The sequence below is a fragment of the Parasteatoda tepidariorum genome, chromosome 4 (genome assembly GCF_982258835.1).
Source record: "Parasteatoda tepidariorum strain Cologne lab strain chromosome 4, Ptep-v5.0, whole genome shotgun sequence".
In the NCBI taxonomy this organism is placed as follows: domain Eukaryota; kingdom Metazoa; phylum Arthropoda; class Arachnida; order Araneae; family Theridiidae; genus Parasteatoda; species Parasteatoda tepidariorum.
Genome location: NC_141758.1, coordinates 49,789,666 through 49,861,754, shown reverse-complemented (window position 1 = coordinate 49,861,754; position 72,089 = coordinate 49,789,666). Strand labels below are relative to the sequence as shown.

Sequence of the window (72,089 nt, the reverse complement as noted above, 5' to 3'; positions counted from 1 at the left end):
TAAGAAAAGAAAGTAGGTATTTTTGATGGCTTCATTAAATGCAGTTTTTGTGTCAAATCATATGAATTCAAACTAGTCTTCTTTGTCCTTTGATTCTATTCTGTTTTTGTTCGCTAAATTAGTTGGTAACATTTTAATGGAATTCCAAATTTCTTTTTCAATTTTTTAAAGGCCTCCTTCCAACTCTTTAATCACAGCTATTTTTTTAACTAATTTTAATGATGAACAGAGTGCAAAATAAAAAACAGACTGCCCTGAATAACTTTTGATCTAATGACTGGATCTTCACGTTCTAGGATTCAATCTTAATATTCGAGAGGGTGACCCCTTCATATTAATTTTAATTTTTGTGTATTTTGCCCCATTTGGAGAAGAACTTTTTAAAAGCGAATTGAAAAATTTTAGCACACAATTTTATATTGTGTTTATCCTAGAGAATTTCATGCAAAAGAATAAATTTTAGTAAATATTTATTATTTTATTATATGTTGATAAGAAGTTTTGAATTGTAAGGTACACAACTTTTTGCATTATTTTAAAATAGATAATATTACATGACAAAATACAAATTTTGAGTGAAATAAGTTGAATAATTCCTGAGAAATCAAATTTTGAATAAGTCGTATAGTTAAAACTCAATTTCTCAGGAACTATTCAATCAATTCTGCAAAATTTTTTGTATTTCGCCATGCATTTTAAAATTACGTAAAAAATTTTGTACCTTACAGTTCAAAATTTTTTCAACTATTATTAAATGAAATAATTAATATTGCCTAAAATCCTTTTTTGGGGGGGCGGGGGGTGCACTGTAAATGAAACTTTAATTTTTGACAATGCCACAAGAACAGAGTGATAACATTAAAAACACAACCACAGAAACATAAAATATTCCAAACACAATAAATCAATAACGGACACATGAAACTCCAATAACCAAATAGCTGCACTTCTGGGCAGGGGAAATTCATTTTTGCTTTTATTAAAAAGACCATCTCATAAACAAGTTTTATTGTATTATTTTAAGGTAAATTGCAAGGAAAATGTAAATTAGCTGTGATTCTTAAATATGATTTTTATACAGAATTTCAGAAACTAGCAAAACATTTAAATTATCGAGAATTTCGATTTTAACAAGCCTGAGTTATCCATGTCTGACCAGATTGAACTGCAAATAAATTACATTGATTATCACATTGTTGTACAATACAAAATCTTAATAAATATTACGTGTGAATAAATTTGGTAAAATAAAAAATGCAATAGAAAATTTTAATTAATGTACAATATAATTATTATGCAATATATAATTATTATGTAATACATAATAATGTAATATTTTATTACATAATATATAATTAAATGCAATCGATAATTTTTACCTGCAAATTTTCTAGGCTGTATTTTCCATCTTGATCCCAACCAGGGGGATCCTGAAACATGACTTCAAAGTGATCTAAAAACCTAAAAATAAAATATAAATAAATTTAAAAAAACTTTTATAATTTTCTGTTGTATTTCACAACCTAAAATCAAAGATTAATTTTTACTATTGCCATAAATTTATGTTCATAAAAAATTGAATAACCAGAGTTTTAAGCAAAAAATAGAAAAAGCACACAGAAAAAATGGGTTATGTTGACTTTTTATTAACAGTGGTAAAAAAAAAGCTAAACAATACTATAATTTATAATTTTTTAAGCTTCACTTAAAACTTGTACATACTAGCGTAAATAATTTCAGTCTAAAAAGTCACATGATTTTTCACTATTAGGTCATTTTGCAAAAGCTTAATGCACTTTTTTCACAGTAGTTCTGCTTTCTTTTTCTTTTCTATTTTTTTCCTCACAAAGAGAACACAGATTCATTAATTTATTTATAAAAATATGTGACGTTAAAATACTTATAACAATTAAAATACTCTAAAACCTTTTTCCTTTTAACCATTGGCATCGCGGACCAATGTTTAAAAAGAGCAGTGCTTAATTCTTAAGCAACTAAATAACAAATACTAACACTGATTCCTCATGAAATTCTTGAATATAATCTGAAGTACCATATTCTGGGTATAGAATCATAACTGGCCACACTAACTTATTATCTTGATCTAGATGAACTCTTGCACTCACAGCACTTGGGCAAATCGTTTGAACATTTTCAAAATCAAGGTTATTGCTGCCCAATTGAATCTTTCTTTCCTGAAAAAACGAACAGATGAATTATATTAATTATAAAAAGAAAATTGAAATACCCCTCATATTTCAATTAATTGGACAAAAAACTCCATCCAACTAAAAACTTTGATGGTAAAAAGTGGTAACCCACATTATTTTTAAGAAATTAATCATTAAAAAATATATTAACAATCAATTTAATTATTTTTAAAAAATATATTTACAATTGTATTTTTAAACTAAAAAAATACTTATTGTTTGTTGTTTACTTGAGAACAATGAAAGCTTGTGTTAGTTATAATTATTAACAGAAGAAATGGAAACATTTTGTGATGTGTGGGTTATAACTTTCTACATTTAAATTTTCTAATTCATTAGTGCTCTGAGAATTATAAATTACACATTATATAGTTATGAAACAAATAATTAATTAGATGAAAAATACTATAACAGCATAAAAATAACATAAAAAATACTATAACAGCATATTAATGTACTATTAAATGTAAATAAAATAATAACATAAAATTAAAGAATTTAAATGCTAACTATTTACAATAAAACTAATACAAAGAAAAATTCTAATATATCATGCATTTTGTAATTACATTTTTAATATAAAATTGCCATTGACCATTTTATTTCCTTAAACATTTTACTATTCCAAAACCTAGCTGTTTCTGTTTTTATATTTAATTGAAATAAATATTGAATCATTGATGCATTATCAACTAAATAAACCTAAAACATTTTTCAAAAAAAATTTAAAAAATTAAGAATATTTAAATTATGATTAGAAAAATAGATTTTTCTAATTATGCAGTTTATTTGAAGAAGGCATTAGTATAATTTTTCTTAGGTAGTGGTTCCTTACCATAAGTTTTTTATTTATGCATTTAACTAAAATATAAAATATATTTTTCAAGAACAAAATTTCAATCTCTAAAAAAACTTTTTCACTGACTGTATATTATATATCACATAAATGTAAATAAAATAATTGAAAACATAAATGGATTGAATAGATGAAATTTAGTTATCTGAAATATTTATCACGTGATTAAAGTGTCTTATTCAATTCCTTTTTTATTTTCTTTACAAAAAAAGTAAATAATGTTTTTATTTGCTTCATTATAAATTTAAAAAACAAATATTAAATTTCTAACTTTTATTTGAAGATTAAAAATTTAATTTTAGAGGACAACCAATCTATTAGTACGAATATTAAAATTATTATAAAAATTACAAAGAATAAAGATTTTAATGTCTCCTTCATTTTAATCATTTCAAGATATAAACAAACAAAAAATGCATAATTACGGCAATGACTTTCTTCACGACTTCTAACTCTTTTTGACGCTTTGAGTCTTGGGCTAAAGCTTTTCTTCTGTCTCTATCATCAGCTTTCTAAAGCAAAATATTAAAAAAAGTTAAAGTTAATTATACTGTAGCATATTTCATTTATTTCAAACTATACATTGTAAATTTAAAAGTCAATTGTTATACAAAAATTTGATTAAAAACTCAAAACAATCAGTTCAGTATTTTTCAATTATTACCCTAAAAGTAGATGGCCTTATTTAACTACCCGATTACACATTTTCCGACTTTCTTTTTAAAAAAAAAAATAACAACAAGTGAATTAAAAATATTTTAAGTATGGTTTCAATAATCTTGAAAGGAAGACACAATATAATGCCTAATAATTTTATGCAAAAGTAATTTAGTGGATTTCTCAGTTCACAATTTAAAAATTCTCTGTATTGATGATTGGAACTGAACATTTTTAAATTTAGACGAACAAAATGAATCACTAATTGTGAAACTACAAAACAACAAAGCTCCACCCAACAAGATTTGTAAGCTATAGTCTGCCAAAGTCAGTGTTTCCCAAAGTGTGGTATGTGTACTCCCAGGGGTACAGAAACAGTTTAGAGGGGGTACATGTTCTTATGCAAAAAATCTTGCAACAAACGAAAATTTCAAAAATTTTTATTTAATAATAAAGTTAGCCATGAAAATTTATGATTACATATTTTTCTATTGGCTAATTTACAGTTAATAATTAGTAGTATCAACAGCCAGTTGCGATTTTTAACTTTTGAGCAATTTTTTATAGCAAAAAATACATTTATTTTTTTATCAGTGGTACACAGCATTATGAAACATTTAAAAAGGGTGCACAAAAGTCATAAGTTTGGGAAACACTGGTCTAAGCTAAGAACTCCTCCTGCCACAAAGTCTGACGCCGCCTGGTGCTATGGAAAAAGAATGGCGCATTTTAAGGAGGGTAGCTTTACTCTAGAACTAACACAATAGACCGAAGAGATTCCCTTTCTCTAGCCGACCCGATCCAAAACCACTCCAAATCAGGAACCCCACACCCCTACTTGGAATAGTCATACCTCATTACCATAGTCACCGCCACAGGTCCAGACGAATGTCTGGAGTTCTTATTTTAGACAAACTATACTTTATTTGCTGAAAATAATAAATAAGAGATTTATCCCTGAATTCAACACCATAAATATTTTCTAATGTAAAATTTTTAATTGAGTGTTTAAATTTTCATAAATTGACTAAATTTTTAAAAAGTTTGAAACAATGAATACTGCAGGTAAGGGTATATATTCTTAACCATGTATGTAATTTGTAAGACTGTCCCTAATTTCGAAATGTAACCTAAATTTGAAGTGTTGATAATTAAAATAAAATGAAGTTAGGTCCAAAATATAATTTTTAATTATTTTAAATTAATAATTTTAAAATCCCCATTTGCATTGATAGGAAAACAAATATTCTGTACACACAAACACGAATTAGGAATATCAGCATAAAAAGCTAAAATACAAAATATTAATCAATAACAAAATATGTTTTGTCAGAAAAATCAGGAATATAAGGGCAACTATGAATCACCCTTTATTTAAAATAGTAAAAAATAAATCTTAAAATTAAATGTTACCTTTTTTTGTAAAGCTTTGTTTTTTAATTCTTCTAACAGCTTATTGTCAGGATTTACCTACAATAAAAAGAAATCTGAAATTTAAATCCAGTTTTATTAATAAAATAAAAAAAAACATAGGAATCATTTATCATAAGTTAGAGTTGATTATGGCTTAGATTAGTGAATGAGTCAAAGCCAGTTTTCGTTAATGATGTAGTTAATAACATTGATTCAGCTATAGTAAAAGGTGCACTCAACATTCGGTGCAACTGCGAGGATCAGACGGCGCTTACCAGCGGCCACCTTAAGTCTCTTTCTTTCGAGGGTAGTCTTAAAATCTTCCCAAACTGCCCCAGGTGCCACAACACGCAGGCTTCTCCCCAACATATCACGGACTGTCTTGGACTGGACAGGAGGGACATTCTTGAAAACCCACTTTTGGTGGGCGACTTCCTCCGGGTCATGAATTTCATGGACATTGTTTAGCCCTACTAATTTTGGGGATTAGGAAGAAGGAGAAGAAGATATAGTCAAACATTTTGAAAAATGTTCAACAGCTGATTATTTAGGTCTCTCCCATCCAATGATCACATTTATTAACAAAGCATGTCTACTTAAAAGTTCTAGAAACAAAACAAAAAAATAAAATAAGTATAATCCCTGGAAAGTTTCCTGCTGCCCATTGAAATCAAATTGAACATTTATACAAAATTATAATAAGAAACATCAACTATCATACATCATAAAGTATTTTTATTGAAGAAAATAAGACATTCTTTACAAACAAGCTAAAATGCTATATTTGTAGAATATTTCAAAAGGTTTCATTTCCATTGGACAAAAGAATTAATGCCTAAAAAAATAAATAATAATAGAAGTTCTTACAGTTAATCCTTCATGACACCAACTTATGCATTCTACCATTTTATTTAGTTTAAAACAGCACAAAGCACCTAAAAAGAAAAGAAAATTTATGTTTACTCAAGTATAGTATGAGTAAATAAAATAGGTCTTAAAGGATAAAATTTATTTTCATTACCAAAGTTGCTTTAAAATTGCAATTAACAATCATTCAATACTTAAAGGTTGTAAAACTATAGAAGTTTCCAAAGAAACTGAAAGTACAGTAATTTTAAAGAGGTAAAATAAAATTATTTTATAATTAAGAAACATCAACACCAACTATTAAACCCAAAATCAAAATTAATATTGAATTAATAATATTATCAATAACAGAAATTATGATTATTGAGAATTTTGTCAACTGAACTTTCTTTGGAACATATTTGCTTAAGAGTTTTTACAATAAAAAAATATATACTTTACAAAAATAGAACATTTATAAATGCATGGCTCAAACAGAAAAAGGAAAAAGACAAAAGATTTCTATGAAATGCAATATTAATGTATAATATATCAAATATTTTAGACAAAGGGAATTTTAATCAAAACTATATTACACTAATTTTACATTCACAGCAATATTTTCCATTTATGAGTGACGGACGTTTAATGAAATTTGATGTAAATTTTTTTTTTTAGACTTTTGAAGTTACAATCTTGATAAGAAACTCTTTACAGTAAGTTAAAAGATTCTTTTTAATAAACTTGAAATTAGAGGGCTCTGAATAAAAATTAAAGAAAAAAAATCTCGGAAATTTACAGCTCATTTTCAAATTTAATGCTCGAAATGGAGCTTCTTTATTTAACAGCATTACTTATTGAAATACTCAAGCAGCAAATAAATTTGTTAAAAAATTTAATTCTATAAGGATTTTTTTTAAGAAACTTTGCCACTTTCAGAGTTTTTTTTTCCAAAATATGCGAAAACCATGAAAAGATTCTAATTAAACCAGAAGACCAAGAGAAATTGGCAAAACTGGAAAAGTAGTTTACTGGTAAATCCTGTAGATTTGGCAGCTTTCTAAAATGCACTGAACTATAAGAAAAAAGTACTTACCTCTCTCAAGGCTTTTTATATAGTTGGGCTTTAAAGCTTTGGAAGCTAGTGCATCTTTCAAAGATTTCTCATAGTTCCCTACATAAAATCATAAACATTCATAACTAATAAATATAAATCAAATTAATCTCATAGGGTATAAAATGTTTAGATTATTTTAGAATCATGAAATTACACTGAAAAGAAGCAGTATTTATTTAATAATGACATATTTAGCTCTCTAGAGTGCATAAAGAAAACAGCAAATAAAAAACAAATAGTAAATCAGACTATTTAATTTCTATTTTTAAATTGCGCTAGATTAAAATTCTTAATTTTAATTGCAAAATTAATCTTTGTCAACTATAATAATACATAATCTAAAATTAAGATTTTTTAGTATGATATAACTCAAAATAATGCTATCATCAACAAAATGTTACTTAAACTAAACAGTTGAAGGAAAAAATTTGTAATGCTGCTGACAACATTATTGGCAAGAATTAAAGGAATTCAAATAAAGATTGGTTTGATGATGAGTGTGCTGCAGCGTCCAATACTAAAAACATTGCTTATAAGAAAATGATTCAAAAGAATACAAGATTTATAGACGATTAAGGAGAGAGGAAAAGCGAATACATAAGAGCAAGAAAAAAGCTTTTGAAGAGGAAAACCTAAGAGATAGTGAGTCCCTGAAGACAATAAATGAAAGCCGAGCTTTCTACAGACGAATTAATAGAAGTCGAATGGACTTTAAACAAACATCTAACCTCTGCAAAAGTAAAGATGGTTTGATTCTGACAGACAAACAGGCTGTACTCAGCACATGGAGTGAACATTTCCAAGAAATGTTCAGTAAACATGATCAATTCTATTGCTATGGGAGCATTTTTGAAAATCAGAATAATGAACATATACCTCCACCTGAACTGGGCGAGGTTGATATTGCTATAAAAAAGTTAAAAAACAACAAAGCAACTGGGCACGACAGGATAGCAGCTGAGCTGTTAAAATGTCATGGTCCAGTATTTCTAAAACTAATTTATAATCTTATTACTGATGTTTGGAATGCTGAAATTTTACCTTCTGACTGGAACACTGCCATTATTTGCCCAATATATAAAAAAGGTGATACCATGGTTTGTTCTAACTACAGGGGTATAAGTTTGCTATGTACTACCTATAAAATCTTGTCAAACATTTTATTTGAGAGACTTATACAATATATAGAACCTCAAAACTACCAACGTGGTTTTCACAAGAGAAAATCTACTAAAGATCAAATATTTGCACTTAGACAAATTTTAGAGAAGACCAGGGAATTTGGTATTACCACACATCATCTTTTTGTTGATTTCAAAGAAGGCCTTGACAGTATTAATAGAAATCGCTTGTATGAAGCCCTGGTTGAGTTTCAAGTACCACCAAAACTAAGTAAGACTTGTAAAAGCAAGCATGTCAAACACCGTATGCAGAGTCAAACTTTTGGGATCTTTATCTGAAGAAATTAAAGTAAATAATGGAGTCAGACAGGGAGACTCCTTATCCTGTCTTCTTTTTAATGTTGCTCAAGAGAAAGTTATAAGAGATGCTGAAATCAATATCAGAGGCAACATATTTTCAAAATCTATTCAAATATTGGCGTATGTGGATGATTTAGACATCATTGCAAGAACTGTTCCTGCTTTAAAAGAAGCTTTCCATTCTTTGGAGCTTGCTGCTAGGGATATGGGACTAATCATTAATACCAATAAGACCAAATACATGCCTGTACTTACTAAATTAAATTCTAGTGAATCCTATCTGGAGATCGGTTCCCACAGGTTTCAGGATGTTCAGAATTTTACCTACCTTGGTTCAATAGTTACTGCCGACAATAACATAGACAATGAGATTCGGAGTTGTCTAATTTGTTCAAATAAAGCTTTTTATGGTTTAAAATGTTTTTTAAAATCCTCTCTTTTATCAAAAAATACAAAGCTTTTACTCTATAAAACATTAATTAGGCCAATACTTACCTATGGGTCTGAGACCTGGAACCTAACTCAAGCTGGTGAAAATAAAATTGCCATTTTTGAGAGAAAAGTTTTGAGGGCCATCCTTGGTGGGATAAAAATTAATAATTCCTGGAGAAGACGATATAATACTGAACTGTATGAAATCTACAGAGAGCCAGATATTGTGAAATTCATAAAAATAAATCGAATGAACTGGGCAGCTCACATTTTCAGAAGGAATGATGACTAAAATTTAAAGAAAATCCTATTACACAAACCCCTAACGAACAGGAAAAGAGGTAGACCCAGGATGAGATGGCTGGATTTAGTTGAGGCTGATTTCCTTACTCTAAAGGAGAAAAACTAGCGAACAAGTGTCAAAAGTAGAGAGAAGTGGATTCGAATTCAAAGGAAGGCACTGGCCCACCCTGGGCTGTCTAGCCAGATATGATGATGATGAAACTAAACAGAACATCACTCTTAGATTAATCACACATTACCAAAACTTTTTAAAACCAATTTTAATGAAAGTGCATTTAATAACCAATACTGTTTTTGTAACAAACCTCTCATCATAGGCAAGTACAAAGTTTTAATTTTAAAACATGCAATAATATATATGAAGAAATAAAATAATGTTATATAATTCAATCTTTTATTATATTGAACTATTTAGCTTTAAAATATATACATTGAAAAACTTAAAGTAAATATGCTTTCAAAATTAGATTATAATACATAACAGCATATGAAGAAGGTGAATTTTACCTATATGGTAATGGGCAGCTGCTCTGTTTGAATAAAGCTGAGCATTTAATTCTTCATCAGAACAATTTGCTTTAAGACCCTCTGTATAAGAATCTACAGCCCAACGATACTTTTTTCCTTTAAAGTTTACATTACCATCTTCTTTATAAGATAGAGCAAGCTCTAAAAGAAAAGGAAAAAAAAAAAAAACACTATTTCACAACTATGAAACATTTTAACTTACAAGGGAAACTAGGGAAGTGTGACTCGCCAATTTTGAAATAAACTAGTGGAATGCATGCCTTATCAGGAATAATTTTAGGGGGAAACTTTTGTTTCGGCCCATAGAAGGTCCTGTGAGAGATAAAAAATAATTCAATATACAGAAAAATCGGTATTTTATTACTTCAATGCAGGCTATTAGTTATTGTAATTGTCTCATACTCCAATTAAATTTGTGGTACTTTCACGTACTATATAATGCATATTTATTGTCAAAATTGATTTCGAAAATTTTATATATCTGTAGTTTATCAGAAAAACCTGTTGGGTTAATTTAAAAAAAAAAAAAAAATTTGACATCAAATTTTTTAAATTTCTTTTTTAAAAAATTTTCCAAATTAATTGGAGTATGTGATTGCAAATCAATTAATTAATTAACAATTAATTAATAATTAATTAATTTTTTGAATAATTTACTAATTAGCAAATTAATTAAATATCAAATTGATTACAAATTAATCGGATTATGAGACAATTACAATAACTAATAGTATGCATTGAGGTAATAAAAAACGGATTTTTCTATATATTGAATTATTTTTTATCTCTCACAGGACCTTCTATGGGCAGAAACGAATGTTAATTAATTTATTAATTAGCAAATTAATTAATTATCCAATTAATTACAAATTAATTGGAGTATGAGACAATTACAATAACTAATAGTCTGCATTGAAGTAATAAAATACCGATTTTTCTATATATTGAATTATTTTCTATCTCTCACAGGACCTTCTATGGGCCGAAACGAATGTTGCCCCCAAAAATTATTCCTCATAAGGCATACATCCCACTAGTTTATTTCAAAATTGGCGAGTCACACTTCCCTAGTTTCCCTTGTTAGTTAATAGCACAGACTTTTAACAGGGACCAGTTCAACAAGAGTGTGTTGGTGAGATCTAAATCATTAGAAAAGCAATTTTTTCAACAACTAGTTAAAACTTTTCATAGAATATTATATTTTGCTTCTGTGTTTTGCAAGGGGAAATTAAAAGGCTTAAATTTAATGAATTGTTTTCAGTTTAGATTTGCTGTTTGGAAAATAAAAAATCGGGGTTCATACGAAATAAAAATGAAAAACGGTACAAACAATTATCAATAATTTGGAACATTTGAATGTAGCTTTTACCACATATAAATGAATTTTGTTTCATTATCTTATAACAATTTTACAAACTGTTATAGATACTATTTAAATACATTCTTATTATTATTAAAAAAATTATAATAAATCAGAAAAATATTGACTACTTATATAAATTTTAAAAAAAATTATAAGTCTTAAAACTGTTTAAGAGAAGAGTGTTTAATTTATTAAAATTTGTACAGTACTTTGGGAGCTGTTACATATTATAATCAGGGTCGGCAAGATTTTGCCGCAGGTGGAAAAAACCATGGTAAATACCGGTAAAACCCGTCCTGGCAAAAACAGGTTTTTGCCAAGCAAATTGGCAAAAAGTGGCAAAAACCTATATTTTCCAAGATGAGAGGACAAAAACACATTTTTGATACAAAATTATTCCTAAAATTGAAATATATTTTATGAATATAAATATTAGTTACAAAAAAATTAACAAAATTATTATTCCATAATTAAATGATAATGTAATAATATATCATTTTAGTAGTTTAAAACATTATTGATTGGAAAATTTGTGATTATTCTCTTTTTTCCAGTGAAATGAACTTATTTTAAATTAATGTAACTATAATTTAAAGCATAAAATATCTTATCAACATGTGTAGTTAATTATTGTACAAATAATAATTTTTTATAATAAATAATAATAATATACAAATAATAATATTTATTTGTAAAAAAACATATTTTAGGATTCTAAAATGAAAGGAGATCAAAAACTTTCAATCTTTTAAAAATTATTACCCTTATATTAATTATTAATATGTTAAAAATAATTTTTTCATGTAATGTATCAAAATTATTATTCCTTATGATTGATTTAAATTTGTTTCAATTATTTTGTAATAATATTTAATCAGCAATTTAGATAATTTGGTTGTTGCCGGTTTTTACCAGTTTTTGCCGGTTTTTACCAGGTTTTTGCCGGCAAAAACTCCAACCCTGATTATAATTATAATAATTAATTTGCAATATTATTGGAAACTGCACAAATATTTTAATCTTAAAACCTAATTAAATTAATAAAGTGTTAATTTAAGCATAAAGTATTGATTCAATTAATAAAGTAGCAAATCAAACATTAATAAAATAAAAGATTAAATCAATAAGTGTACTTGGTTCCTCAGAAATTAATCTAAAAAAACTTAGTAAGATGAGACAAACTGAAAATTGCAAATAATAGATTTTTAGGGTTTGCCAATTTAAATCAGTAGAATTTTTTTTTTTTTTTTGAAATCACTGATTTAAATCAAAAAAAGACATTTTTTTTTCTAACTTGTATCTATTTATTATTTTTATCTCAAATTTAACACAACATAAATCTATTTATCATTTATATAAAAATAAATCTTTGAGTTTATTTAAAATTAAATGTATAAGTTTACATATTTTTTAGGGGAATGAAACTATTTTTAAATTCCCTATGTTTAGCTGCAATAGAATACCTTCTTTCCTATGTTTTGTATTTCAGTAGCATCAAATTTGTTCTTTTAGTTTTTTTTATTATTACCATTCAATTATCAGAACTGCTCTTCAAAGCATAGGAGAAAAAAAAATTTTCCTAGGCAGAATTGCCCGTTTAGTTTTTTATTATTACCATACAATTATCAGAATTGTTCTTTAAAACATAAAAAAGTAATGTAACTATTTTTCTAAGCAGAATTGTTCCTTTAGTTCCCTATTATTACCATACAATTAAAACAAAATTACTCTTTAAAATATAAAAGAGTAATGTAACTATATTTTTTATGCAGAATTGTTCCTTTAGTTCTTTATTACTACCATACAATTATCAGAATTGCTCCTTAAAAGAAAACAAAAATAATGCAACTGTTTACCTATGTAATAACCAAGTGATAGGATCTCCATTTCCTAACTTATTTGATTAATCCAAATTTCTGAGGGGGGGGGGGGAATTAAATTAATAGGAAAAGAAAAAATCTCTTGACTAAGCTATAAATTCTAGTAATTTATAACATTAATTAAAAAATCCATTGCTACAGCAGACTCTTCTATATATTTTTAAGGAAAGTGAGTGTTGTATCTTAAACATCCCCCACAGAATGGTTGAAGACATATTTGAAATTCTAATTTTTATAAAGAAACAGATTTATAAAACAGTTGCCTATGTCTGCCTCTATGAAAGGTTTATTTATTATTTTCTGAGCATAGTCTGATACACAAAATACATGGAAAACATAGAAAATAATATAATAAGGATTTATGAAAAGAAAAAAATTATTAAAAAAAATTATTTTTAAAAGTATTTTTAAAAAATTTTAATTAAAAAAATAATAACTTTGTTTTCTGGTTTTATATATATACATTTACAAGTATATATACATTTATTTTCAAATACATATTTAAACATAATAAACCTTCAGGTGTATTTTCATCAGGATCATACTTCAAACTTTGAATGGCTTCAATTAGTGGCGACATTTCTTCTCCTTCAGCAGGTGGCTTTGTCATAAAAAGTGGATGTTTTTGCATCTCCTGAAAAAAAATTTTGAAATATCTAACAATTTTACATTAAAATTGCAAAGATAAAAGTTTACAATTTACTATGGTAGGTAAAACACACAACAAAACACAAACAAAAAATAACATTTTTGTTTAAATACTTGATGTAGAAACTTGAAAAAATTTGTCCCCCAGCTTCAACTTTTTTTTTTTCACTTTTTCCAGAACAAGTGTCTAGATTAGGGGTTTCCAGCTTACATGAGGCTGGGGACCACAATTAAAAACACAAATCAAATGGCGGGCCACAACTTTTTCAAAATTTTATGTAGGACTCTTTTATGCTTGAAAGAACATTAAATATTACTGTCAGATTTTTATCACGTTGTACAAAACAAAAGTATTGAATTACAACTTAAAATAAGAAGTAGATTTTTAAAAATATTTAATTGCATATTAAAAATTCAGGCTACAATAACTTTAATGTGCACCCATGTATTAAACAATTAATGTGCAACAGATATCTAATTGTTAAGATATAAAACTTTAAAAAGTTTGGTACAGTGCCCGCCGTTTATTAAAATCACTTTCGTTTTATGCTCTTTTGATTTTATTAAGCGGCTGATTTTATTAAGAGGCGATTCAACATTTGGAAAAAAAAAAATTTTGTATTCTAAATGCACACACTTTAAAAGCTGAAATAATGACAACATTAATGTTTTATTTTAACTAATTTAATTATTTTAATAAAGTAAAACCCTACATAAGATTAAATTTACAAAATTTTTGCAAATAACCGATCAATGGTTGCTTGAGTTTCAGTATTTAAAATTAACTTTTCAACATCATTTGAGAGTTTATAGAAGTTTTTATAGTTTTCGATATTTCCTCCTCTTTGTTCTAAAGCTTGCCGCACTACATTAAGTGCTTTTCTGACTTCCATTGAAGATGGCACTGATGAGTTCATTTCATCTTCTGAGTCTGATTCCTCCATTTCTTGATTGAAAATAACTTTGTAATTTTTGATGTTTGTAACAATTTCAAAATCAGATTTTTCTCCTGATGTTTGCAGTTTATCGTCAATAGCTACGGAACATGCGCACAGTTTTTGGAAATCCATTCATGTTCTCTGTTAAGATAGATAACAAAAGAAACTTCTCTCCCTTCTATGGTTCATTCAATAAAAAGTAAGATAAGAATTCGACCCCCTGTTGAGTGAGATAGGTTTCTCCAAACTTCATTCAAGTCAAGGAATTGACATTGATTTCTATGAACTTGCCACTTACCATCCACATTTTTCCTTAACTCTTACACTATGTATATCGCAGGAAAATGCTAGCCACGCCAGCTTCACAGGCTTGTGAGTAACTGTTGCTTCCTCAAAAAAATCTTTAAACTTCGAAAAATAAAATTTTATTAATAAGAACAAAAGAAGATGAAATACTGCACGTTTGATTTATTATGTAGTCAAAATTTTGATTTTAAAAAGCGGCGGCATTGATTTTATTAAAGGATGCTTTTAACATGCATTAATATTGTAACGATTTGGTTCTTGCCGATTTGATTTTATAAAGCGGCTGATTTTATTATCCAGTGATTTTATTAGCGGCGGGCACTGTATTAAAACTTACATAGTAGCACACAAAATGTTCAATGACAAAATTGACGTTTGTCTGCTGCAACCACCAGAGAATAAATATTTGCATTTTAAATTTAAAATTTACAAATGTGTGAGAAAATATTTTGGTCCAAAATAAGTGGTTTCAAAAAGTTAAATCTGAGAATTTCTTCGAGAAAATTTCTGATACACACATGCTAAATTATATTCACAAAATACAAAAAGATGAAATAAAAAAGAGCAACATACACAATTATTTTTGTATTTGAATAAATATTTTCTTGGATGCAAAACCTGAGAAATAATTTTTTTGCACCGTTGGTATGTTAAATTTCACAGAAACGAAGAAGTTAGGTTTTAATTAACGAGAAAAATATTTTAAACCCATATAGATTTTTTAGGTAAATTGTCTGCAAAAAAATTACAACTAATATATTTTATTTCGCGGGCCACAAAAAAAAGACTTCGCGGCCGCCAGTTGGAAACCACTGGTCTAGATAATAAAAGTTTTAATTACAGTTCTGTTTTAGATAATATTTCAGAAAAACAAGCAAAGTTGCACTGGTTTATGGTTCTGGTTACCAATAAACCTGAAAAATAAAGATTTTCTCCGAGAACTAATTATATACATTACCGTATCCCAGTCATTAAAGGACCACAAATCTTCTTTTTTTCCCTTTGGAAGCTGAGCAAGGAAATCAGCAGTATCTTGATTCAGTTTATCAACCAGCTCATCAGCATCCATATTCTTAGCCTCCTTAAGGATTTCTTCCCGATTCATGTTGCTTGCCATTTTTAAGCTAAAACAAAGTAAGTTTAAAATTAAAATATACAGTACAGAACCCGTTATCCGGAAATCAGAAAACCGGGAAACCAAAAAACCGGAGCGAAATTCGATAAATTTTCCCGCCATTTAAATTTTTTTTTTTTCCTCTTAAGATTTTAGGATTTTTCGTTCTTTTTTGAAAGATGTTTACCTTACCATCATTTTGGAAATAACCATTAGTGTATTACTCCATCATTTTTTCTTCTTTTTAAGATTATTTCCAAAAAAAATATTTTTTTTAGTTGGGTTTAACATTAAAAAAACAGCTTTTTGTAGCGATTCAGAAAACCGGAAAAATCAGTTATCCGGAATAGCGATGGTCCCGATCGTTCCGGATAATCGGTTCCCTACTGTATATATATATATATAAAATTCAAACAAAAATGAAATAAAGTGAAGATTTTAAGACAAATGATAAACAAAGCTGAGACTGACAGATATTATACAACTATTTATTTGAAACAATTTTAATTATTTGATGAAATAAATTACAAATTTTTAATAAAGCATAAAAAAGGTATGTAATTTTTAAAAAGTGATATTATACCAGACGTTTTGAATTTTTTTAGGAAAGTAAGACAAAAATGACTGCAATATATTTTAATTAAAAAACATTTATATATTAATAAGTATTTATTAATATTCACTACCGTACAATAACAGAAAAACTTTCGGTTGTTAACATTTCTTTACGCAACTATTGTTTTCTGAACTGTGTAACTATTTCTAAATTTCTCAACTATTAACTGCAAACAAAGTTACGAATTACTAAATTCCTAATGCGAGGGTCCAAGGCACAGAACTATCAGGGCCCTCTCATCGTCACATTTTAACAAAATTTATCCGCTGTTTAATAATGAAGTTTTTTTAATTATTTATAACATAAATAAATTAAGATATGTTAGTAAATATGAGCTTATATCTATTTCAATCTTAGTTAACTCATAATTTTAATTAAAATTCTTAAGGAGAAGCATAAAGAAATTATTTGTAACATTAAAGGTCACCCAGAAATGAGCAGGCTCTAGTCCTGGACCTCTCAGACCTTTTGATTAATCAAACACTGATACTAATACATGTGGTTTGTTAAATCTTATTTAGCAATTCCTATCTTTGTAGACAGAGGGCCACTGGCAGCTCTGTGCCCCCCCCCCCCATTTCTAGATCAGGCCCTGAGTAGTATTTAGTAAAGTAACATTTACTTTCAAATGCATTTAAAGCTAATATTAAAAAAATTTAAATATTCTATAAATATCGAAAGTTTTAAAAATAATGACAACTTAATTATTGAAATTATATCTTATTATATATCATTAGCAGGGGTCTGTCCAAACATTTTGTGAAAGGTCCGTTTTTCTTGAAATTGTGAAAAAATTACTCACATTCCTACAACCAGGGTCCGCATTTATGAATTTGTGCAAATAGGGACCGTTCTTGCAAAAAAAAAAATTTTTCAAGGAGTTTTTAAATTGTGAAGACATACAAGATTATGTTCAACACTGTAAAATTATAATTAAAAAAATTAAATTTTAAAAAATAAACAATTGCTGCTTCTAAATTAGAGATGCAACATGCAAATATTTGGTATTTGGCTTATACTGCTGAACGCAGAATATTAATTTCGGATGAATAATGGAAGAATCGTCTGCCGAAGACAAAACTTAATTCGTTTACATCCATCTTTCTTGTTTTCTGCCCTGGAAAGGGTTTATTTGATTAACAAAATAATAATGAAGATAATCAAATTTGTGAAGGGTCCGATTAAAAGAAAAATCATTTTGTGAAGGGTCCATTTTTAAGTTAAAATATTTTGCAAAGGGTCCGTTTTTATGAAAAGATATTTTGTGAAGGGTCTGTTAATGGACCCAAATTTCTTCTAAACAGACCCTTGATTAGAATAAACTGTCAATAATTATACACGTAATTATACACTTAATACAATTTAAAATAAAATTAAACCATGTTATCACACATACTAATATTTATAGAAAATTATCTTTAGCAGCATTTTTAAATAATGCTGTAATAAAATAAACGATTGCAATTAAAAAAGTTGTGACAATAAAAATTTAAAATCTTAAAAATCTTGGAAAATAATCTAAGATTTTCTTCAAATTAAAAATTCGTCTCTTCTTCTTGAACTCAAACCATGTCAAAATACAGACACTGACTTAACATGCGACATTTCAAATGGTTCTCCACGTCCATTCGTTACGGCAACATTTCAAAGACAAATTTTCGAACACTTGCATGGCATATCACATCCTGGTATTACGGCTACTACTAAGCTCATCTGTGCCAGATATCTTAGGCCAAATATGAAGAAAGAAAGAAAGGAATGGGTGAAATGCTGTGAACCTTGTCAGCGCTCTAAAATTCAAAAACACACCAAAGCTCCTCTAGTAACATTCAGTTTACCTGATGCTCGATTTCAACAAATACACATCGACATTGTAGGCCCGTTACCTTCATCTGATGGTTACAGCTACTTATTAACAATGATCGAAAGATTTTCAAGATGGCCAGAAGTCATACCGATTGTGGACATGCAAGCCAAAACCATCTGTCGTGCAATTTTCCCTACTTGGATGTCTCGATTCGGGTGCCCTTCGATAATTACAACATATCAAGGTTCTCAGATGCGAACATCTTTATATCGTGAATTTTAGGAATCCGTACACTGCAGTAAAGGAGAATATCATCGTATCGTGTGCCGAACTGGTATACGGAACAACTCTTCAACTTCCAAGCGACAGGCTAGAAACATCTATCATTCCACCATGTGATGACATTTTTGTTGATCGTCTTAGAAACACCATACGTGAATTGAATCCAATTGCCACATCTGCGCATGGACGAAGTACATTTTACGTCAATCCCTCACTAAGCACTTGTCCTCACGTGTTTTTAAGAATGGATTGTGAAAAACCTCCCTTATATCAACCCTATACAGGTCCACAATAAGGTTTTGAAACGGTCAGCTAAAAACCTTATAATTCAACTAAATGGTAGGCAATCTACTGTGTCCATAGACTGTGTAAAGCCAGCATATTTGAGTCCTACTATAGAGAAGGTTGAATCAAACTTACGGGTTGCAAAAACCTGGAAATTCCAAATCCTTATGTACAGAAAAAAATCATTCTCCCAAGGAACCTGACAAACTTGTGACTAGGTTTGGAAGACATGTACACTTTCCAGCAAAACTAGCAACTTATGTTTGTTATTAATATCATTAACTAAGCAAGGTTGTTTAGTATAAAATATTATTTATCAATGATGTAAATAGTGTAACATTCAAAATTTTATGTGAAATATGTCCTTTCAGAGTAAAATTTTCTGTCACTGGGGAGATACTCTGTAGTATTATTCTTAATCGATAATGAATTGATTAAGCAAGATGATTATAAATCACTTCTTGTATGTTGGATGGCAACAGTCTGGATGAAAAATAGAAGAGCTATGGTGAATAAATATTTGCTAACCTTCTGAATAAGTCTATCTTGTATTAAAGTGATAAAATAACACTTCAATGTAAATAATAAATGATTTATTTATAGAAAAGATATAAATCTTAATTACTAACATTAAGAAGAAAAAATCAGAAGTCTGTTTAGGAGACCTTTATGAACATTAGTGAACCTTTCACAAATCATTTTATGGTAAAAAAGGACCCTCTATCAAATAATTTGTCTGAACAGCTTTGCAATATTAATTTAAAAAAATAAACCACTCACAAAATGTTTTCTTTGAAATGCAAGCTAACAGTGTCAATAATTCTTGAAAGACATGGTAGTTGCATTTTTTAACAAATGAGGCAGTCATTTTTCCACATTTACCAAAATATGACCTTTTATGAAAAGTGTTAACCAAAATAAAAAACATAAAACCCTAATTTCTCAAAACTAGGAGCAGATTTTCTTCAATTTCACAGAAACAGGACTTATCATAAAAAGTCTGGAAAGACTATTAGCAATGCAAGATGCAATTAATGAAAGTAAATAAGTTCCTAAAAAAAACTAACAGGCAAATTATCTTTTTTCAACATTAATAATTTCATAAGAAATTTTTTTTTTTAATGCATACATTTCAGATGTTTTTACTTAAGTAAACACAAAAATTTATATTCAAACTAAAAAAAACTTTTACTATCCTTTACACGCAAGCAAATATTTTAACAAAAAAAAAAAAAAATTATGTTCAAGTATATATGGGGGGTTATTGAGACTAGAAGTGAAAACAATTTAAATTTTATGTGCATTGATATCAAGATATCAATTTGAATACCATACATGTTTCATATTCAACATAATTTTTTGAACATAATTAACTAACATTAACGATTAAATTGCCTACTAATGAAACATTTTGCACCTTTATAGCGACTAATTAAAGAAAAAACTTACTTGTTACTACTTATAGAAATTGGAATATTGGATTTTAAAATTGCGACATTGAATTTTAAAACGTTGAATTTTAATTACGATTTTTAATTTTAAAAATACAAATAACAATACTGAGTTTTTGTAGTGCATAAATATGAATCACTTAAAATGCGTTAATATAAATCGCTATGCATGGTTTTTAAATTACTTATAAATACGAAAATCGATGTTTGATTTGACAAACACGTGAATACGATTGAATTTTTAACTCACCTGAATACGAATTGCAATATTGGGTTTTAAAAATGAAGTGAATAGAATGCCCTATTTTTAAATTGTGTAAATACGAATTGCAATGCATAACTTTTAAATCAGTTGAATACCAAATATAACGTTTTATAATAATATCACGTGAATAAGAATCACAATATTAGCAGTTTCCAGCACAGTTCCAAACACTCAAAGTGTTGAAAATCAGCCAAACCGAAAGAATTAAATTGACGGAAGAATCACGTGTATGCATACGTCTCGCTAAAGGGATTTAATAACAAAAGTTTCAACAGTTCCAGGGACTTAAGAAACGCGAGAATCTACGACATTCAAGGAAAACTCACATGTCTCGCTTTTAGTTCTTAGAACCAGGCGAACAATATGAAAAACTCGGAATACAATGACCCCTGATCAGGGTCGAATTAACCTATAGGCACACTAGGCACGTGCCTAGGGCCTACGAAATTCAGGGGCCTACGAAAAACTTGGGAGAAAAAAATTTGTTGACAAAAATAATTTAGCTTTAAAAACAACAAGTGTATTTTGCACAAAATTATGAAGATACAAATAAAAATATAATATTTTTCGGTAATAAATTATTTCGCAGAATCTTATGATATAATATATTACTTTTTTGGATTCAACGAAATCTTGTATTATGCTGTCGAATTCCAAACTACGCAAGATTTCGTATTCAATAGACATAAGTGCGAGCGATGCCAAACGATCTTGATTCATTGTTGAACGCAAATAATTTTTTATCAATTTTAATCTGGAGAAAGATCTTTCTCCTTCTGCATTTGCTCCAAGAATCGACAAATATATTCTTAATGCAATGTGAATGTTACGAAAAGTACTAACGATTGAACTAATCATAATGGTATCATCGATATCAACTGCAATATCGGCAGTATGTCGGTATTGCAGATGAAGTTCGATAAACAAATTTTTAAATTAAAATCCATATTAATAAAAACTTTAAAAAAATATGCAAGAAAATTTAAGCACATATTTTGAAAAGAGGGAAGGAAGGGAGAGCCCAAAAACGGCTATGCCTAGGGCCCACGAAAGGTATAATCCGGTTCTGTGCCTAGGGCCTACGAAAGGTATAATCCGGCTCTGTGCCTAGGGCCTACGAAAGGTATAATCCAGCTCTGCCCCTGATACATAAAAAAGGGCATATTTGTAATTTCACCACGATATGACAAAGCTAAAAATGTATTAACAACATGAAATTTGAATATAAAGTTAAAGAAAATTTAGTTTGAGTATGTTACTGCACTTTCATTGAAAATCTGGCTCTCGGAAATTATTTTGTGTGCTCAGCATATTTTTCTGAATCATCATTAAATTGATGCAAACGCTAGTTAGGTAAATTTTTGATACAGGTATTCAACAACAGTTATTACTGAAACAACAATTCAGTTGCAATTTACAGGAGTTAATTAAGAGATTTTCAATACTTTATAAAGAAAATTAAGTTGAACTTTACGTGGAAGAAAATGTGTAAAGATTTAACTTTTCTAATCATCAATGGAGCAAACATTTAGGTTTAAAAAGATTTAAAAGAATATATTTCATTAAACAAGGCAAATTTTTAAGGTCATGAAGTTCTTATATTACCTATCATCAATTTTGAAGTACAGACACGAGAAAGTTCTTTTTTTATTGTTTATTGATTTAACAGGAAAGAACGCTTCCAGCTGCATGTTTCTGCTCGGTTAATTGAAGAAATTTAGCTGATAGAGTGAACTTTTTGTAAAATAGGTTGCTGTAATATGACGAGGTTTCGCTAAATCGTAACTAAAATTCTCATTTGCTGTTGTTGTTGTTAATTTACGTCGCACTAGAGCTGCACAATGGGCTATTGGCGACGGTCTGGGAAACATCCCGGAGGATGATCCGAAGACATGCCATCACAATTTTGATCCTCTGCGGAGGGGATGGCACCCCCGCTTCGGTAGCCCGACGACCTGCGCGCGAAGTCGAGCACTTTACGGTAGCACAGTTTAACGAGGACCAATACCGCACACCCTCGGTCGCTACGCAGACTGATCCAAGTGATCACCCACCCGCACACTGACCGTAGCCAGTGATGCTTGACTTCGGTGATCTGCTGGGAACCGTGTCTTAACGATCAGTCCACTGCGGGACAATTCTCATTTGCATGGGAAAAGTTCGTTGAATTGAATTCAAAAAATCAAGTAAAATTTATTACCACAAAGCTTGTGAGAATTATTCTCACTTTCATCCCCTAATTTACATCCATGACATTTTTGTATGTAGTGGATATTTTTGTTTTTAAGAATTCCCATATGCGATTGTCCATCAATTCGATTCACGCATGCGCGAGCAACTAATTTCTCATGTAGTGTGAATGCTCTAAGAAAGCATTCTCATTTCATGTAACTGATGCACCTCCGAATGTCGGGGGACGGGGGAAAACCTAATTGGGTACTTGCCCTTCAAGAAGAAGACCTTCCATACCCACACATGTGACCTATGACGTCAGCGCCAGCTAATCTTTTTCAGCAAAGTATCGTATTAAAGTTGAGCTAAGTTTCTCTACCTAAGTTAAAATCTTTACAAACAATAAGTTAATTAAATTCAGAGCAGTATCGTACATCGAATTAGTTGAAACATAATTTTTTCTCGTCTACGTCTTTTACTGAAATTAGATTTATTATTTGTTTATATATTTTATTGTAATCATGATATATTTTTTTTGTACCTGGCATTTTCGATGCATAATTAGTTTGTTTATGTTCCACATGGCTTCGTGACAATGTGGTATATCTCTGTGTAAATATACAGGGTGTCTCAGTTAAGCGTTTCAGAACTTCTAAGAGGGGTAGGGGGCATCCTGACGACTCGAAATCATATAGCAATGTGGGGTCGGAAATGTTTTCCTGAAGCGGTGACAGAAGCACCATAAAGAAAAGAAACCGTAAGTGAAAAATCGCTATAATAATACATTGAAAAAATTATATGGCCTCCTCGGTCACCCGACCTATCATGTCTTGATTTCGGGAGTCATATGAAAACACTGGTTTATGACACCCCTGTTGATAATGCTGGTTGCAAGAATCGCAGTAGCTGCCTGCAAGATATGCCTGAAGTATTGCAGAATGTTCGATTGTCCATGCGCCGGAGATGTGAGGTGTACATTGTAGCCGGTGGTAGAGACTTCGAACACTTACTTTGGCCCATGTACCATATAATTTTTTTCAATGTATTATTATAGCGATTTTTCACTTACGGTCTCTTTTCTTTATGGTGCTTCTGTGTACGTCACCGCTTCAGAAAAGCATTTCCGACCCCACATTGCTGTATGATTTCGAGTCGTCAGGATGCCCCCTACCCCTCTTAGAAGTTCTGAAGCGCTTAACTGAGACACCCTGTATAGCGAAAGAAGTGAAATCTTTGTGAAAGAATTTAGATTGTGTGATTCAAGAGAATTGATACTAGCCGAGTTTGGTTTACTCGAAATAGAATGGAAAGAACAGTTGTTAACGTAAGCAATTGCCACGTTCCAACAACCAATCAGACTCAAGCAACCCACACTACATCACTTGCAGGTATCCCATTGGTGAGTTTTCCCAGGAATCTATATTTCACCAATCAGGTTCTCATGTTCTCTAATAGTGATCTGTGAGAATGGTCTTTAGGGGACCATTCACGCTGTATGCGAAAAGTTTGCGCATGCAAATTCGAAAGTGCAAATGGGAAGCTGATTAGTGAAATTTCGCGAAAAACTCGCCTACAACTACGGGAAAGTACTTTTGCACATTATTCGAGATCGTAACGCTCGAATACACCATCTGTGGAGATTCTATAGCTTGACTCTCTCCTCCTTTTTTCAGTTGCATAGGAATGTACTACGATACATTCCCCTTTCTTAATATTTTTCGTATTTACTTGTCAAAATTATTCTTTAAATTTTTCACAATGTTTTTTTTTTTAGAACTATGTTCAAAACAGTTTTTAGTTCCTTATAGTTTCCTAACTTAAAAGTTTTTAATCTATTTGAATATCAAGACAGAATTTAACGTACTTACTTCTCCTATGTCTCTCCACACGCTAATTTTGAAAGCATTCGAAGTGTTACCATAGGTAAAAAGTTCTGTTTTACGCCACCTGTAGCCCGTTTCGATCTCCAATACCGGTATCCATCTAAATTTTTTCCCTTATATATTCCCCCATATAGCACAAACTCATCCAGTGAATGTCCACTAGACATCATCGCAAACATCCCCGAAGGTCCATGTGGACGTCCACAAAATATTCATATTTGATTCGTGGAAGATCCTGTAGAAGTCCAAAAGCCGTTAATCAGACATCCGCTATACCTTTTACATGACTGGGACGGCAAATGGATGATTTGATCCATAACATATCCGGGCACAGTCATCTCATAGACAACAACTGAAATTATTTCTGATATGCAAGAAGACGTGTAGCGAGCATGCACTTTGTTACTTTTGATTGAAGGTCCCACTACGAACTTCCAAAAATGAATCATTGAAAGGTATCACTTACCTTGCTATGTTCTATATGTATAAGCAGTACGACCAACCTTTTCTATATATAGGTCCGGGGTTGGCGTCAATATACCTAATGATAAATATCTAATGACAACAGCCAATTTGAATAACAATAGAACATTTTATTGTTCTAATTAACAAATCATGACGATGAAAATGAAATATGAATGAAATGTCTACAAGTTCAGTGATGATGAGAAAGTTCGACTTCCTTGCCTGAGTACATATACATATCTGCCTGAGCGTAGGGAGTTACGGTTACAGTTCGACAGCATAAGGAGTTACGGTTGCAGTTCGTAACACACTTTGTACCGTTCATATATATGAACGATATACAAAGGACATGTTCGTTGCATGTTACAGAGTTCGTATATACGAAAACTGTAATTAAATATTTCACATTTTTATGCCCTCAATCGATGTAGATGTAACAGTGTGAAAACCAAATTACAAACTTTTAATTTGGCTCAAACTTTTTTTAAAAAACTTTTCAATTATACTTGTCACAATGCGCTCGGTTTGTTTGTTACTTAAAGGAGAGCAAATTTTAAAGATAATTTATAAAATTCTTTAGACTCCTAACTACTCAGCTGATGAAGAAAAAATAAATCATCCCAGTTACAAGCTTAATAAAGTCAAAATGTGTTACAATTTGTAACTACATTTTTTTTTAAAATCAGGAATTCTTTTTTAGTTCATAATATGAACATAAAAAGAACTATTTACAGTTTGAGTTAAATCAGTAAAAATCGTTTTTTGCGATATTTATTAATTAAGTATTATTTAATGAATAAATAGCTAATCTAATATCAGCATTTGGTCAATTACATAGACTAAATTTAATTGAATTAGTGAATATAATGTGATCATTCTTTTAAAAGTCATTTGTTTTAAAATTAAAAGCCTACAAAAATTCCTGATTTTATAACTACTACACATTAAAACTTTATACAATATAAAATATCTTATTATAAAAAATACCCATAATTGATATGAACTTTCAAAGATTTTTTTACTCATTATCATGGGGAACAACATGGATTATCCATGGTGGATACATGATTATCTGAAATTACTCCCAAGGTTTCTAACGCATGCACGATTTTAATATTTTCGAAGGGCAAGCGAGAAAGTAGATCTCTCACATAAGCGTGAATCAATAGCTCTCCTCTTATAATCAACTCCTCAGCGATGCTTCACTTCCCCATGGCTTGTGATAGATACAGAAATTTATTATGATTATCCTAATTAGGATCTTTATCAATTTTAAAAATAGTCCCCCAAAATATAACCAGGAAGTTGAATTTCAGGATTTGCAACAATGTATTTCTTGATAAAACATTCTTACCAAATGCAAAATCTTTTATCGCAGAACTTATATTTATAGGCTTCTGTTCTAAAAGATGCCAGCGATCAATTCCGATTCATTAAATTCAGCCTTGCATGTTGCTTCATAAACTTCACTAGCAATAAGATTGTCTTTGATTTTCATTTCAGTGTCTATCAATAAATTTGCTTTTTGTTCAATGAGTTTAATTAACTTGCCATCACTGCGTCAAATACTCTTCTTTACAAAAATAATTGCAAGCTTTAGAGAATAATCTTCGATATTGTGTTCGAGCTTAAACTACGAATATAGACAAATGATGACGAATAGGCGATAAATACTTAACAAATACAATTTCGGGAAAATAACTTACTGAAATGGTATATTAACTACTAACTTAACTACTAACACACTAAGATTCAATCAAGAAAACACACAATACAATATAAAAGCGGGTGATTATCAACAAAAGATAAAAACACATATGGTCCACCCGGCCCATAAGACTAGCCATAAATACACTAACCTACCAACAAGTACTAGTACTAGCAAAACAACGACGGTACAAATCTACACCGATGGCTCCAAAACAGACAATGGCGTGGGAGCTGCATTCTGTGTTTACCACAACAACCAACATACAGATACATACAAATTTACGTTAAAACAAGAAAACACAGTGTTTCAAGCAGAGGTTTTAGCCATCAAAGAAGCCATCAATTGGTTAGAGACACACAGCTGCAAAGATGCAACAATTTTCACAGACAGTCTGGCTAGTATACACGCTATTAGAAAAACGAAACAAAAAGACCCACACGTGGCAACAACACAAAGACAACTAGAACACCTAGTCAGAAAATGCAACACACAAATACACTGGGTGGCAGCGCACACAGGTAACATAGGCAATGAAGCAGCGGATTTAGCGGCTAAAGACGCAGCAGCAGGTCACGGGATTCCCAGCGGTGTTCTGCTTCCACCATCGAGCCTGAGAAATAAACTTAAAAACATCACACAAAAACTTTGGCAAGCATACTGGGACGAAAATGAAAAAGGCTATACAACAAAATCATATTATCCTAAAGTAGACACAGACCGACTCATAGGCCATCCAGCAGCAATACAATTCCTTACAGGACATGGCTTCTTCCCCTCATTCTTACACAGGATGCAGCGAATAAACACAGACACATGCCCATGCGATGACACAGGTACCCCAAGTCACTACCTACATGACTGCCCACTAACTGAATCATACCACCTCAAAAAACCCAATGAACAAGGCAGAACGATATTTGCAGACAGTTTCAAAAACAAGCATATTATGCAAAAACTAATAAATATTCTAGCCATAACCAGAAACATCACAGACAATATGTCATAAACCTTATAATAACTTTGTAAAAATACTGGCAGCAAATACAATGTTGAGGTGTCAGGGCCCCAGGCAAACCATTGCTGCAGCATAAAAACACACTCTGGCCCCACCCCTGACCAGCAAGCATTTGGCAGGCAGTCAGTCAACACAAGCTGTTGTCCGTGAGGCAAATAAAATTTAAAAGAAAAAAAAAAAAGAAAAAAAAAAAAAAGAAAAAAAAAACTTAAGCTCGATCCACACAAACAAGAGATGGCTTAACTGTCTATAAACGCACACACAATAAAAAACAGTAATCTATATCATGATCCGCTAAAACACTGCCTCAACTACTACTCATAAGAAAAATAGGTAAAACACGCAACACAACATAAACAAAACATACATACCACACAAGCCTCACCACTGACCCTGCTCCCAGTCCCTGGGGACAGACAGTGAGTCCGGAGCTTTTCAGCTACCCGTGATGGCCATTTATGTTAAATGTTAAAAAAAAAAAAAAAAAAAAAAAAATTAAAAATTTAAAAAAAAAAAAAAAAAAAAAAAAAAAAAAAAAAAATTAAAAATTTAAAAAAAAAAAAAAAAAAAAAAAAAAATAAGAAAAAAAAATACCTGTGACGTGGCTAGCTATTTTATATTGTACTGTTATTGTCGATGTCCATTCTTTGTGGCTGTAATGTAACGCTGCTAGTTATCTATGTAAAATTAAATTGTCTCTACTAGGCCGGGATAGCCTGGTCAGTGGGGTGCCGGGCCCATGTCCAAGAGTTCGTGGGTACGGTCCCTGCTGGTCGAAGACTCCCCGTGTAGTAAATGGTGACTGATGCACGTTAAATCTGTCGAGTCTCAAAGTCCTCCATGTTCCCATAACAAATCAATACCTCTGGGGGTACCGATACAGAAGTTTCCTTGTCTTCTGGATTGGTTCAAAATTACAAGGCTACGGCGTTGAACATTTGTAGTCGTAAACCCAAAAATTGGGTCGACTGTTCAACGGCGGTCATAAAATAAAATAAAATAAAATAGGAAATTACTTATTTATCACATAGAAATCAAAAAAGTTGATTTCTTTTAATTTGTGAGTGTGTGTGTTGTGGAGCAGAATTCATAGAGAATAGTTTTGGTTAAATTCATGTAAATAGAGTTGTTTTGTTTGTTATGTTTCAACATTAGTGAAGATTATATAAAATTTTTCAAAAAATGAAACTTAATGAGTGGATTAAAAAAATTTTTATTTACACCACCAATTAAATAAAAAATAGGTACAACTACACAATATATAAAATTTGAATTGTTCTACAATACAACAAATTATGAGACAATATTTCCTGAAGAATTTTTCAATTTAATCACTTTTAAATCTCATCATAGAAAAAAAATCATATCAAAATTATAATGTACATATATATCATAAAAGTTCGCATATTAAATTGACAGTAACTACATACCTTGAAGTTATAGAATCATGACAAAATAGTGATTAAATCAAGCAGATTTTGTTAAACTTGTAAATTTATTACATGTTATTCAAAAAATTTTGTGTTTTGTAGAAAAGGGTATGAGTTCCATGAACACTGTTATAAAAATCTCCCAGTAAAACTTGTTGAAACACATAAAATTTCTATTATAAGAATCTGTATACGAAATTTCATTATATGAAATTTCAATATTGTGAATCTCATTATAAGAATCTCTATCATTATGTAAATAAAACAATACATAATTACATATTTTTTTATTAAGACAGCTAATCATCTCTTAGAACAATACTTTGAAACAACTTTAAAGTTAAATTTTTCTGCTCAAGTCTTAAAAAGAAATGTTTAATACTTAGCCAGAATGGGGCGCAGCCTCTTAATGGTTTCGTTTTCAATGTAAACATTTTCCTCATATAGAGGAAATCTCCAAAACCAGAAAAGAGGTTCAATCGGTTCAATTCAACGTAATAAGTTCTGCTTTGTGTATGATTGAGGAAATCTTCGCTAGTCTTCGCACCCACAAGATTTAGTTTTGTTTATATCCAGAGCCATGGCATACCATGGAGTACAGCCTTACTTTGCAGTATTGTATCGAAATGTGCCTTGTTCAGAGCAAAGATGAGGTCTGGAAGAGATTTGTGTTTAGGGCTTTAAGCTCGGTCAGTATAATTCGTTCACCAGGAGTTGGCTCCACCTCCTCGGATGCAGAATTAGTTAATTTCAGAGCGGGAGTAACAGGAGAAACATCTCCGGGCTTGAAATTGAGACAACCTTCAATGCGGCTAAACGCAAATAGTGAATTCTATTGTACCTTTCGTTACTCTAGCTAATTAAATATATTTTAAATTTAAGAACTGCTTTTTTTTCCCTTCCAAAATGCCTCAAAAAGGATAAACTATTCACTCAAAAGAGAAAAATGTCATCAAATTTATGAAATATTTAGTGTTGAAAAAATGCACATAAAGATTGCGAAATAAATATCTTTGTCATACCATCGCCAAATAGCAACCTTGTCCAGGATTGTTCACATCCTTCTCCCAAAAATAACGAAATAGTATCGTCGGATATCACGTGATGAAGGCGGTGAGCATTTGAAAAAATTTTTTTTTTATAGCGCTTTTTTCCGATTAATTTTTTTGATTAACTTTGTTCTGTGATTTAATATTTATTCCGAAAATTTTAATTAAAAAAATGAAGAAGCTTACGCTCAAATGTGTGTACTAGCATTAAACGTTCGAATGCTTAATATTCTACAGTAAATTCATATTAGTTTTAGCATTAGAGAAAATTACTTTATTTAGGGATCAGTACCAACATTTACTTTTATCAATATTAATTTTTTTAAAAAAATATTTTTTAAAACATCACCTTTGACCTAAAAATAAAAAAAAACTAAATATATTTACAAAAGCTTTTTTTTTAATCGTTGCAACACCAACAACACAAAGCCATGCATAGTGTGCAAAGGCAACAATTTTTCCAACAGTCGTCTTGCTTCGCTTGCTGCTTTTCATGAACAACTCTGTAAATAAAAAATTTAATTCAACATTAATTTATCGGACGATAAATAACATTATATAAATGGGGATATTAAGGAGAATTATTAATTACCCCATTTTAACAAGACCCTTATTAAGGAGAATTATTAAGGAGAAGCCCATGGATGGTGTTTTCTACACTAAAGAACGCTGCAAGCTCCATACCGCCTATACTTCCGGGCTACTGTTTCTGGCGTATTTTAAAGCCATTTGGTTCACAACGTGATCATTGTGTTTTGAGATTCTTGCAAACGTGGTATTTGATTACTTATTACTTGTGTTTACAATGCTAAAGGTGCTAACACTAACGAGAGATGGTGCACAGCTTACAACAAGAACAAACAGTAATAAACAAATAGAAAGAGGCCAAATCAGGATTGCCAAAAAAAAAAAAGCGAGTTATTCAACATTTAGCAACTATACCATCTTTTTAACAATATATCTATAAATAACTAAAACAAATTTTAACTTCAAACTCACCAGAATTACTTAATAACATCAATATCATATGAAATACGGCAGATTTGAGCACAGAAATTATCTAAATTACTTCTATTATTGAAAACAAAATTATACGTTTGAAAATATCGCCTCGCAAAATAAGCTGTAGTAAGCAGTTGCAAACTTTTTAACCGGAACTAGAGCAGGTATTGAGCTCGAGATTGTTATTGTTTACATTTATATTGAAAACACCATCCATTAAGGAGAATACCATTGTAATTGATTCAAAGTAATAACACAACAAATTAAAACATGGATTAAAAAATAAATTCCACATAATCTTAAACAACCTATTGATTGTTCACAACAACATGGAAATTTACAAAGATGTATGTCGAAAGGGGACTTTAGTACAAAGAGCAAATTAAACGAGTTCTCTTAAATCGTCTCAAGGAACATTAAAGATACATCAAGAACTCCACTTCTCATCCATGGTGAAACATTGTTGGACAGAGCCACAGGCTCAATTTTTCTTCACCTCATATTATTCATAAATAAATTTCATCCGTTGACTTGGATTTTTGGGAGAATTCCCACATCGTCAAAAGCAAGAACTCAATTGTTAATGATCTTGTTGTTATACTATATTTTTCAAATGTTTGCAAATCTTTAATCTTCTAATTCTTACTGTCAATTTAATATTGTGACTTTTGATTATATATTTATCTATTTAGTGAGACGTAACCTCTGACAAATTACATCATCTCTGTCTTATCATCCTTACCATTTAACCTACTGATGTAGATGTACCAACGCGACACGGAAATGCATAAAGGTTTTAAATAAAAACTTCACTATTTGTGAATTTCTTAAGTTTTTTTTTTGATCAAGTTTGAGGGTAAAAAAAATCAGATTTTTCTGATAAATCATTATTACGGTAAATCCTTTGACAAAAGGAGTTTGCCTTGTCAGGGGAGATTTTATACGAACAGAACAGCAACGAATAGGACTGCACCATACAGGACTATATTCCGTTGCAAGTTAAGAAAAGGCAATTGTGGTATAGAATTTAAGTAATCATCCGTGACTGCATATAGTTCCGTTTTATTTAGCAATCAAATTATATAATTATGCTTAGCTAAACTCGTCGGACAGAAATTTAATTCGTGTTTTTTCATAAGCAAAAAGGAGGTCGTGCTACGTCGTTTCAAGAGCTGGTGATGTTGTTATTCATTTGTGCTTGGAGCTTGGTATCCATTTGACATGCACTTAGATGAAAATATGCTATCTCCATAGGAATAATGTTTTTTTTTTCTTAAGTTGCAACAGAGTATAGTATTACTTTCTTGAAACCAGATAAAAACTTAAAAAAGATAAAAGTTTTATGAAGAAGGACGCTTACGAAGAATTACTACCGAAAATAAGTTTGTTGGCACAGCTGAATGACAAAGAAAGTGATGTCTGATTAAGGCCGTATGTCCATGCGTACTATCGTATGTGACTGTAGTGCATTCGATTGGCAACTGCGCGAGGAGCTTATGACGTTTTTAAACATTCGAACGCGCGTCTAGGATGCAGTGTGAATGGCCCCTTTGATTGAATTTAGAAGATTTATATTGTTGCCGCCACTCGATTCCCCTCCAGTAAAAGAAGATGTCCGAATTACTGTCAGTTGAGAGCATTTCACGTGATAGAAAAGCTTTTGTTATCGGATCCGGATGTGAACCGGGTTCGAATCCCAGCGATGGCTGGTCGATACGAATTCCGCACTCGGCTAGCACTCGCGCTGACGTAAAATATCCTCAGTGGTAGACGGAGTTTGGGTTAGAGTCCCCTTGCCGTCGGGCTAACCATTCGAGTTTTCCTGCTTTTTCTCTCCGTGTAACGCAAATCCGGGTCAGTTCCATCAAAAAGTCTTCCACGAAGGCAAAATTTCTCCCAAGTCTTGATCCAGAAATTCTCTTGGCTTCTGGATTGGGTTCAAAATTACAAGGCTACGGAGTTAAACATTATTAGTCGTAAACCAACCCAAAATTGGGTCGCCTGTTTACCGACGGTTATAAAATAAAATATTTGAAGGCCTCATAATGGATAATTTGTCAGAAGACGACACGAGAGAAGAAAACTGAAAACTTATTTAGACTATCCCGAAATCTCCAGGTTGCTGTCGTGAATATTCCTTCGATTCTCTAGCATTCTGTTGTTGTACGTTATTTACATCGTACTAAAGCTGCGCAATGGACTATATGCGACAGTCTGAAAAACATCTCAAAGAATGATCCGAAGACATTCCATCACAATTTTGATTGTCTGGCTCCCCCGCTTTTTAAGCCCAACGACCTGTGTGCAGAGGCGAGCACTTTTCGGTCGAACAGTTTAACGAGATCGACACCGTGCACCCTTGGTCCCTTCGTACGGCTGATCAAAATGGTCTCCCACCTGCTCACTGACCCTTTGTCAGCGATGCTTGACTTCACTGATCGTATTAGAACAGTGTCTTACACTTAATCCACCGTAGGACCTAGGATTCTGAAATGTACTAGACTTTTCATTAGAGCTAATTTGATATTTTGTTCTAATAATGTACGATACAAAGTCATATTTCACTGAACACAAGGAATTTCGTAGTTTTGCAATTTCGAAAAATAAAGGTATTTTATTAAATGGAACTCCCTGCGAATAAATATCGTTTTTATTTATTTATTAGATTTAGAGGTTGCTAGGCAACGGACTTTTCTAAAAAGCAATATCTCTATGATGCTGGTAGGAACCGTGTTTACGTAGGCGTTTACTGAAAACAAATCACTTACTTAGCAACTACGAGCGAAAAACAAAAAGTTTATAAAAGACTTCTCGGTCGCTTATCAACGAAAAAGATTTGATATTCTTTGATAAAATTTCCCTTTAAAACCACAGATTATTTCCTTCTTAATAAATGTGAGCGTGTGTCAAATAAGGAAGTCAGATTTTTGATAAATTACTTTTCTTAAGATAAGTAAAAGCAAAGAAAACATCTAGAAATAAGTGCTATTTTGCTATTCAGTCTTCAAAAATATTTTAACTTATAAATCTTATAATTTCTTATGAATTTTAAGAGTTTAATTTTTTTAATAGTGTCTGAGAAGGAATATTGGCTCAGAAACCCATACCGAGGGAGAAATTATTCATGTCAAATTCTTTTTCATGTATTAAAGTAGTTTAAAATTTTAAGTGTAGAAAAATAAAGTACAGATAAAACTAAAGAAGGAAGTTTCAAATACTGTACTTAAAAATATCAAAATGCAATTATTGCTGAATAACCTCCGTACTGCTTAATCCTAAGTAATGCTTCAATAACCTATTTGCATTTTTTTTCACTCACTTTTTCTATACTTTATATTACTTATGTAAAAAACAATTTCAATGAAGGGTTTCTTCTGTGGTATAGTGTCCTTTAAGCAGCGTAGGGAACACTCTGGTAGAGACCTTCAACGTGTGGACCACCGATGATATTTAAATGGTTCACTGAATTACCTCATTCAGTTTAATAATAAAACTAAAAGAATGATGAATCACTATAGAGTAAGAAAATATAATAAGTCTGATTGGAGGGTGTAACTTGAAGGTGTTTCTCCATCTATAACAATGGGCTCGCCCAGGTTTTCATCGTTTCTCACCCAGGAACAATGTTTTCATGGGGCACATTAGGACCCATAATCCTCATAGAACAATCCCTGACGTCTGTAAGCTACTTGAACATATTTCCAGACCAAGTTCACCCATTCATGGGTATAGTTTTTCCTGCGGGGGATGATGTTTACCAACAGGATAATGCCCCATGTCATAAGGGTCGAATCGTCGAGGGACATTCCAGTGACCCCCAAATTCACCTGACCTTAATCCAATAGAGCATTTGTGGTCCTACTTCGAAAACCAAATTCGTGCTGCCACGCTACCCCTTCGCAATGTGAGGGAACTGCATAACCAGTTGGTGAGAGCTTGGTACCAGATACTTCAGACTACCTATCAGCACCTTGTGGAATCAATGCCACGGCGGGTGCTATCAGTTTTGAGGGCTAAAGGTGGTCCTACATGTTATTAACAGGGTTGTCATAATGTAATGGCTCTTCGGTGTATATATATCTAAGTAAAATATATATTAATATATCTAAGGCCGTTGATTAAGGAAAACCCTATAGATAAAGAATGGGATGGGATGGCAAAATAACCTGATAATTTCGCCGATTGAATTCCGTTTAACTATTCTTCGAACTATTTTTCTAACTGTAGCAGAAGAAAATTTCAAACACCATTGCAAAGTTAAGAACTAGACCTTTCAATCGCTAAATGAGTTGCTACAGTACAAATGAATCTCTAAAATCGATACAGAGACTAAGTCAAACGTTGATTGTGACCTGAAATATTTCTAAACATGTGGTCTCAAAAAATTACTAAAAAGAAAATGTTTTTTTACTGTAACATTCTTCAGCACATGTTCAAATTTGTGGCCTGGAGTCTCAACCGGAAGGGTATAAAGAATTAACAAAAGTGAAATACTCAATAATTAAAAGTATTATGCTGTTCAATGCATGTAACAAATATTTATTTTCCTGGCAGAAGAAATTTGATTTTAATATTTATCAATATAATATATGGTAAAAACCTATCATTGAGAGGGCGTTGTAAGCGCGACAACTGAAGAGAGCTGGCAGACACTGAAGTGTTAAGATGTTGTATTCATTCTTTTTCGTTATTAAATAATTGTTTTTGTTATGACTGATGACTGATTTTCTGAACTACTGATAAAAAATCACTGAGCCACTAAATCTGCCTTGATGCTGATTGTTGAGTTAGTGATTATATTGAATTTGAACATAGACCAATACACATGTTTTGTAGCAAATCAACGGATTTGACACAATTATGCTAAAGACAGATTTTACCATATCACAATATTTAATCAACATGCTTATAATAAATCCTTTAAATAAAAAAAATCATCCCGCTTTTTAAAACTTTTTATTTTTATGTGTTATTAATTTACTTATTTTTCAAATCATTGTTTTATCAAAATTTTGGGAATTAAAATCAAAAACATAAAAAAATACTGAATTTTTCGTTTTCTTTTAGTTTAATGGAAAATTAAATAGCATTATAGTCCTAAGTTACTGGGAGTAATTAATTGTTACTAGCTTGATAACAAATTTATAAATGTTTCAAAGCAACAATATTTAATCCATTAAATAAAAGCAAGTAATCGAATCAATTTTGAATAAAAACAAAAGAAATGCACTAAATGAATTAAACTGATACTTTGCAGGAAAAAAAATATACCTAAAAAAGTGAATTTTAATTAAATAAAATTATCAACAGCTGTGAGAGCTGAAGCAGATGTTAGAATTTAAAATGAAAGCGTATCCTGACACTTTAGTTCCGGCAGTTTCTTTTTCTGTGTTTTTGCTGGTTTATTTTTTATTCATTTATTATTTTGTAACCAATAAGAAAGATTTTAGATTTCTATCATTTTGTTTACGAGTTTGCGAACATAAGGTTCATTTTACTGCTTAAGAAAATTTAATCAATTTCTGCCAGGTTTCATCTCTCAAAATGGATTTTGAAAGTTAAATTTTTTGTGTTTATCATATGGGTAAAAATTACCACACTTAAGACAAAAAGAATTTGAGTGAAGTACTACCTTGGAATGATTAAACAATGTCAAAATTTATCTTTGTAAAAAAAATTTTAAAAAAATGTTCTGCTTGACGATTATTATTGCCAGGTCTCTCAGTCATAAATAAATAGTGGAAAAACAAATAGTGGAAGTGAATGTTCAGAGGGAAATAAGTAGTGATAAAGACGCTAACTTAGGAAGTTTGAACAATTCATTACGTTTTTTAGGAGAATCTACTGTAAAAATAAATCATTAGTTTTTAGGCAATAAAGTGAAAAAAATTTAAAATTGGCTACATTTTAAAAGAAAATTAGTGATCTAAAAAGCAAGAACTGTTAACAATGTCTAATGAATCTATTATGATTTCACAACTGAAAGAAAAGTTTCAAAAAACAGATTCAAGCAGCCTAATACTAAAAAGATTACCTAAAACCTGGAGCAATCGTAAAATTCAAGAAAAATGTAATGCAATATTTAATATGAAGTCTTTCTAAACTGCTTGAAAGTACAAATCCTAGACCTGGAAAAACTCTTATTGGCAGCAAAATTGAAAACATTATTGCATACAACAGTGATGAAGTGAGCCATTATTTGAGAGGAAAAAAAGATTTTATCCCGAAAATTTAATCAGGATTGGAAAAAAAAACGTCTGGTTTCGGGAAATCTGCGGGAGATATTCTAAGGGTTTAAACAAGAAAATCCCCATGTCTGAATAGGAATTTCCAAGTTCTGTGATTTGCGTTAGAAAAATTGCTTGCCGGCTTGTGCGAGAGGAACACATTGAGTCTGTTTAGTTTATGAAAACGGGAAGCTAATACAAGCTAGCTGCAGATTACAGCATTTAACTTAGTGAAGAATTACGATGTAGAACATACAAAGACAACCCATTAAAAATATTTTGTAATCCACCTCTTCGAGAATGCATTTTTTTTCAGTTGAGATTATTGTCCTGGAGCATATTAAAACGAATCAATGACTTATTCCTCTCAGATGGAATAGACGAGATTTATAAATTACGGGCTATATGTTTGACCGCACAACACTTATGACAGTTAATAACAATGTAGAAGATTTCCATATAACGTTTGAAGCAAAAAATGAGAATTCTTTTACCACATTCTATCACTGCAAATCAGCAGTCATGCTTTCTGTCAAATCAGAAAGAAGGCCTTGGTAATAATAAAAGTATAAGGACATGTGATTTTGATGAAAATTATTCTTCTGTATCTGTTTTTCTTCTGTATCTGTTCTGTTTTCAGACCAGCAATTGCATTGTTTTTTTTCCTTGTTCTTTTCTCCCCCCATTTCCTCCCCATCAAACAAAAACAGGTCGGAATTATTTCATATAGCAGACTGAATTGAAAATAATAAACACAAAGATATTATAGCGGCATTCCGTAACTATTTAATAAAATTTTATAATGTTTATATGCTTTATTAATTTCAACTCCTGTTTATACACTTTTTATCATAACTTAATAGTCATTTCTTTTTTCATTTTTATAAAATATTTTCTATGAAATGAGTGCTCTTCATGTCATAAAACTAGTTCACGTACTTTAGGTATATCCGAAGGTAAACCATTTTTTCAATATTAAAAGTAAAATATACTTTCTAAAAATAAATTTGTTACTTTGTGTATTTAGAAACCAAAAGTATTGCATAAACATTATTTTTGATATGAATGATATTAGTATTTAGTAAAAAAATTCATATTGGTTTAAGAAGTGTAAGTTTTTTACATACTATTTTTACATGTAATCATGTGAAATGTCTCAGATGTAAAAAGATACAGTTGTACTGCATACCACTTTTGTTAATTCTTTATACCCTTCCTGTTGAGACACCAATCTACTAATTTGTACCAGTGTAGAAGAATGTAGCAATAAAAAAAAAATTCGTCATTTTTTCAGATTGCATGCTTAGAGATATTTCAGGTCACATGTCAAATCAGGTCACTTTAAAAGTTTGACGTAGCCTCTGAAGGTCATATATCAATTGAAAGGTCAATAGTTCTTAACTTTGCAATTATGTTCAGAATTTTCTCCTGCTACTATTAGAACAAAAAGTTACAACCATTTATATGTATGCTAGTTTGTCGTTTTTTTATGAAAATTTTAGTTTTTCAAATGTCCGTAACTTGGACAATTTTCAAATTGCAAAACTAAAATTAGTAGAATTACTAACAGTATCATGCCAGTTAATTCTATTATTAAAATCGAAGGTTGTTCTGTCCAAAAGTTTTCTTTTGTAATAATTTCATTTCATACTAGACAAATAATTAAAACTTATTGAAAGTAGCAAACAAGTAGTAAAAAGTGAATAATAAAGTAGTAAATAGTGCATAATGAAGTAGTAAATAGTGAATAATAGTTAAATAAACTTACACAAATGATTTTTAATTTAAATGATATTTGCAATAAATTATTTTTATATATGAAATAAACACAGTCAAATAAAAATATATGTTTTTATTTATTTATAAAAATTAGGACACAATCAAAAATGTGAACAATAATATTTACAGAATTTTCTATCTACACTAAATATAAAAATTTTTTTTTTTTTAAATATGCAAGCAAATCATATTTCAGTAATAAAAATAACAATGTGCCTGAAGTATCGTTCACTAGCTTTTTATTAGAAAAAATATTGCCTTTCAAAATACAATATTTCAGATAGCCTAAATTTTAATTATAAGTGTACAAAATTTTAGTTATACGACCATAATATTTTCCACATTCAAATTTAAAAAAAAAAATATTTCTTTTTAAAATTTTAATTAAAAAATCTTTAGGCTAATTAAGTATTCAACCAAAAATAAAGCAGCTAACAATATTTTGTTCTAAAGAATTACGCAGCGCCATAGTTGCCACAAATAATGCTCTAAAATTACATGCATATCTCTAGAACAATGCAAAAATTAATTAAACTTCCATAAAACGTTTTTTTTTTTTTAAAAAAACTTCACAAAAATTACAATATATTATACACAATAACGAAACATCTTTACGAGAATGTCGGCGTTTTTTAATATACTTATAAAACACTAAAGAATGAAAAAAAGGACTAGATTTCCACATTAATTGCTACACATTTAGAACACTAAAAAATTAGCACAATAAGTTATTTTGAATTATACAAGTCATAAAACATATAATTAACAACAAAAAAATTGATAAGATTTTTAATAGGTGGCAAAAGAAATAAGAATATTAATCATTTAGATATGAGAAAATTTAATAGGATAAAACTAATAGAATGGTAATAAAAATCCACCACCTCTGGCATGCAATAGTTCAAATAATCCCTTCAGTTAAGTTTTTAGGTACAAAAAGTTAATGGTAGTACAAAGCAATGCATTCTTGTAGCAAATTTCTCTTCATATTTGTTCTACGATACCGATTACATTTAATCGGTACAACAGCAAAAGCACAATGCTGCACAAAGAGCACAGATGCAGCAGTCTTTGGCGCAATCATCATCTTTCTTCTCATGCACAATTCTGAAAAATATTAGGAAGCAGAGAGGAAGGGGTAATAAGAAAGGAGAGAGGATAGTTTAGAAATAAGTAAATAGATTAGTTTTTATTCTGCAAACCACCAAACATGCAATATTACTAAGAGCAATAAAAATATTAATGTGAAAAATTATTTGGAATATTTTTAAGCCTACATTAAATGTAGTTAAAAAAATAATGCTGTGAGATTAGTTTATTAAAAAGTATAATATGATAAGAGTAAAAAATAATGCCACAACATTAGTTAAAAATAATGACAAGACTTGAATCAGTTAAAAAATAAAACGGCATTAGTTAGTAAAAATTTCAAGTACGAACTTTTTAAAGCCTACAAATTAATACAGTTCTATTAAGCGTTTAATTGCAATTTTTAAATCTAATTTTAGCATATTTTGCATTGAAAATATGAATTCAAAGTTCATTTTATACTTTAACATTATATGACATCTCTTAATTTTGGTTCAATTTTAAGCGTGAAAACAAAATTAATGCATAATAAAAGTTAAACAAATTGTAACCACTTACTGAAGTATTCTTAATATCCATCGTAGCATAAAACACGAATGAAATGAAGAGTAACAAAGAACATAAAAATGGCTATATTTATCAATTTAAGTGAGACACACGGACGACAAAATTTCAAAAATAAAATTTTGATAAAAGATGCGAAGTATTTCAGTAAAAGAAGGGTCAGTTTCACATATGCTTAAAACCATTTACAAACCAGTAAAATTAGAGTTTTTTATCGGAAAAATTAATAGCCAAAGAATTTTTTTTTTATAGAAAGATTTGTTTTGTTATTATAAATTATATCTGAAAACTACTTATAAGACTCTGTACTCTTCCCATTTTTTTTACAATTTGTCTAAGCTAAGAACTCCTCCCTCCACTAAGTCTGAGGACGTCTGGTGCTATGGAAACAATGGCGTATTTTAGGGAGGGTAGCTTATTCTAGGACTAACACAATAGACTGAAGAAAGAGATTCCATTTCTCTCGCCGTTTCAAGCTGAAGCCACTCCAAAACAGTGACCCCGCACTCCTACTTGAAATAGTCATACCTCGTTAACATAGTCACCGCCACAGGTCCAGACGAACGCCTGGGGGAGTTCTTATTTTTAGACAAACTATAGTTAAATAGTTTTCAGTTTAATTTGATTGAAACTTCAGTATAACTGGCTTTCAAAAATAAATTAATTCGTGGTAACTGAGAATAGTTCTCCGCTCAATAAGTTTAACAAAGCAATAAATAGTTCATATAGAAAAGAAAAAATTAAACGATTTATCAATGTTCAAAGCGTAAATGCTCATTTTAAAATGCGTTTACAAATAAGACTGAAAAATAAAATTTTTCTCACGATTTTGATGATTTAATAAAGCTATAAAAATGAATAAAAAATAAAAGATAAGATTTTTAAAAAAAAATCTATTTCGTAATTAGAGGTAATCAATTTTACTTCCACGGTTTTGAAACAACAATTCTGTTTAACGAAACAAATTTGTAAAATATAACTCAACTTTCAAAATTGCACTGAAATTCAGTAAGAATTGAATAGATAGGAAAATATCGATAATCGAAACATTGAAAAAAAAAGATAACAATATCCTTATCACGAAACATACGAGTTTATATCCGTTCATTCGTATAGCACCCTCTTTTTGGAAAACAATTTATTATCAATAAAAGTATGAAATAAACGGCACACCAATGTAATAATGTAAATTCATTACATAAATTTGAGGCAAACATAATAAACTATTGAAAACTTTGCTAAATTGAAGATTAGAAAACGATATTAGTAATGATGTGTATTTACCAATAATCACTTTGTTACGTCAAATTTTCAGCTATGTTTATCGTTTTGTCTCTCAGATCTAAATAAACATTAACATTTTTTTAAGGTATCCGACAACTTTCTTTGTAAATATTAATACGAAATTTTGAAACACTAGTCGAATTTTTTTTATTATGCGTAAAAACTTCTAAAATTAGTAAAATAATTTTTTTTCTTTAAATGATCATTTTTAGGTGAAAATAAGGCATTTTTTTGGAAGATAGGTTGAATACTGTAAAAAAATTTCTATAGCCCGAAACAAAAAATGCGTTGAGGATTTTATGTAGAAGGCTATCTACTATGTTTTGAACTATTATATTAAAAGAAAGTGCATATACTATAGAGTTTTGATCAATATAGTTAAAAAAGTAAAATTTTAAAAATTTCCTCACATATCTTTGCGAAGAAACACATAACACTTAGACTTAAAAAAAGCGATGTCTTGGTTTATAAAGAGTAAGAAATTGAAGATTTTATGATATAATATGTATTCAAAATAAAAATAATTTTTTTTTAAAAAATTAGACAATGGTCGAAAAATTGAGTAGGAAAAATAGCGCGTAAAAGTAACCAAGGCTCAACATGACTTTTATGTTAAGATAAACTTTCCAGGAAAAAAGGGTTTAGAAATAATAAGCCTTTAAATAAAATGCTTGTTACTGAGGCTGAGCGATGTACACAATGTAGATAGATGGAAAGAAAGAAGAAAAGAAAAAAAAGGGATTGAAAACATCACGTGACTTAGGTAGGAGATACTGATAATATGTGTATAGATATTACATACAACTTCATAAACTTCCATTTTTTTTTTTTCGATAAAGAAATCATGAAGAAAAAAAAGGTACTGATGTAAACGAGAACAGATAATAAAAATAATTAGTTTCGCTATTTTAACAGTAACAGAAAGGTGATAAAAACCTTATAACCTTGGTGAAAACTGTCATGTAATACTGATAAAAAGTAGAAAACATTAATTATTGCCAGTAAAAGACATTTTTTTTAACAATTACAAAACTAAAACGATGTCATAGACGTTAAAAATTTGATAAGCTTTGCAACTATAAAGATAAAAAAAAAGTTCAGCTGAACATTCGTTACATTTTTCTGTATTCTGTCACCATCATCTGTATTTGGAATTGTTTAGTTTAACAGTTGACAAGTTGAATTTTTATCTGAAAACGCATTTGTTTCATGAAGATTTTCGTATTATTCTCTCAGACTACTCAAATTATCCTTTCCTTAAAAATATACCCGAAGGCATGTTTAGACACAATGTATCAAAACATGGAAAGTCTTTACAAAAGCGAGTTTAGAAAAAAATGCGACAAATAAAAAGTTATCCCTTCACTTTTAATGAATAGGCTTTATTAAGAGTTATTTCAGGAAGTTTTAATTCATATGGCATACAAAGGAATGCCTCCTTTTTTCTTCTTTTTTTTTAAATGTTTAACTTCTTTTTATTACATTTTTAGCGATTTGGTAGATTTAATGTCATGCGACATTTGCCTCGTTCTCTTATTCAAAATTAAAACCACAAGGCCAAAAAAAATAAATCCCACCACATAAACTAAAATATGAATTACGAAAAACAGATATTGATGATTTAAATAAAATTAATATACGCGTTTTTATTATTTAAGTTCGCCGAGATAACTTACAATGCTCAGAAAAAAGGTGAGATACATTTTATTAATATATTTCAATAGCACGTTAGTTCTTTTATTCGAAATTAAAACCAGAAGGCCATAAAAATAAATCCCATCACATAAACTTAAATATGAATTACGCAAAACAGATATTGATGATTTAAATAAAATTAATATACGCGTTTTTATTATTTAAGTTCGCCGAGATAACTTACAATGCTCAGAAAAAAGGTGAGATACATTTTATTAATATATTTCAATAGCACGTTAGTTCCTTAATTCGAAATTAAAACCACAAGGTCATAAAAATAAATCCCACCACATAAACTTAAATATGAATTACGCAAAACAGATATTGATGATTTAAATAAAATTAATATAAGCGTTTTTATAATTTAAGTTCACCGAGATAACTTACAATGCTCAGAAAAAAGGTGAGATACATTTTATTAATATATTTCAATAGCACGTTAGTTCTTTTATTCGAAATTAAAACCACAAGGCCATAAAAATAAATCCCACCACGTAAACTTAAATATGAATAACGCAAAACAGATATTGATGATTTAAATAAAATTAAAATACGCGTTTTTATTATTTAAGTTCACCGAGATAACTTACACATTTTATTAATATATTTCAATAGCACGTAAATATTGACACAAACTAGCGAACATCTTTCATGGAGCTTTAAACAAAACATAGCGCCATAAAAAAGTAAATGCTAATAATAATTATCTAAGTATTAGTAGATGTTTTTAGACTGCTAGCGAAAATGAAACATTCGCACATTTGGGGTTCAACGAATCGGAAAGACGGCATGTAAGAAATCAGAGAGAATAAAAATGGAATGAAAAAAAACTTGAAAGTCAGCTTGAAACGCTCTCTGTAGAAAATTCCTTTTATGGTCTTCTTCAGAAAAGAAATTCTTTTTTCCCCATATTAACCTATATATTTTTTATCTATTATAGTTATCTATTTTTTCAAGTCACGAGAAGATATTGAAAAAAGGATGAAATTAAAGGAACCAAATGAGTGACTAAAAATTTACATTTTAACATTCGTGATTTTTTCTTTTCTTTTTTTTTTTCATAACCTGCAAAAACTAGCCAGTGATTTTATGAGTAAGTAAAAATAAAATCTTTATTAAAAATATCTATTAAGGAAAGGTTTATTTCTTATACTCCACATTTTCTCAGAGTTGCTTTGAATATTCATACTTAACAGGATTTGATTGCAAAAACCAGAATGCGATTTTCGTTCTTTTTTTTTTTTTTTTTTTGTAAGAGTTTTTCCTATTTCTTTTACTTGGGTTGAAAGAAACCTATCTTTTACGGGCTTGCAATCCCTGATGGACAATAGTATGAAAGCAATATTTGTGTTGTGACTATTGAGTATTTTAAAATATTTTTTGCTTTATTATATTCAAGATGTGTTTTATTGAACTAGTTTATCGAATTTTAAAATTAAAGCTCGTAAGCATTTTAAGAACATTTTCGAAACTATGATAACTTGAAGAGAGTTTTAAAACGCCTAGGACCTTAATACTCAAAATGTGGCTAGCAAGTTAATTCGAACAAGTTTCAATTAATATAATGAAATGAAAAATATCCAAGAACATTAATTAGTTAATTATTAAATAAGGAAATACCGTTTAAATAAATTTCCGTGGTTTAACACAGAGGGTATATAATCCCCTTTTTGCTGCTGATGAGGACACTTTAACTACATCTCAAATAAATTTATTTAAATTATTTTAACCATTTGCTCTTTTGATTCTAACAATTTCTTTTTAAATCCTTATTACTAACTAATTGAATCCTTTTAATTATTTTAATTGTTCATTTTTTTAAACACTCCTTTACTCTTTCAACTTTAATAATGATCCGAGTTTCGTAACTTTTCATTAGTTGTCACTTAAATATTAATTTGTGACCCTTAAATCACCGCGTTCTTTTTCATTAATTTATTCCAGAATTCTAAAATATATATAAATACTGGCCATTATGAAACACCCAGTGCTTTTTAGTTTCATGATTACTTCAATAACAAAAACAAACAAAGAAATTTTAAGGCATAGTTCGTTCACCAGGAGTTGGCACTTGGTTCCACTTCCTCGGACGCAGAGTTCATTTCAGCTCGGAAGTAAGAGGAGAAACATCTCCACGCTTGAAAATGAGACAACCCTTATTGCGCGTCAAAAGCAAACAGCGAATTCTTTTTCAGTCACTTACTTCGCTTTATCATCTGCTATTATACCTTTCATTACTCTAGCTAATTAAATATATTTTTAATTTAAAAACTGCTGTTTTCCCAGCAAAATGTCTCAAAAAGGGCGAACTATTCACTCAAAAGAGAGAAATATCAAATTTATGAAATATTAAATGCTAAAAAATATTTTTGTCGTACGATCGCCAAATAGTAACCTTGTTCAGAATTGTTCACATCCTTCTCCCAAAAATAGCGAAATAGTATCGTCGGATTATCACGTCATGAAGATGGAACCAAGTGCCAACTCCTGGTGAACGAACTCACATAGTCGGAGGTAAACGAAACATTACTCACATAGTCTGAGTGCCTGGTTGCCCAGGATAATATCCTCCCGGAGGTTGGCATACTGTTGGTTGTCCAGGATAACCAGGCTGTGGAGGATAGCCAGGTTGTGGGGGATAACCAGGCTGCGCAGGATATCCAGGTTGTGCGGGGTAACCAGGCTGAGCAGGATAACCAAAACCGGGTTGAGGAGGTTGATCATATGCACCGTAAGATGGGGGTGGAGGAGGATATTGGGACATCTTTCACAATTCTGAAAAAAATTTAAAACAATAAGACATATACACTAAACAAAAAATAGACACGACTTTAAAGTTAATTTTCAATAATAACTTTAACTTAGAAACTCCATTTGAAATACTTTTTAAATGATGAGTTTAATAAGAAAATTAATTTTTTGTTACAAATTAACTGCTTAAAATTAAATGTAACTGTAAGACTTTTAAATTATTTACAAATATAATTGTTACATAAAGAATTGTAATGTGCATGTGACAACGCGGAAACAGAACGCTAGAGCTTAAACATATAAAATTTGAAACTACTCTCGTTTTTATTTTATTTTATAACATATAACAGCCGACCTAATTTAATGGGTTTTACGACTACTGATGTTGAACTCCGTAGCCTTGTAATTTTGAACCCAATCCAGAAGACAAGGGAACTCCTGGATCGAGTATTGGGAGAAATTTTCCTTCGTGGTGGATTTTTTGATGGACCTAACCTCTATTTGCGTTACATGGAGAGGAAGACCACGGGAACCTCCCACGGTTAGCCTGGCGGTAAGTGGACTCTAATCCATGATCCGTCTACCACTGAGGATATTTCACGTCAGCACTGTGGTCGGTGCAGGGCGGATGCGGAATTTGTATCGACTGGGATTCGAACCCGGTTCGCCGCATTGAAAGGCGAACGTTCTATCCCCCGAGCAATCGCTGCTCAAACTACACGTTTGTATTAATTTTAATTAATTTGTTAAAATGAATCTTTAAAATGTTTTGAAAAGAAAATAAAGTAAAATTTGGGATGCATTAAGCCCACAAAATTCAAAGCTTTAAATTTTAATAACAAATGTAATTTTTTTTTCTTCAAAAAATTATTCACAAGAATTGAATTTATGTAGACATCAATTACCCTTTAAATATGTCCCCCATTTTAAAACCTTTCAGTCAAAGCCAAAGACACGATACAAAATTTGTTCAAATCTATCTAAATTTTTGGTGATAAACTTATTTTTACTTCAAAAATTACAGTGAACGAAACGATGGGGATAGTACTCAAAATTTAGAAGATAGTCCAATTTCTACTATTTGGTTAGAAATATTGAAGAATATATAAAAAATAAACGAGTGTTAATTACTAATATTACTGGCTAAAATTCACAAAATTTTGTGATTTCACATGAAAGTGATACGGTGATTACAAGGGGTGATACGAGATTTACGATTCCCTTATAACTCCCCTTCTTGCTTCTGGCAATTACTTACTATTTCTTTTGCGGATACTCGAAACGTCGCCACGCATTTTGTTTGATTTAATGGAGTAAGTTTATCACGTTAAGTGTTTAGCGCAGTATAACCGTTACTTGCACCTGTGCTTTTAAGCTCAATGCATTCCACTAATCAACTGCTAATTGATGAAGTTAATTATGATTAAAATTTAAAATTGATGGAGCCATTATTTAAATTAAGTATAACACGTTTAGAAATTGATCAGAGAAGAAACTGATCTAGAATTTTAAAAAAAAAGTAATAAAATAAAAATTATAAAAAAAGTGGAATGTTTTTAAAAAATTTTTATAAAAAGAAATCGTTCCAATGGAAATTTACAAAAAAGAGATTGAGAACGAAGTAAAACATACAACAAATTTAATGTAAGGAAAAAAATATGTAAAAATAATGAGATGGGCAAAAATCAAGAATCATTAAATTGTGATAAAACTACTACAACTAAAGAATTACAGTTATTAACTTTAAAATATTTAAAATCATTGTTTTTAAAATAGCCTATCTTTAAAACTTTAACAAATTCAACTGGCAAGTTACTCAAAGAATAAAAATACATTTATTTTTAAAATTAATTGTTTTCTTTAAAGTTAATATTGTATTGAAATTTCACTAATTATGTATCTGAAAATATGAATAATTTAAGATTTTAAAAAAAATCCATCCATTTTGTTCATCACAGAAATTTACTTTTGTTTACATCGGGCTGATAAATGTTGCGTTTAGCTCTAGTAATTATTTAATAGATATGAGCACGAACACAGACTAAATGTAATTCATTATTTCTCCAACTTAACAAAAAAAAAAAAAAAAAAAAAAAAAAAAAAAAAAATTATACTTGAATTTACCTTTTAGTTTTCAAAAATTTTCTTCTGAATTAATTTGGATATTTCGATATGATTAAAATATGACTCATTCTGATGTGTATAGAGGAAGTATACATATTACATAACAGTTAAAGAATCGATTTTCTAATGGCTGATAATTCCGTTTCCTATTTCTCTTGACTGCAATCAACAAAAGAATGACGAGTAGAAAAGATTATTGCCCAACTGTTACAAGGGCTTGTCACAAGACGTCGCATTTGCGTTATCACCAAACAGGTGGACAGAATTCAAGGACGCTCGCATAAAGCAAACTCTATACATGTACCGTAAAACAAAAATGCAAATGATAGTCTGCAAGCAGGTAAGAAGCTGAAAAGTATTTCATGACGAGCATGTGAAAATTCAAGTTGCAAATATTTTTTTACTTTTTTTATAATAGAAAATTAATATTTAATTCATATTCAATTTAATTTTTTATAGTGGATTAAATAAAAATGTTGGGAAATATTATAGTTTCAAAATTTTGCTCACTTAAAAAGTTAGTAATGTATCAAAATTTGTATTTTCTAAAAAGATTAGTATAATAAAATTTTTTGATAAAAAAAAAAATTATTCTTTAACTTTAGAAGCAGAATTTTTATTAAACATATTTTCATACTTTTTTTTTATTATTTTGCATTTACATATGTTAAAATAAGTGAAAAATATATTTAGTATTTTAATAATTTATAGTTTTGAAACACAGCATGAAACAGCGGTTTCTTCTGTGTTTCATAACTTCAAACTTCTTCCTGTGTTTCATAACAAAATCTTCCAAACTCTGCTCATTTCCAAACAAAAATTTTTTTTAAAAAATTTCTACTTATTTGCAGTTACTAAAATCTAAGAAAACAGTTGAAATTTCTTAAACTTAAAAAATAAATTTTTGAATATGAATGACATTTTTTTTTTAAATTACATTTTTTTGAATTTTATATTTTAGTACAATTATTCCGATAATCCAACAGATTTTTTTAAGTAACTATTACACTGTTCTTTAAAAATTAAAAAATACCAAATTATATATTTGATTTAATTAGAACGACAGACAAAAAATATTTAAAAAGGACACCGGTGTAGCATCTGCGTCAGAGGGTCAATGATAAAAAAAAAATTATTTACTCGCGAAATCGTCTTCTAAATTTTGAATAAAATATCGTCCACGCATACCATAGGGTTTTTCAGTTTCAATGCTAACTTTATTAACTAAGAAGCTATATTATTATTAATAATAACTAATTATTAGCTTTATTAACTAAGAAGCTAGCTAAGAAGATATCGTAATTACGATAGATTTTTGGTTGTGTAATATTTGAAACCAAATTTTGGTAAGTCTCTTGTAAGAAATCAAAATTTGCCAATAACACAACACTAAATGAACAATATTAACTTTTTAAACTATAATGAAAATTCGTTGTATTTTGCTTATTAGATTCAACATTGATAAGTTTTTAACAATTGAAGCTTACAAAGAAATAGTTTTATTAATAAATGCTATACATTTTGCATGTACAATATAAAAAAAGGTTAAAATATTATTTGTGCATAATATAGTCTTCTCTCTTTCTTGAATCTACATAATTCCATAACTTTTTCATATTTCATTCTTCAAACTGAAAACTATATTCAGTCCCAAGTCAAATTACATTTTAATACAGACAATGACTTTAAAAAAAGTGTTTTACATAAAAATAAACACCCCACACAAATGTAGATTTAGGTTGCGGAAATGGCGATGACAGGTTTAAACAATGGCGAAGATTTTCCTGACGTATGGACAAGCAAAATGACGCCATGAATTAGCATTGTGAAATTTATGTGAAGCCACGTATTTTTTATTGTTGACAATATTGCTGTCTCAAAACGTGTTTTTTAAGCCAATTGTGAATTCAACCAGACGGGCAACTGATCATCCTAAATAAAGTTAAAAATAATAAATAAGTTTTTCTAGATAAATTTCTCTTGACTATTTTGTTTTCTCAATTTACTTTACCTTCTTTTCTATTTTAAGAATCCCTTTAACAACTTAACCTTGACTATCTTCGTTAAATTTAGACTTGACTTAGTTAAAATCTTACAGTAATATTTGATTTAAAACAAGGTAGAATTTTTTTCCTCCAGGTATTTCTTTTTTCTTTTAGCTGTTTTCTAGGTCATTCACTACCTAACGGCATAATTTTAGTATAAGTGAACTACACAAATAAACCAATCAGCGTTTAACCAAAACCATTTCATTGCAATTTGCGCTTCAGTTAGGTGAAAACACAACATAAAGTTGCAATGGCAAAATATCTGTCATATTACGTGTTCACGTCAGTTCTCATCACCTCAATCATAATTGGAAGACAATTTAGAGTATTAATTAATAACTTTATTCTAAAAATTGCAATAAATATAGTTCATGTAAACATTTAGATTAATTTTTAATTAAACTTCAAATCGAATTATCAGATATTCATACGTCTAGGATAAATATTGTTCTATATAATAGGGTGCATAAACTGTGTCAGATGTGGCCTCAAAAGCCATTTCCTACCTGAAAAATTACCTGAAAAATATCCAAAACTTTCAAAAGAAAAAAATATGATTGTCCTTCTAACCCAGTGTTTCCCAAAATGTGGTACGCGTACCCCCAAGGGTACGGAAACAGTTTAACGGGGGTACGCGTTCTTATCCGAAATATCTCGCAACAAACGAAAATTTTAAAAAACTTTTATTTAAAAACAAATGAAAACAAATATTTAAAAATACATGAAAATTTACGATTACGTATTTTTCTATTGGATATTTTTTGCAGACTTAACAGTTAATAATTAGTGGCGTCAACAGCCAGTTGTGATTTTTAACTTTTGTGCAATTTTTTTTTATTGTAAAAAATACATTCATTTTTTTATTAGTAGTACACAGCGTTAGGAAAAATTTAGAAACGGTACACAAAAGTCATAAGTTTGGGAAACACTGTTCTAACCAATTTCAATATTTAAAAAAAAAATAATCATCGAAATTATTAAAATAAAAATGTAAGTGGCAAGGCATTGATATCTTTTGGATTTTAGAAAATTTAAAAAAAATTACCTAAACATATGTAGCTCTTAAGAATTTTTTTAAATATAAAGTTAACGATTTTAGCATTTTATATACATTAAAAATTATAAAATTATTTTTCTACAAAAAAAAAAAAAAAAAAAAAAAAAAAAACAGTACGCAAAAAAATTTATTTTTTATTTATTTATTTATTTTTGCCTTTAACCAATAATGTTTTTAATAAACTAAGAAATAATTAAGTTCTTGTTAGTTGACATAAACCCTCCCCTAAAAATTTTTTTTTTATAATTCTCTACGACATAGCATATATTTTCTCCGCATCATTAACAAACTAACATTTATAGTTATCAGTCTGTCGAAACTTGTTTAAAAACCATTCACTCGTAAATACATTTATCTATGTTTTATTCAATTTTAAATACTAGTAAAAGCATTGACCTTCAAGAAAGAAAAAAAAAATGAATGAACTTGATCGTTGTGTACCATTATGCGTCACATGATTTCTGAACAAGGCAGGAAAGCGTGTGCTCTTGACCTGTTTTAAGAAAATAGTCTGTAGGAGTTAAAACTCCATCTACGGTTTACATGGATTGCGTTCATCTCGTTCTCTCTCAAACTATTTTGAGTTCATTCCCGCTGCTTTTACGAACTCTCGTCTCCCTCTGATATCCGCTTCCTTTATTAAATCCGTTACGGTGTTCTGAAGCACCCGTAAATCTGATTATAAAACGTGAATAGTGTTGTCGTAAAACATGAAATTTAATGGAGGTATATTTATTGTTTTGAGATAGACGAGCACCCAGTTTGTAAATAATAGTCTGTTTCTCACCTTTTTTTCGACAGAGCGTTGCCACTTTTTTAATAGTAATTTTGAATCCCATCACTCTCATAGAAATCGAAAATATTATTCACACCACCCCAATGATATCGATATCCAATGCACTTTCCCTTTTTTTAGTTTATATTTTAGGTTTATACACCTTACGTTAATAATATTAATCTTTTCGTAAGAATAGTGATCAGTGATATAGCTAGTGCATAAAGGCAAGAAGGGAGAAAGGAATCAAATCAACGAATTAGCATTGTATTCACCCAGAAAGTTCGATAAATACTTTGATAAAAATAAACAAGTTTATAAGCGTATAATTTGTGGCATGGCAGTTGCTATTTATTTATTAAAAAAAAATTTTTTTATCAAAGTATTCTGATCTTCGAACATAAAGTTGTTAAATATAAATGCGTTTAAGTATTTCCATTAATTATATGAATTGAATATTATTAAAATACATTTTTGAGATAATCAAAAAAAAATATTTTTTATAAATTTTCACAAAAATTTAACTTTCATAAAATAAATTTCATGGCAGGTGATAACTGATGTCAATATCAAAAGACAAATCTACTGGATATCAATTGTCACCCTCTACCCGATACTGATAACGATTCATATTTATAGTTTCTCTACTGAAATTTATTTTTTCACTACAATTTTTAACGCAAGAGAGTAATAAAATAATAATTGAAAGAACTACTTTATTTTCAAACAACCGTATAAGTCAATATTTTATTGGCTAAAGAAAACACTAATGGCTAGACTAGGACAATGGGACATCTATATTTTTGATGTAAGATGTTCCAATTCCAAGGGTTGTTTATGGGGTATACATCAGAGGTTTACTTAACCTTTTCCGTTTGTTATTTAACAATTTATCGTTCAAAATTTACATTATAGTTGAAAATATTAATTTTTTTTAATATTATTTTATTCTTAAAATATTCATTTTTTCTTTTAAATACATAGATTTATTTTCAATTTTCAAATATTAATTTTCTAATTTCATAATTGTAATTGTTTTCTATTTGTCCTTATTATCTATTTATATAGCAACGTATTTACATTTCATTACTTTTAACGAGCTCCATTTTTTTTTTCAGTTAACCTTTTCCCCAGATAGTATGCCGCACATTTCCTATGAATTAATACATTTTGCTCGACAGAGCAGTTCTTTTAAAAGAGTTGCATTATCATCCAGCTTTTAGCTTTCCTTTTATTACATTATATGCTTTATCACGCAAAATAATTTATCAGCAAAGGATGGTATTTATTTTCCAATTACTTTTAACAGACAGGATATATTTCTTCTGAGGCAAAAATTCTTGAAATCATCAATTTATAACAATTTTGAACACTACAGTAACGAATCGTCCATTTCTCCACAATCGCATGAGTTGCATATAACATTTCTTGCATAATAAAAATGATACAGATCAGCAGAAAAAAAATAAATAAAAATTATAGCATATGTAGGGTTTATTGTAATACAATGACAACCTACTAAAATAGGAAAATTAAAAGTAGTGACAAATTTGTGATTACACTAGAATGTAGGACAAAAAAGTTTATTTTGAAATTTAATATTAAAAAATTTTTTTAGAGAGATTTCTTTTAATTCAATAAAGAAGTTCAATTAATGCGCCTTTTTACTGGGATTTAAGCAACAGACTGCACATTTAAGTTGCGTAAATAAAAATCACCCTGATTACTAATTAACGTGGGTATATATCATATAGGTAAGAAATTTATACTTGAAATAAATGTTATATTTTTAATACTTTTGCAAGAGTTTTTTTTTTCTTTTTCGTTTAAAATATAAGAAACGTTTATTTTTGCAACTTTTATTCAGTTTATTTATCAATAGTATCAGTATCATATCTTAGGCAACTAGATTGTTATTTAGTCGGGGCTTTTAACTAAACTTAATAATTTTTAACAAAGAGTTTTTTTCCCAATATTTTACATTATTTTTGAAAGTATTAGTCATTTCGATAAAATATATATTTTTTATATTGTTCTGTTAAGGTCTTTCTTAGCAATAAAAATAAATTAAAACAAAATAAAAAAAAAAAATTTTTAAGTTTTCTTTCTTTCCTTACTTATTTTATTTATTTATTTTTCGAAAAATACAATATTTTAGAAATTTAGAAAAGTCCAAAATTTTTTTAAAACTTTTTAATAGAAAAAGGGTTAAAAATAATATTTTGTAAACTTTTCAGAATCACAATGTCAGCTTGTTTTACTCAATTATAAAAGTAGATTTTGACACATAATACGAATAGTTCAATGTACAACTAAAACAAACTAAAAAATTGATGCATTTATTTTTTTTCCCGTCAAAATTAGAATCACTATTTATACAAATCTGTTGTATAAAACATTCAAGAAAAAAATGTTACAATCCCCAAATAATATGACATAAACTCACGCAAGTTTTAACATATATCCATACGAAATATGGAAATCTATATTTCTAGAGCATTAGATTTTTTTTTTTGTAAAGAATAATGATATTTATTTTTTGTATATTATTATTAAGTACATTAAAATAGGATTGCAATCGCAGTAAAGATTTTCTGCTGTAAAGTTGCCAGAAAAAGAATACAAATATGAACATAAAATACTTAACTCTATTTCTTAAGAATAAAAAAAATAGCGAAAGAGGAAAGAAAAAGAGTCTTATTCTTCAGAATAATTATAATTCTACTTAAAAGTCAATAATTTTGCTAGTAGTCTTGGCAACGACTTAGAAACAACGTCTACATATAAATTAAAGCTTTTGAGCATTAATCCGTAATTGTTAAAAAAAAGTAAATGAAATTTAAAAGGCGTATCATTGTTCCTTAAAGGTTAACGTTACAATGTAAATAACACAACAGATTTTCTGATGCATAACATTTCTTCTCAAAATGTGAAGGTCTAATGACGAGGAGATGCGTGCGATTCCAAATAGAACGGAAGTTTCAAAAAGACGGATAGGTTTTCCAATAAAGACAAAGCTTTCTAAGAAAGCACCTTATTTAGGACAGTAGAAAAGTAATCGTGTATTGATTTCATATAAATTAAAAGTAAATCAGAGATTATTAAGATTATTACCGACAAACAGTACAAAAAAAACTAAATTAGTTTTTGTAACACAAGTAACAAATAATATTAAGTAAATAAATAAGCTGAAAATTACATTAACATAAGCACAATTATCGTTTCTTTGAAATGCAAATGAAAGAATTTGTTATAAATGTTGAAAAAGGTTACCAAAGAAATATATCTCTTTATTGTTGTATTTATTCGATTTTGTATGTATATCATTCACTGAAAATACTAATGCAATTTTATATAAATGTATATCCTTTCCGTAATTCATTCAATACATTACAATTTTTAAAAAAATACATATCAGCATTAAATCTTTTTTCACTAGAAATTTAATAAAATATTTCACAAAACAACTGTAAAATTAAATAAATAATTAATTATTGATTAGATCTAAATATTAGGTAGATCTACAGTTTTCAAAAATAATTACTGGTTTAAAAAACTTCCAACTTTAACTGAGGAATATAATCCCTTTATGAATAAAAATATAGTTAAATATTTTAAAAAATTAAGAGAATAACCTAAGGAGAATAAGGATATTTCTGAACTAAAATAATTATTTATTTGTTTATTTATTTATTAATTACTAGGGTGCTCGATCCTTTCTGTCATTCGCAAAAGGAAAAAAAAATAGTTATTTTTCTGTTAATAGTTTTCGTTAAACTGAACTACATACATTTTCTTTAAAATTATATAAACTTACTGGAAGATTTTATGTCCAAACCAGTAACATTTTCTTATTAAAATGTTCCTTAAACATTTCTCTAACAGTGTTCAAAAGTTAATTTTTTTCTTGCGGGTGACAACACTTTCTAGAAATAGCGATGAGAGCAATATTTATTGATTTACTTACTCATTTTTAACTTGGTTATAGGTCTGTTTTGTCGGTGTTTCTACGTATGACTCTAAATTTATTTTACTATAAAAAAAAATTTCTAATTCTAAAAACTCTAATCATTAGGAAAAAAATTAAATGTGAAAATACAAGTTTTCACATATACATATAAAGTAAATTTTTTTTAAGAGGGGAAGAGGCTTAAAATACCACCCACAAAAAACATGACAAACTTGCCTATTATTTAAACAGCGCTTAATAGAAAATTTTTAAGAGGTTTTTAGGCGACAAAAGTTTTCTTAAGAATGTGATAAAGCTAATTTAAAACCAGAATGAACAAATGTGCTTCGCCTTACGTTTTTTGCTTAAATTAACGCTTATAATATTTTAACACTAGTTGAGAGAACACTAGATGACGTATATAAATAAATTTTGCATCTTATTAAATTTGCCCATTGTTATTTTAGCATCCGAACAGAAAGATACTTATCAATTTCGTTCGCGTTATTTTCGAGCGATACTTTTGGTCCAGTTTGTGAACTGAATGTCAAAAAGGTTTAATCGATTGGATGTATAGCTTAACAGCACTAAGGCCAGTAGCGGCTCTACTGCGCTAAACTTGAATGCGGCATAACTTATCCAAGGTCAAAGACATAAAACCGTGTTACTTACAATCATGGGTGAGATATAAATACAGTACCAATGTGTCATGATTAATTGTGTCAGTGGCTTTTGGAGCTTCAGATTATATGTCAGTTAAAGGTCAAAATTTGCGGACGTTACTAGATGTATTTAGATAGGGATTTATAAAACTTTTTTTTTACCAAATATGTCTTTATTGTTGAGTTCAAAAAGGTACTTTATGATGAGATTTGCACCAAATCGTACGTTAAATATGTATAGTACAAGGTATGGTAGGGCAATATGTATTGTATACCCCTCTAAGATAGAAAAAAGCAGATTAACTCGCTATAAATATGTGCTTTGAAATAATAATATAAAGATCATAAATAATAATTATTAAAGAAAGTGTAGTGTTATAACATTATAAAAATGATTAGTTTATTGTTTGTTGCATATAATTCATCAGTTCCTATAAATTGTATTGAATGACATTTAAGAGGAAAGAAGACCCATTTTAGGACACTCATTCCTTAAATAAGTCGATGAAAATCACTTCGTAATCGTTAATCGCGAAAGCGGTTCTTGAAATGAAAACATATAAAAATAGAGTTAAAATATCTGTAACCATAGGATTTTGAATCTCAAATATATTCAAAATTTAGAAAATATAACTCATTTGCTCAATTGACTTGTAGTAATTTTGAGGTACGTAAATAACAAGTTAATAGAAAAAACTAAATATATTTTAAAGATCAAAAAAAGGTGGTAGATAATTAATTGTTGTGTAAGTTTTAAGAACGCAATTGAGTTTTTGTAAGTAAAAATAAATCAATTGTTGTACTTTGACTAATATAAATAAAAATAAACAAAAATTGTTGATGCATACCAGAAATATCGCACTTGCAACACAGTTAAAACTACATCATTTTTCAAATTTTTTTTGTGAAGTTAAAAGTTAAAAAAATGCAAAACAACAACGATTATAAACTAATTAATCAATACCAATCAATACCTTGGCTGTAATTTATTGATTTTTAATTTTCAAAAAATAACAATTATTTAAAAAATGACAATTATTAATTTCAGAAAGAATTACAGTTAAAAAAAAAAAAGAAAAAACATTAATAAATATTTTTTTAAAAATAAATATAATCATCTGGCACATAACGTATTAGGATTATTTCAGCGAATCAAATTTAAAGAATATAATTCAAATTGTGAACAACTTAATATATACTTACTTTTTAAGGCACTAAAAAATCGTCTGCCAATTTAAAATATCCAAATGGAAAAGAGGAGTCGGCCCACGGTTGATTGATATTTATTGTTTCGAAAGATTAAAGTCCAAAAACAGTCGAATTATAAAGTTGACAGGTATGGTTAAAAAAAAATATGACACACCTACCGAAATTTCACTCTTGTAGCTTCTCTTCTCGGTACACCTTATATCACCAACTCAACTCGTGACTAGCAGCGATCTGTTGATTTAGAACGAAAGAGAAAAGGTTTGCCAGATGCTACGTAAAAAATAAACCTTCGGAAACTGTCGCCAAAATATTGTAGTTTTTTTCCACAATTGGCAGAATATTTAATGTTATCTTTTTAATTCTTTATTTGATATTCTTTCCGAACGATTAGTGCGTGTTGTTACAATTGAATTTCTCGTTTTCGGTAGAAAAATAAAAATCGGGATTTCGTTTAAACTCCGCCGTATTGCCTTAATTTAGTTTGTGCAGTGCAATCACAAAATACGTAATAGTGACGTAGTTTATTACAATGACTAATGCTCTTTTTTCCTATTTGGATCTGTAATGTTTTTGATAAAATGCAAAGATGTCAAGGAATATTTGCTGAGAACTTTTAAGCCGCTTAAAATTGCTGAATTTCAATATATATATATATATATATATATATATATATATATATATATATATATATATATATATATATATATATATATATATATATATATATATATATATATATATATATATATATATATATATATATATATAAATGGCAATTAGAAGAGAAAATGTTTAAATAATTAATTAAAATTTAAAATTAATAAAATTTTTGTATAATATTATTATTTAATTGCGTTTTATTTCATTTTTTAATTTGGAAAAATGTTTATTTATTTATTTACTACCTCAAAAATTTCATAAAATCTCTGCTCAAAAGTAAAAAAATAGTTAAAATATCAATATATTAATATAAATGTATTAAAATATAATATAAATATATCAAAACATAATATATAATTTTAATAATAATAACAGTTTTATAATATATTAAAATATAATATAAAATTATAATATAAATATATTAAAATATTAATATAATATACTGTAAAATATCAAAATATAAATATAAAATATTTCTACGACAGAGTGCCCATCTGCCCATGCTATCATTAAACTTAAATAAAAAAATAAAAAAAAAAATTTTAATTTTTAATGAAGTAATATTATTATTATTGTTATTATTTTATTTATTTATTTTTATTATTTTATTTACTTATTTTTTATTTTACTTACTTAATTACTTATTTTTTCAAAAATATCTGCCATTTTACCCGTTGAGATAACAGACATTTTTTAATTCCACTAAAGGACCTATTCTACTTTGCCCTCCCCTTGACATCAACACTGTAAGAAATTTATGAAATTTACGCTACTTCATTATATTTTACGCATTTGTCTTAAAGATTGTTAAATAAAACAATAATGTTTTGTTTTTATTTTAACTTGTTATAGTTAAAAGCTCTCACTATGAAACTTTCAGATAAAAATTAATACAAGACAGAAATACGACATTATTTTATTCAAAAATATATAAAATAAAATAAATTGACATTGTTCAATATTTGTCAATAAACGTTTGTGCCAAATAATATTATTATAGAAATTATCATAATAATAATATATAATAAAAATATATCATAATAGTAATATGCTATGATAATAATAATATATTATAATAATAATAATATATTATAATAATAATAATATATTATAATAATAATAATATATTATAATAATATAATATATTATTAATTATAATAATAACTATTAATTATAATAATCATTATTAATAATAATAATATTAATTATTAATAATAATTTATTTACATAAAATAATTTAATATGCATTATCAAATTTTGCCTCACCAAAATTTATTCAGAGTGTCTTGCAATCATCTATTTCTTTTGCCTACTGTGTTGAAACTTTGAAGAATGATATGAATTACTTTGAAGAATGATATGAATTTACTATTCATCAAGTCATAAATTAACGTTATGGAGTTCTTTTAGTTTCATTTTCATTATATAAAACTTAGATCCTAAATTATAATTTTTAAAGTTTTAAGTATTTTCAACTTTTTATAACGTTTTAATAGTTTAAAATTGTAATTATATTTCCTTTCCATTTTGAAATGCAGAGTTTGGTTGAAAAATAGAGTTTTTAATGCAATCCTCGATGTTATAAAATATAGTTATAATAAAAATATTTATCTGACATAAATTAAATTTGCATTAGTGGTGTGATTACTTCGCCGACAGTTCTTAAAAGTTATGAAAAATTTATTTTGTTTTTAAATTTTATGTGGGTGATTTAGAAAAATTGCATGCATTTTAATTAATATATATTTGTAATATAAACGTGTAATTCTAAAATCTGGGATTGCATAAAAAACTAAAAGTAAAAAATTTTGTACTGTGTGCTATCATATATTTCTACCAATTTTTAATTTCTTATAACACTTTTTAGTCTGTATTTATTTATATATTTAGTCTCTATTTAGTCTGTATACTGTATATATTTTTAAGTCTGTCTTCACCTGGTCTTCTCCAAGCCCGTTACCAAATTTTCAGAAATTATTTGTTAATCTAATAAAATCTTTTACAACAATCTTATCAAATATTTTTAAAAAAATTTATTCTGGATTTAAAACTTAATAGAAAAAGAATATTAAATAGTATTGATAGTATTGAAAATACGAAATTTCATTGATGAAAACCATTGTTATAGACCATTGAGGAAAACTAACGTGTGCTGCAATGAAAGCAGTATTTTTACAAAATATTTAAAAATTAGAAGCCGACGAAATCATTAGAAGAAATAAAATATCCTTAAAGATTGTTAAACTCTTAGTTGAAGGGCTGAAGTAAAGCGTGTTAGAAACAAATATACGGGCTAACATAAGTTATAAAATATTTAAGAAACATTATATTTCACCGTCAGTGGTATCGTTAAACATAAATATGCTTATTCTTATTCATCTAAACGGCATTTAAATTTCAAGGAGGTGTTTAAATTTCTTAAATTCTAATAAATAAAACATTTTAATATTAACTACTACTACTAATAATTATTTGTTTACACCTCCTTTGATGACGAATTTTAATTTCTCAAACTTTATATTATTATTCTTTAAATAAGGTCCAACCTTTCGAGGCTATGGCAACCCTCCTTTTCCATGGACAGTGCAGTTTTACAACTGGGTATGGTGCCACTGGCTTCAGAACTTCGTGAGATCCTTTACAGTAATGATCTATTGGAGCAAGCGGATGCTGTTTTGAAGTCACACGAGGCCATTTAATTGTCCATGAACACGATTTAAAAAAAAGTTAGAATATCGCAAATTTTATATATAAAAAAAAAAAAAAAAAAATCAATCTTCTCGGTTACTGGTACCATGAGGCCAAGTTCGACAACAAGTAAAACAGTGCCAAATTCTAATTTACACAGGTCACCGGCTCTCAATAATTCCCATAGATGCATCATTATCGTGAATATTATACTAATCGATGATTATTGAATACAATAGTATCGTAAATGCTGCTGAATTTTATTTGGGTAACAGAAATATTGACACCAAAGTAGACATTAAATTAAGATAAATTTCGCATACATGGGGCATACATACGTTACACATTAATGAGACTTACATATATCCTATTTAAGTTTTTGGGATAAGCATCCATAAAAGACGCATGCGCGGTACCTAAACACATTGTAAGTATACGAATAGAACATACATACATGCATGGGTCATATATACAATGTTCATGTATGCGTGGGACATACATAATAGATCATGTTCATGAATGGGACATGCTTGCAATTGTACATTTATACATGGGACATACATTGCACACGCATGCAAATATTTTACATGCGTGCATGAGACATACATACATAGTAGAATTATGCATGGGACTAATATACACTGTACATACATGCATTGTACTTGCATAGAACATATATATAGATATATATATACATATATTATACATATATTTTTCATACATGCATGGGGCATACATTGTACATACAATACATGTTTGTTCTTACAAATAAAAGCAAGCACATTGTGTACATACGACGCACACAAACATGAGGATACATAGTAAATTTACACGTATATGCATAAAATATATAAACTCCGGTGCGTACGCGCGTAGATGTCTGCATTGTTTGCATGTACATACGCATATAAATATTAGATATACATACGCAACTTACATGTATTTTATAAATACAATAAAAGTATATGCATAAGTACGCATGAAATTAAGATTTATGTAAATATGTATTCACTTACATATGCATTATGTAAATACATGTGTACATGCATTTTAGTTACAGTCATACGTTGTATATAAATACGTACAAAACGTACCATTATACAATACTTTTAGACTATTTGCTCTGTATAATATAATTATATCTACAGTATATAATCATCTTTACTTGTATTCGTATACTATGATTACTTATAATCACGATTACATGTAATCATATATTTTGATCGCTTGTACTCATCATGATTACTAGTAATTGATTAATGTACTTAGTTATTGTAATCACGATTACTGTTGTAATCAAAATAATGAATGTCTGTAATAATAAATACAAGTAATTGACTTCTATAATTGATTATTGTAATCACGATTACAGTTGTAATCAAAATTTGTAATCATGATTGTAAGTAATTGATTACTGTAATCGAAAAATGTAATCTATTACATTTTTTTCCGACTCTGCTATAATCAAAAATCATGATTACTTGTAATTACAATTACCTGTAATCACAATTACCTGTAATCACGATTACAAGTAATTGATTACATAGCTGTAATTGCAATTACCTGTAATCACGATTAAAAATAATTGATTACATAGCTGCAATTGTCTGTAATCAATTATAGTTGTAATCGATTACTGTAATAGATGCCCAACTCTGGTTTAGGGGTGCCATGGGCACATAATTTGTGTTTATAGATAACGACTCCTTGCCTCACCGAGCAAACGTCCTAAACGAATGCCTTCAAACTGAGGATATAACCGGTATAGAGTGGTCAGCAATCAGCATTCTCTTCTGACTTGAATCCGATCGAGCAAGGATGGGACATGCTTGACCAACGAGTTGCACCCCGTCAACTACCTCCTACATGTGTATTGGAACTTTGGAGAGCACAGCTTTAACGGGGGTAGCATTTTATAAAGTTTTATTACTGAGATTAATATTAAAGCTTCACCCAGCATTATTATTCGCCCGATTTTTTCCAGTCAATTAATAAAATGAATCAATTGCTTTGCGAAAGCTTGATTGTGTGAATCACGTATAGGGAATCTGCTCCAGAAAAGGAATGGTATTAAATGTACTTTGTTTACGTGGCACAAGTTGTACCTTGGGCTATTGGCGACTGTCTGGGAAAAAATCCCGAGGATTATCCGAAGACATACTGTCACAATTTTAAGGCTCTGCAGAGGGAATGGCTTTACTTTAAAATAACAGTTATATGAGGACCTATACCCTCGGTCTCTTCGCAGGCAGATCAAAGTGATCCCCATCCACTCACTAATTGCTACCAATGATGCTTGACTTTAATACGCCTCGTCCCGCAGTGGACTGATCGTTAAGACACGGTTCCCAGCAGATCACCGAAGTCAAGCACCACTGACTGCGGTCAGTGTGAGGGTGGGTGACCCCTTGGGTCAGTCTGCGTAGGGACCGAGGGTGTGCGGTATTGGTCCTCGTTAAACTGTTCTACCGTAAAGTGCTCGACTTCGCGTGCAGGTCGTCGGGCTACCGTAGCGGGGGTGCCATCCCCTCTGCAGAGGATCAAAATTGTGATGGCACGTCTTCGGATCATCCTCAGGGATGCTTCCCAGACCATCGCCAATAGCCCATTGTTCAGCTCTAGTGCGACGTAGATGAACAAACCAATCTTTAATGGATGGGTGGTCTAATGTAAACAATAACAAGCGTCCTTAAACCGGAAGAAATTTAGAAAATTTCCGGTGTATCCCTCCGCTTATGTTATGACTACGAGGCGATGTCTGAACAAGCCTAATATTCTATGCAGTTTTGTTATTGTAATTTGGGTTCAAATCTAAACATAATTGTACCATTCATAAGAGCTTTCAGAAATGTATTGATTCTCAGAGGTCGTAAGGCCAAAAAATTTTTTGGAAAGTTAATATCTCATTGTGAATAATTCTTAAGGTTTGCCATGTTTTGTATTTTATCCCTTAATTGGCTACATTTGAATAAAATGTCGCCAAAAATATCTTTGAAAATATCTTTTTAAGTTAGCCTAATTAGAAAATATTCTAATGATTTTAATATTAATATGATAATGCTGAAGTTTAAAGGCTGAAAGAAAGAACTCGGTACATGTGAAATACTGCAAAAGATATGATGCAATAATATGATGGCGCGTTTTTTCAATCTGCGGCGTAAAAATATATCGGAAGCAGTAACCCGGAAGTCTGGAAAGAGCAATTTTACCACTAGCGCCACCACCCTTAGCTTTACACGATCATCCATCCACCCGCCTCGATATTTGGTCAATTTAGGAATTGGTAACTGGGCGGAGTGAGCTTGACGCTAGCTTTTATCCATCAATCTTCTTATAACCCTATATTGATTGTGTGACCAATTTTTTTCGCCAAAGCAATTGGCGTTGTTTAAACAAAAGGTGGGTTGACACGTCAAGGTGGGTTGACACGATCAAAGTACTTTGATCAAAGTAAGCGCGCGCATTCACCAATAGGGAAATATTTTTAGGGAAATGTGACGTTTTGGAAGAAGTTGTTTTTGTTTACAGGGAATATGTTTATTTTGAACCCTTCTTTCAAGAAATCTGGACGTACTAAAAGGATTTGAAAACTTCTCCATATTATCGGGTAAGTGAGAATTTCAACGTTTATAATCAACTATATGTGCTTTTAAAATGATTTTATGGTTATTATTTTAAATACTTAGACTAATTTAAAACATATTGATATATATTGTACTTATATATCAACACCATCTTTGAGTAAGTAGTAGATTACTTAAAGTATTTCTGAACTCTGTAATCTCTAAAAAAAACAAATAACTGTGAACTTTATATTATTCTTTATATTTCAGGTCTAGTAGTTTATTTATTCGCGATAGTTTTTTGTATAAATAATTTTATATTGCTGTTGGAAAAAAAAATGTAATCTGTTTTTCAGCTGCCATTTTATGATTTATTACTGTTCCTTCCTTTAGTGATACTTTGAATTCTTGATTTTTATACAAGGGTATTTTCTCACGAAATTAAGTGTTTATAACTTTTGTTTTGGATTTGTTTATGTCAGTATTCAATCGAAGACTGGGTATTAGAGAAAAGTGTGTGTCTGGGGCAAATTTTAATGTTTATTGGAATATTTTAAAACTACTATGTATCTAATAAGAAATCGTAGTTTTCTTGTTCTACGATGAAGACTTTCTTATTTCTCTTTGTTTAAATACCATCTTAGTACTTGTTTATCACAAATATGATTACAAGAAAAGCAATTATTAATTTAAAAACTACGTTATCTTGATGAAACATTGTGAAATATCGGTTGATTACGTTGTGGAATATCGGTTATTTCTTAAAAAATTGGAGTGCTGTTTCTCAACCTAATCCAATTAATGGAAAATAAGTTCGTGATTTTTCAATTCTCAGTTTTCTGGTGAAATTAACGCTAGCTTTATTTGTATATGTTCTTTACTTGATTAAGTAGTTTGAATTTTTTTTTCCAATTAGGTGTGAATAAGATCATTCTATATTGTCAATAAGTAATTTGAACAAAAATAAAATTTATTGAAATAAGTTAATTAAAACCAACTTTTATTATATTATATGTGAAATTTATTTCCAGGTATAATTTATATCTTGTCTATTGAAGTCCAGCCATCACAATCCAGTTATGACAATTATTATTGATCTGGTTCAGATATATTTTGACATGTTTAGAAGGTAAGTTTAATAATAAGTGTAATGATCTATATAACATAAAATTCTATTCAAAGCTCCAAGTTGCACTATTTGTATTATAAAGATCTTCTATTGTTTGCTTTTTTATTATGATCTATCTCATGAAAAAATTGTTTGCTGAATTTTTTTTTAAAAGTTGTAGATGGAGCATCACAAAAAAAAAGTGTTGATAAAAAGAACTTTATACCATCTTAGATTGTCTTTTTGTCAAATTTGTAGTGGCTTTTTTGATAATTAGAAAAGCATATTTATATCCATTTGATTTTTATACACGGTCTTTTATTGAGTTAATCTTTTAGTGGCCCATACTAAAGATTGTAAAATAGAACTTTACTGAAATGCATAAAAGTCTTTTTAATTTAAATCGATTTTTAATCGATTTAGTCAATTTTTAAACTTAGTGTTATGTATTAATTTACTAATTAAAATTATATTTTGGTCATTACACAGTTGAAAAATTTTTGCTATCTTAAAACTTAATATTTTTCTTTATACTGTAAAATTTTAATGCTCATATTGAAGGATCTATAAAATGTTTAAAAATTAACTCAGTTATATTTTTTTGCTATAAATTAATTAAATTTTTATGGTGATGAATTCTGGTCTAATACAAGTTTTTATTATTTTCATTATATTGTGTAGTAAATCTTGTTTATTGGAATTTAGTAGTTTAACATTTATTCATTTACCTCTTTCATTTGATTTCAAAAATTATTGATTTTAATAAACTGCAGAACATAGAATTTTTAAATGGCTAATTGAGAGGTCATGGGTTAAATATTGTACAAAATGTATAATGACCATATTTCCATTTCGAGAATTTCATATTGAAATCTTACATGTTTCTTATTGAAATTCTACTTTAAAATTATTTAATTAAATAAATCTTGAACTTGAGTACAAATATGAAGTTAATATTGATGTTAGGGAGTATTAACTAATTTATAGTATTTTTTTAACTCAACAGTTTTATAAAAATTGTCTTCATATTGATCTCTATCTATTATAAGTTGTTCAGTAAAAATAAATTAATGCTGGAAAATGTTAAAACTTTTATTCTACACAAAATTATAATTTTGAAATTTAAAATGGCAAATATTTTGATTATTCGTCTGCAGTATTGCCTTTATTTTACTTTAGGACAAATTACATATCTCTTGTATTCATAGTTTGCCCTTTTTAAAATTAGTCTGATATATGTCTACAGATCTGAAAAATATCCTCAATTTTGTCCTGATTTTTTTTTTTTTTTTCTGTGATCCACTATGAGGTCTTAAAAGTGTATGCTATTTCATAAAAGTTTGAATGTTATTATAATAAATCATTTCTACATATGTTAATTTTCAAAACTATAATTCATAGAATATTTTTTAATGGTTTTTTTTCTTGTAGTTTTTATTGATTTTATGAAAATTGACTTTTATTGAAATATTTTTATTGAATTTAAATTTTAAATGATAAAATAATATTTAATTATAATAAATGTTGATTGACTGAATTAATTCTTAAAATAAAATGACTTTAACAATTTTTTACCTGTTGGTGCTTTTGTATTTTTTGTATATTATTTAGACTAGATAAACTAGAAATGACTAGATATACTGGAAATGCAAAAAAGCTTAATATCAATGCATATCTCTTGTAGCTTCAAAATTTTGCACTGGAATTTCACGTATAATTTTTAATTAAAAATGACTTTTTTTTTTAAGAAAGAAAAGGATAGTAAGCAGAATTTTTTCTGTGGTATGATTGTTGTTCCATAACTGGTAGCAAGGAAGTGGTTGCTGGGTAATTCTCTATAAATAGGTTAAAATAATGTAAATTAATAATTCACTTTTTTTTTCTATGAAAAAAATTAACTAGTTATTTGTTGAATATGTATTTTAAAAAGGTCTTGATTGCTGTATTTCCTAAGTTTGAAGTATTACTTGAAATTAATATTTTTAACAAATTTTTAAGTTATAAATCTTATTCTCTAGCAACCCTCAGCACCTATAAATACAGAAAATATTATTTCTCTCTCAAGTACTCTTGGTCAAGTTATATATTTTAAAATTAACATCTGTAGTGTTGTTTCTAAGTATTAAGTTTCATTTTTTGGTATTTAAATGGTTTTTGTTATTTAGCAAAAAAGCTTATAATTCATATCAATCCCTCGTTCATAGTGATTAAGAATATTTCAGGATAATTGCATTATTATTTAGGTAGATATTATTGTATGTGTAATAAGAATATGTTCTGACAAAACTTCATGCATATTTTCTTACTTATTTCCTTTTTGTGAGAGGATGGCATCTTTTGTAATTTATGAAGTTTGTTTATTTTCTAAAGATGTATTAATGAGTGATATAATTTCCTCCTATAGAATAGTTTAAAAATATGTGTTGTTGCTTAATGGACATAAACTTCAAAAGAAAATGTTAATCATTCCTTAAAAAATTTCCTATAAAAATCCTTAAAAAATTTTCTTCCCTGGTAGATTCTCCTGTGTCTCATAACAAAAACCTAGAAACTTCTGACACAATTTTTTTCTTGCTCTTATTACCTGAAAACAGCCTTGATTTCAATGTATTGCACTTCTTGTTCCTAACACAAATCATCTTGATAAAATGTTAAAGCTTATTTGAGAGCAGAAATGGAAACTGATCATCTGTTGTTTTAAAACTCCATAAATGGGCCTTGTATAATTTGGGTTAACTGTCTTCTATTACTACTAGTTTATTGTCTTATAAAAACAATTATGTACCTTTTTTATAAGTTTCACAGTGATTTGATAGATAAAGCCATAAAATTTCTCTAAGAGTTTTGCAGATTTAGAATTTCATCAAATTCCATTTAAATTAGTTCCTTAGATTAGATTGTTTCATTTACTTAAATAAGTTTAGTTACTTATTCTTAGACTGTTTTCCATTATAAAATTTGGCTCCAATTAATTATTTACCACAGTTCTGCCATATGGCGGCAGATTGATTGCTTCATTTTAGCATTATTATATAGTTTACTTGCGTTTTATTAAGATAATTATGAAATATTTAATTTTTATCGAAAATCAATTTATAAAAATATACATGAATTTAGAGTTCCAATTACCACAGTCTAAATGCCAAAAATTTGTTAAACCATTATTAAACTTAACTTGAAACTTTTTATGCTAGTTTAATTTATGATTTTTATCTTGTATGCTACTTGTTATTTACATATAAAGCAGTGCATTCATTGCTGTTAGATGCCAAGTATCTTGAGAGCCTTATAGCCTGTATGTATGCATGCTAATGATTTCAGGTCACTTAATATAAACACAAAGTAATGTTTTTGCTTAGGATTAAAAGCTTTTTTTATAGGGTTTTCATGTTATAAGTTAAATTAATTGTGTGCACCCATATTTACTGACACTGTGGGAAACAAATTTTGACAATTATAAAAATGAACTAAATCCTGCATTAAAGCTTATATGTGATTTTAAGAAAAATATTAGTTAATGATACCTTAAAAATTATTGAGTGATAAAAGAAATAAAATATATGGCTCAAATATTAAATAAAATATACAGTAGGCTCAAACAGTAGGAGTTAAACTTCATGTATTTAAAAAAAAATTATGTTCAGTCCTCTCAACTGTGAGATTTCAAATTAAAAATTTGGTTTAGATATGGCCTTAGCATTCATTCCCATATGCAATCCAATAAGGCAACCTGCACTCATGATATTCTTAATTAATTCTGTTTTTCCTGAAATTCTATTGTAATGTATAAACCTCTTTCTATCTGATTAAATTTTATGGTTTCAGCAAAAAAGTATTTTATAGCATTTAAATAAAGTAATTCTCATTCAGGAACTTTTTAAACTGTTATAACTCTTCTAAATAATTTAAGCAGTTCTAATAATTTTGTAATACAACATTCATAAATGGTGAAATCTATTTATAATGCTCTGAACAATGAAAATGTTTAATCTACAGAAAAGTGCTGATATTTCTAAAACAAAATTTTAAAAAAAAAATAAATTTGAGTGGAGTTCAGTTGTAGTAGAATATGTGCTATTAAATAATCGAGCTGTGTGCTAATGTGCTACTAAAACTGAAAAAGACATTTACCAAAAGTAATTTTTATGAAGTATGGCATTCATATTTTCAAACTCTTTACACTATATTTAGTTAAAAATTTTGTTATTTAGTAACTATCACACAATGTTTTATTTTGATTATACAGTTTTTTCTGTGATTAGGGCATACATTTAAATGTTAATATAAACAAAACTAAGATTTAAATTTTAAATGCACTTTGTATATATATATATATATATCTTTTTTTAATTCAATTTTTGCTTTCATTTTTCTTAGGTTGAAAAGTTAAAGCATATTTAAGTTGTCTCATGATGAGTAAAAAATGCTTATGTTGAGAACGGAGTTTGTAAGTGGCACTGCATGTAGCCACTAAAGTTATGACATCATTATTGTTCTTGATCACCTAATAAAATGACACGAGCGTCAACGGCTCGCGATCTTGTTATCGTTTTTCCTTTAATAAACATTTTTTGTGAAATGAACTTGAATTATATTTCAACTAACAACACAACTAACTATAGAAAATTTGTTTACAGGTTTTTTTTTATTACAATGAAAATTTTTATTATTTTATTAATGTATCAAATGACAATAAAAAGAAACAAGTAATAAAACATCTCCAGATTTGATTTGTTTTGTGTGACCTTCATTCATGTTTGGGTTAAACGTATAAATGTATAATTTTTTTTCTCTTAATAAATTACTACTAAATAACTTTTAACTCCTATTTTTTTAAAAAAAAAATAGTCTTCAAGCCATTGCCATTTGTTTTATGTACAGTAGGTTAATATGAAGAAAGATTGATAGTTAAAAATTCGAATAATCAATATGTGAGAAAGTGTCCTTCAACCAAGTGTATATATAATACAAAACTTCAGTTTAATGAATATATCTCTTTGGGAGCGCCAAAATAGCCTTAAATGTTTTACATGAATTGCCAAAAACTTATTGAGTAAGTGTTACTTGTGTTTTTGCTTCACAAATGCTTAAGATAAACTCTTAAAGTAATAAATAATAATAGGTTATTATAAAAATGTCCTTGGCATTGCAAGAACTTTGTTTTATTGTGCCCAAACCCATTTTTCCCCTAAGCAGACTAATGCTTTCCTGCTCCAATAAGAACTGCATTATGTGTTACAGTTGGATTTTTTTTGTAAGAATTCATACCATTTTATTTGTTGCATGATTTCTAGATTATTTTTTACGTAATTTTGGTTTATCACATTTTCGC

The 72,089-nt window shown here is 29.0% G+C and overlaps 2 protein-coding genes and 1 long non-coding RNA gene across 10 annotated transcripts in view; 1 reads left to right on the top strand and 2 right to left on the bottom strand.

Moving 5' to 3' along the window:
- The window catches only part of Dpit47 (DNA polymerase interacting tpr containing protein of 47kD), a 28,218-nt gene extending 5,667 nt beyond the window's left edge, over positions 1–22,551 (bottom strand). Inside the window, exons 1-10 of one of the 2 annotated variants that reach the window (XM_016061561.3) lie at positions 22,404–22,551; positions 15,937–16,102; positions 13,603–13,720; positions 9,823–9,984; positions 7,079–7,156; positions 6,004–6,071; positions 5,137–5,193; positions 3,492–3,578; positions 2,014–2,195; positions 1,380–1,461 (exon numbers count right to left, since the gene is read on the bottom strand). In XM_016061561.3, coding sequence (XP_015917047.1) covers positions 1,380–1,461; positions 2,014–2,195; positions 3,492–3,578; positions 5,137–5,193; positions 6,004–6,071; positions 7,079–7,156; positions 9,823–9,984; positions 13,603–13,720; positions 15,937–16,102; positions 22,404–22,489 — 1,086 coding nt within the window. In that variant the 5' untranslated portion in view covers positions 22,490–22,551. The remainder of the gene's footprint in view (positions 1–1,379; positions 1,462–2,013; positions 2,196–3,491; positions 3,579–5,136; positions 5,194–6,003; positions 6,072–7,078; positions 7,157–9,822; positions 9,985–13,602; positions 13,721–15,936; positions 16,103–22,403) is intronic. The other variant, XM_087161079.1, reaches the window with a different exon arrangement.
- A 6,686-nt stretch (positions 22,552–29,237) lies between these two features.
- Positions 29,238–59,201, bottom strand: LOC107446794 (uncharacterized). Of its 6 annotated transcripts, none has more exons than XM_016061557.5 (3): positions 58,897–59,158; positions 46,698–46,938; positions 29,238–31,026 (listed from the first exon to the last, which is right to left on the bottom strand). In XM_016061557.5, the coding sequence occupies exons 2-3, from the start codon at positions 46,925–46,927 to the stop codon at positions 30,924–30,926; spliced, it is 333 nt and encodes a 110-aa protein (XP_015917043.1). In that variant the 5' UTR covers positions 46,928–46,938; positions 58,897–59,158; the 3' UTR covers positions 29,238–30,923. The 6 variants fall into 6 exon arrangements, with proteins under 6 accessions (XP_015917043.1, XP_015917042.1, XP_015917044.1 ...); XM_016061556.5 differs by lacking the exon at positions 58,897–59,158 and adding an exon at positions 58,733–58,788; XM_016061558.5 differs by lacking the exon at positions 58,897–59,158 and adding an exon at positions 49,039–49,306.
- Positions 59,202–65,425: 6,224 nt separating this feature from the next.
- LOC147810951 (uncharacterized) lies at positions 65,426–71,336 on the top strand. 2 transcript variants are annotated; one of them, XR_015433054.1, is made up of 4 exons: positions 65,426–65,693; positions 66,681–66,778; positions 68,506–68,584; positions 68,776–71,125. It is a non-coding gene; the product is annotated as an uncharacterized LOC147810951 (long non-coding RNA). The 2 variants fall into 2 exon arrangements; XR_015433053.1 differs by lacking the exon at positions 68,776–71,125 and adding an exon at positions 71,135–71,336 and having other exon boundaries at positions 65,433–65,693.
- The last annotated feature ends 753 nt before the right edge of the window (positions 71,337–72,089 follow it).

Bases quoted from the DNA above. Each gene is read 5' to 3' on its own strand.
- LOC107446794 (XM_016061557.5), bottom strand. From the start codon at position 46,927: ATGTCCCAATATCCTCCTCCACCCCCATCTTACGGTGCATATGATCAA. The intron at 31,027-46,697 runs GTGAGTAATGTT...TTTTATTTACAG, and splicing joins CAACCAGGCACTCAGACTAT to AGTTGTTCATGAAAAGCAGC.